This window comes from Budorcas taxicolor, chromosome 3 (assembly GCF_023091745.1).
Source record: "Budorcas taxicolor isolate Tak-1 chromosome 3, Takin1.1, whole genome shotgun sequence".
Classification (NCBI taxonomy): Eukaryota; Metazoa; Chordata; class Mammalia; order Artiodactyla; family Bovidae; genus Budorcas; species Budorcas taxicolor.
The window spans coordinates 103900620-103956002 of NC_068912.1; the positions used below are offsets into that span (position 1 = coordinate 103900620).

Here is a 55383-nt window from a genome sequence, read left to right on the forward strand (position 1 = left end):
TCAGAAGCAGCCATAACCAGCCCCAGGTTTTCTATTAATATTAGGCTATAGCAGCAGGTCTAGGAACGCTAACTCCAGGGAGAGTGACAAGAGGGCTCTTTCCAAAACATCAGCATAAAATAACAGCAGATAGAAGCCTGCTCACCTTCAGCTGCATAAGAAGTATTAGACCATTTTGCTGACTTTGGACTCACCCTCTGACATGGTTCTATGATCGCCTGCACATAGCTTTCTTGGTCACTCACTTCCAGGAGGGTCAGCTCTTACCTGAGCGATTGAAGCTGCTGCTGCTGCTGCTGCTGCTGTCACTTCAGTTGTGGCCGACTCTGTGTGACCCCATAGACGGCAGCCCACCAGGCTCCCCCGTCCCTGGGATTCTCCAGGCAACAACACTGGAGTGGGTTGCCATTTCCTTCTCCAATGCATGAAAGTGAAAAGTGAAAGGGAAGTCGCTCAGTCGTGTCTGACGCTTTGCGACCCCATGGACTGCAGCCTACCAGGCTCCTCTGTCCATGGGATTTTCCAGACAAGAGTACTGGAGTGGGGTGCCATCGACTTCTCCGGTGATTGAAGCTAGCTGCTTCAATCTTCCTCTGATTTACATTAAGAGAGTTCTCAAGACCAGCCTTCATCAGGACTTAAAAAAGGGATGTGTCTCTCCTACTTCTGCCAAGGTAGATGGGAATCCATGTATCTCATTTTCTTTACACAGAATAGTTTCTAATCTAACAAGGTTAGATCCCTACCTCTAATCAATGCATATTCATGATTCTTTCATTCAAACAACTCACCAAAGAGCCATTTCTTCCTTTTCCCACTAGAATTTCAGATGATCCCAACTTACCACTTCCACCAAAATGTCACAAAACTATTCCAGACCTTTCTCCTTCTCTTTCTTCCTCATCCTTTCCCCTTCTTCCTCATCCCTTCCCCAGTGGTCATGGAATCCCCTTTGAGTTGCAGGCACTGAGTCTGCAATCGTGACATTAATGGCTTATGATCCACTTACACTGTTGATCAGACCCTCACGACCTAAAGCCTCAAATCCACCTTCAAGGGGGGATACCCATAACCCTCAGCAATCAGACGAACAGCATGAAGACATTTTTCCAAAGTGCAGAATCATATATATTCTGAGTGACTGAGCTATTGGCATTCAAGTTTTGACCAGTTTCAAGATGCTACTACCAGATAATGGGAAGACTGTATTCAGACATTGCAATTTATGTTACATAAGGAAGACTGTTAGTTGATACAGCAGTCAAGAGTTTCAGGTTACATACGATACATCCAGAAGGCTGAATACATTACTCCTTTCAGGTCATAAGACCTCTGAGAAGCTGCATCCATTTTCAGGCCCCCCACCACTGTTTAGTGTGCTAATGCCAAGAAAGTATGGTCTCTTTCTTTAACTCCTCCCAGAGGAGGGGTGATGGGAAACTGTTAAAAGCCAGATGCTATAGGCATCTCTCTACCACCTCCCACATAAGGCAGTCTCATTAATTCACTCACTTCAAGCTCAAAGCACACCGCCCTCAAGAGGTAAATAAGATAGGCATAGCCCCTATCAGAAGAATGGAAAAATCGTGGTTAGAGTCAACTTGATTGTATAGGGTTATCAGCTGTTGAAGGGGAGAATCAGAATGAGGAGCTGGCTCTGTGCCCCATGCTCCCTCCAGCAGGCCCTGTGGGCAGCTGTGACGAGGTCGGCCCAGCCATCTGGCTGAGGTTCACAGGGCCCACAGCCAGAGCGGGAAATCCTGGAGCAAGGCTATGACCCAGCTGTGCCCCAGCTTTCTCTGCTTCTAGACAGGCCTGGGTTCTGAGCAATATGCCAACGACTACAGATGTCACTGGCAGCTGGAAAACGGGCCCCTCTTGACAACTCTGGAAGCATCCTCTAGCTGCTCTGCTCAGGATGGGGCCCACTATCATCCCTTTAGGTAAAATGGAGAGACTGAGCTTACACTAAACTGTGGGAAGGAGTGGATGCAGCTTCCAGCAGGTCATCACTTGGTTCAGAGGTTTACATAGAAAGCATCCGGCCAATTCCAACGAGAACAGACCGAGAACCATTCTGCTAAACCCACCCTGAGTGGTAAAGATAAGGTACATGTCTTAACCTATACTAAAGGTGAAGGATTATCATTTTTCAACTGTACAGACACATGGCTGGAGTCGCAGCTCAGTGGCATGCACCTTATGTTGACTGTATTTAAACTACGGCTGTGTAGTGCATCTCCATTACACGGTGCCAGTGTTCAGCTGTACAACTGTTACTTAGTGAGATCTGATTTTAGCCACAGTATTTTCAAAGCCAGTTTCTATTTAAATGTGTTGTGAAAGAAAACGGACTAGTTTGACTTGACACACATTTTACATTACAGAAGTTCAGGAATTCATACACCCAAATGGGTGCTGCTGCCTTCAAACTAGTCACCTTGGGAAGATGTGTGTTTAGTCAAGGGAAGCTAGCCTTACTCAGAACATTTCTAGGACCCTCCTTGGAGCTATCCATCTGTAAGCTTCCTTAATGTTGTTGGTCTTGTCCTTTAAGGGTAGATTTCCTTTTTGAGGGATGATTTGTTTAACAGCCAAAGAGCATTAGAAGTCTAAGTGAAATGAGTGATGGAGCTTGGGATGACCTCTGGGGAGGAGTGATGTAAAAAATGAGGTCTGACTATAAGGTGGTGAGGCCTCTTTTCTTGCATGGCTTCAAAGATAATTCCAAACAGGAAGTCTATGTGGTCTTGGCACATGGAACACTGCAGCTCAAGAGTAAGGTCTCCCAAGGAAGTAAGTACGATCAGGGTGACTCTTGAGTGCATATGTTCTAGTTTATTTGGTTAAAAAGGTAGCTGTGTTCATTTCTGTCATACTTCATACAAGCAGAAATGGAAGACTCCATCTCTGTGATTTCTCCCAAGGGAAGGGTCATCACCTACTGCCAGAAGAGTTAAAATGGAAAGCACTTGGTGTCATGTCAACATTATCCACTTCTCTTCACCATCCCCCCATAAGATGTGCAATGAGTTATCCTTGATATCTGAATCTCCCCAGTGTGGAAAAGTGAGTAAGACTAGTAAGACTAGTATAGGTAGTCTTAACCTGGGTAAGACTAGTATGTCAATGGGACTGGAGTGTGTTTCCAATGGCTCTATCTACCCAACAGGCCCACAACACCAACTCGTATGAAAAAATCTCCTATAGCTAAGTACACCAAGTATCAGCAGAGGAAGGGGGGAATGATTATTTTTCACTAGCTCTCTAGGATTAAAAACCCACTGGCTTCTGATGTCAAGTGAACAGGAGTCCACTGAAAAGAAGTCCATGGTGTTCTAGTGCACGCTTAAGGAAGGAAGTGTGTGGCCACTAGCTCATTGAAATGCATTTCCAGCTGAGGCCAAAGGCAGCAAAGGTGCAAGAGGCTGCTGGGGCTGGCGTTAGTTGAAGCAGGGTCTATATACTTGGCAGTTTGTAAAAAGCCCCAGTTACAGAGCAGGATGTCTGCCAATCACTGAAGTCAAAGGACGCTCAATCTCACTTTCTACAAAGTGCTTCATTGAAGATGCTAATGAGGAAGCTCCCTTTGAAACACCATATCCTGAGTGTCAGAGAAATATGGTCAAGATGGTGATTGATGGGGAGCAGAGACTGATTCTTTAACAGCATTGGGACTGCGTATTCTCTGAGCATCTCTCTCACACACACAGGCGTGCACACACACACACACACTCTTAATGAAGAGCACACAACTGCAGTCACATTCCACCTCTTCTGCACGTGCCTCTGTCGGGTGGTTGCTCTTTTGCACAGTGTCTCCAGGAGCAGTTCCAGCTTAACGGGCTCCACTGCTACAAGCCAAAGCACAGCAGAGTCAGAGCCCCGAGGCAGCTGTCACGTCCCAGTGCTCGCAGCAGACGTCGGTCTTGAACCAGTCGGTCGGGATGTCGTTCTCGGTGAGGGTTTTCATACTAGTGTTTCTAAAAACCACAAAGCTAGGCCATTTGCTTAAATCATCATTAGAAAGAATGCCGAGGGCCCAGATGGGATTTCTAGTTTCTGTGCAAATGAAATCACACTAGTCCAGATTTTATTCGCTCAAAACTACTAGGGAAGCAGTAGGATTTGGTTTCAGTGCTGCCAAAAAGCAGGAATTCACTTAAGTTTTAATTCTGAAGCAATCCTGGTGTTAATGTTGTAGCTGGGGTCAGGCAGCATGGGGGCCGGGGCCCCCGCTGTGCTGGCTGAGGAAGCCCGGATCTCTCCCAGTTCAGGCTCACTCTCGCTGGAGGTAGACCCGCTGTTGATGGCATAGACGCTCTCCACAACTCCCTGAGCTGAAGCACAGCCATCTGGCTCTTTCTTCTCCCTGGGGCTAGACAAGCCTGGGAGGACGGCCATCTTCCCGGTCTGCCTGCTGGGCAGCAAGGACATGGTGTAGTCTGCAATGATCCCGCCCACATCTAAGTTGCACGCCTGGTCGAAGGCTAGGAAGCCCACGTTGGCATTTGCCTCACACACCACAAAGGAGCCATCGTCCATGATGAGAAGATCGATGCCACAGAAGTCCATGCCCAGGATGTTGGACACCTGGATAGCCAGCTGCTTGCCTTGTTCTGTCAGTGGGCACATGACGCCCACGCCACCTGTGGGGAAATCACAGTGATGTAACGGTGACACTGTAACCGAGCAGGACCCTACCGGGGGCCTCCCAGAATAGACCCTCATCCAGGTTCTCCGCCTGCCTTTTGTCTGTAGAAAAACTTTAGTCAAAGAATAAATTTAATCAGAGAAGCGAGAACATGCAGAAAGAAAGGAAAACAGTCCAGCAAGACAAAATAATAATACTTTAGCCATTAAACAAAGCAAGGACCTTTAGCTTTCTCTCAAGGACTATAGATAATATTCTGAGCCATGTCCTTTGGGCTGTTTGGCAAATACTGAAACCCTCACCAGGCTGAAGAAGTTAACTGTATGCTGTCCACAGCATGTAGACCCCAGACCAGTAGGAACCAGAAGGTTGATGATGCCGAGTCCCCATTATCTCATCACTGATGAATAAGAAGAATGTCCATGAGCTGATCACGCCCAGCTGCCTGAACACTACGAGACTCCTCACTACCCCTCCAGGGTGGGACACACAGTCCTGTGGGCATTGGCCCACTGTGGCCCATTTTGCCGGGCAAAGCAATAAAGCAATTTCTCTTGGTGCTGTGCTGTGCTGCGCTTAGTTGCTCAGTCGGGTCTGACTCTTTGCAACCCTGTGGACTGTAGCCCACCAGGCTCCTCTGTCCATAGCATGCTCCAGACAAGAATACTGGAGTGGGTTGCCATGCCCTCCTCCAGGGGATCCTCCCAACTTAGGGTTGAACCCAGCTCTGCCACACTGCAGGAGGATTCTTTACCATCTGAGCCACCAGGGAGAATCCAAGAATCCTGGAGTGGGTAGCCTACCCCTTTGCCAGGGGAACTTCCCGACCCAGGAAGCAAACTGGGGTCTCCTGCATTGTAGGTGGATCTTTACCAACTGAGTTACCTGTAGAATTTCTTTCTACTTCTCCCAAAACTCGGTCTCTGAGATTTAATCCAGTCCCAGTGTACAGAGGCCAAATTTTGGCAACAATACCAGACACCAACTGATGAGTCAAATGACCTTTCAAAGGAAGGGGGGTATGCTGGCGAGAGGCAGCGAAATGGGCATTTTTATTACTCACAAAAGGTCTGGAAATCAGGACACTCTTTGAGAAAGTAATATGAAAGCAATACTCTTTTCTAGAGTTTAAAAAAATGTTTATATTCTCTGACCCAGTCATCACACCACAAAGGGAATAACCTTCTATAACAGGGAAAAAAGCTTGATGCACAAATAGGCTGACAGCGGAGTTATTCAAAATACTGGAAAATCAAAATACTGGTATACAGTAGTCATTTGATATTTGTTGATGAGTAAATAAAATATTATCATCTAAGTAGCTCACAACAGAAGAAAGGAGCATAGTTTACAGCCATTACTAAAAATGATGGTGAGTTTGAGATCACATGGGAAAATATTAACACTTAAAAGTTATAAAGGCTGTGCAGCATGACCATGATTATGCAAAAAAAACCCCTAAAACCCACTGTCAGAAACAAGACCACCAAAATGTTAACACTGGTTGTCTCTAGATGGTGGGATTAATGATAAACATCTTTTTTCATTTGACTGTGCCATATTTCCTAACTTTTCTACATTGAGGATGCATTAGAAGAAACTAGAAGAAACAAAATTAACTTATTGTTTTCTGAGAGAGGCTTGTGAGACAAAAATCCCATACCAAGACAGAGCCTACTTACTCACACTTGTTAAAAAGCTAAGACCTCAGATTTAATTGGCTCCCTTTAGTCTTCCTGCCGGAGAAGGCAATGGCACCCCACTCCAGTACTCTTGCCTGGAAAATCCCATGGATGGAGGAGCCTGGTAGGCTGCAGTCCATGGGGTCGCAAAGAGTCGGACACGACTGAAGTAACTTAGCGACTTGACGTTCACTTTTCACTTTCATGCACTGGAGAAGGAAATGGCAACCCACTCCAGTGTTCTTGCCTGGAGAATCCCAGGGACGGGGGAGCCGGGTGGGCTGCCATCTATGGGGTCGCATAGAGTCAGACACGATGAAGTGACTTAGCAGCAGTAGCAGTCTTCCTGCAGAGATAACACTTGGGACCTCCTTCATGGTCCAGTAGGATAAGGATCTGCCTGCCAGTTCAGGGGGCACAGGTTAGATCCCTGGTCCAGGAAGATCTAACATGCCTCAGGGCAACTAAACCCCGTGCCCACAACCACTGAAGCCGGCACTCTAGAGCCCGTACTCTGCAGCGAGAGAAACCACTGCAGCGAGAAGCCTGTGCACTGTGCGGAAGAGGAGCCCCCACTCACCACAACCAGACAAAGCCCATGCAAAGCAACAAAGACCCAGCATAGCCAAAATGAATACATCAAGTGGTTAAAAAAAATGACAAAAACACAACACTTGTATTCTCATAGACTGATGACTTAAACCTTAACTCTGCCTTTCCACCACTTATTACATTGTATGAGGAAAAGGTTTTAGGCAGCTTTAAAACAGTTCATCAAAAAAAAAAAAAAAAAAGCAATATGGATAAACTACAAAGCTGTGTATTTTCCAGTTAAGGAATGAATTTTGTGAAAGACAAACATAATATATAAGGTTTGATACTGTGGCAAGGCATAGGAGTGTCATGAAAATTAAATGAGATAATATCCTAGGTACAGTGTCAACCTCAGCCTAGCATTTGCTTCTGTCACAGCACTTTAGTCACTGTATCTTACAATGATCTGTTCATACGTCTTTTTCTTTACTGGACTATAGACTTCCTGAGGGCAAGGACTCTCATTAATCCTTACACTATCAGCATCTACCCTGGAAGGACTGGACTGGTGTTTCGGCCTCTTCATTAGTCACCAGCCTTGATACACTCATCTGGCGATTTAGGAAATAACAACTGGGTATTTTTTCACATTAACAACAAATTCCACTCATGACAATAGTTGACAATGGCTTTCTGTAATGAACATGAGAGTTGCCATGCCCTTGGGACCATCTCCATTCACCACAACAGAAAACAAGCCTTATCAAAAGGTTAATGGGATGGGGTTATGCATTTGACCTAAACAAACTGCAGCTTTCTAATAACATCAAATATAGAAGAAAAACACAATTAAAGGAAAAAAAAAAAGAAATACAATGTCAATTATCAATGCAGGTAAAAGCATATGCTCTGTCTCCTGCCATTACCTTGGTTTACTTTTCACTTTCTTTCTATTTTTCTGTTTTTGGCCACACCACACTGCTCAAACGAGTTCCCAGACCAGGGATTGAACTCATGCCCTCAGCGGTGAAAGTGCAGAGTCTGAGCCACTGGAACCCAAGGAATAACCCCACTGCCTTCGTTTTAGACTCTCCTTACTTTTGGCCTGAGCTGTTGCCGCAGTTTCCAAACTCAGCTCCCCTGCCTCCCTCCTCTGCTTTCAATCCATCCTCTTTCCAGACGTCAGTTTTTCTCAAACACCAGTCCTCCTGTCACTCCCTTGTTTAGTGGGGACTGCCAGGTCCTAACACCTGTGAGATAGGGTTCACATCGCAGTGTCCTGACATTCCCTGGTTTGACCTCCATCACGGCCCGTATACCCACCTGTCCCCCACCTGGCCTGCTTACTGCTTAGGGAAAGGGCTTGCTTCTAATTCCTCTCTGTGATCCTGGCACCTTGCAGAGGGTCTGACCAGATAGGAGGGATCAAGACACCTGGACTGGGTGCAAACATCCTGAGATGGTGAAGGGCAGGGAAGCCTGGTGCGCTGCAGTCCACGGGGTCACAAACAGGTGGACTGAGCAACTGAACAACAAAGACATCCTGATGAGGAACCCCGGTGGCCTCCCCTGACCAACAGTCCCACCCTGAGCTCCGGGGCCTCACCGAGAGAGCAGTTGCTTTGCATCCGCCCATCTGTGGAGCAGCGAAGCATGGAGCCTATCACCTGGCCGCCGACCACCACCACCCGGATATCTTTTCCATGGGACTCCTTCACGTACTTCTGGAACAGGTAGGGCACATCGTGGCGGATCAGGTGGCAGATGTCTGAGAGGTGGTGTTTATCTCTTGCAAGAAAAACACCTTTTCCTTTAAGAAGAAAGACAAAGAGCAAAAAAAGGAGTTAGACACGCTTCTGAGCACGGTCCTTGCCATCCCACCTCCTGGTCCGGAGTCAACCATTCTTTCCCAACCTGCCTCACTCCGGCCCCTTCAACTTCTCTCAGTTGACTCTTGTGTTTTCTCAAATGGCCATCAAATTTTATTGTCCCTGGGTTTTACTCACCTCCCTCTCTGTTCACGATGCTTTTTTTTTTTCCAAAATGAAATAAAAATGTATTCCAGAAACACACAGAAGAGGCCGAAATAAAATCTTAAGAATCTAGTTAATTCGGTTCCAAAACTGGAGGATGCTGATCTGGCAGAGTCCATGTCTCACTCACTTTTGTTTAAATCCCCCAAACTTACACTATGTCAATCAATGTTTATGGAACATAATTAACTGAACGTACTTTAGAGAAATTCCCAGTTGAGATGGAGAGAGACCACGAAAGATAATGACACAGCCTGATATGGCATTAGGAGAGGTCAGTGCTGAATACTATGGGAGTTCAAGAAGTAGCCACTGCCAGACATTCTGAACTTTCAAACATAAGAAATGTATTATTTGGCTATATCCATTTAATTCTAAAAGGAATGACCCATACTTCTATTGATGTCTGGGGAAAGCATTCCTACTTGATTCCAAATTCTTTATTTTCTGCCTGAATCACTTAGCTTTTGAATTACTTGACATCTGCTTTTCCATTTGCACATTAGCTAACAGATCTGAGCAGGGGGGCCTGAAGGGTTTCCCCTACAAATCTGACATGAACATACTATACCCTGAACCTTGTTAACAAATATGGAACAAAGAGATGGTCTTCCTAAGATTTGTTACTACCTTAAAAACAGTGGGACATTTCTGAAGTCTCAAAAAAAAAAGAGGGATGGGTATCAGTCCCCAGCAGCGAATAAGATCAAAAAGTAACCTCCAAAACATGGTTTGGTCACTGGACAGTTGGCACTAGGAGATCTGGCATCTGGCAGCAGATGGCCGGGATTCAGTGATAGGCACTGGAGGATTTTCAGCAGAAACAAGGGCTAAAAACAGGTTCCTTGGTTCCTGGCTCAGAGGTTCCAATATGGGGCTTAGTCTGCAGTTAATTAAGGAGCTACAGTTTTAAAGTAAGGAGGGAAAAAACTAGGGTGAGGTGAGGGGAAGAGTACTAAGATTATTTAATCATCTACTGTGTGCCAAATACTTCATTTTTTAAAATTATATCTTTTATATTTCATGCTATCTCTGTGAAGGCATTAGGACAAGTATAGCTATTTTTGTTTGACAGAAAAGGAAAATTAGGGCCCACAAGATTAGTAACTTTCTGAAGGGCACGTCTTGCATGAGTCCACTGCCTTCTTGAGATTTATTTCCATATAAATCTCAAGATTTATTTCCATATAAATCTCAGAGCCTATCAACTGCTGCAACTTTGTTCACTCACTATCCACTGCCCCTCGGATGCTGTGTGTTACAACCAATCTGAAAATGAAATTAAGAACACCATGCCACTTACAATAGTATCAAAAGGCATACATTTAGCCAAACAGGTTCAAGACTTATTCACAGAAAACTACAAAACATTTTTGCAGGAAATTAAAGACTGAAATAAGTGGAAAGACATTCCATGTTCAAAAATTGGAAGACAATATTGTTAAGATGGAAATACTCCTCATATTTACCTACAGATTCAATGTAATCCCTACCAAAACTCCAACTTCCTTTTACTGCAGAAATTGATAAGTGAAAGTAAGAAAGTGAAGTCGCTCAGTCGTGTCCGACTCTTTGCGACCCCATGGACATCAGGCTCCTCTGTCCATGGGATTTTCTAGGCAAGAGTACTGGAGTGGGTTGCCATTTCCTTCTCCAGGGAACTTCCCGACCCAGGGATCAAACCCAGGTCTCCCACACTGTAGACAGACGCTTTCCCATCTGAGCCACCAGGGAAGGAGAAATTGATATGCTGATCCTAAAATTTATATGTAAATTTATGGGACGGGTTTGGGTGGACTCCGGGAGTTGGTGATGGAGGCCTGGCGTGCTGCGGTTCATGGGGTCGCAAAGAGTCGGACACGACTGAGCGACTGAACTGAATAGCCAACACAATCTTGAGAAAGGACAAAGTTGGAGGACTTGAACTTCCCAATTTCAAAACTTTCTACTGGCGGCTCAGATGGCAAAAGAATCGGCCTGCAATGCAGGAGATCCAGGTTCGATCCCTGGGTCGGGAAGATTTCCTGGAGAAGGAAATGGCAACCCACTCCAGGATTCTTGCCTGGACAATCTCATGGACAGAGGAGCCTGGTGGGCTACATACCGTCCATGAGGTCACAGAGAGTCAGACACGCTGTGTGACTAATACAAACGCGCACACACAACAGTGTGGCATAAGGACAGACATACAGATCAATGAAACAGGCCTGAGAGCCCAGAATAAACCCTCATACAGATGGTCAATTTTGGATTTTTGCCAAGAGTTCCAAGAGCATTCAGTGGGGAATCAACAGTCTCCTCAACAATAATACTGGGAAAACTGGATATTCACAGGCAAATGAATGAAATTTGACTCCATCACACCATATACAAAAATGAATTCAAAATGGATCAAACACTCCAAATGTAAGGGCTAAAATTGTAATAAAAACAAATTACACATTTAAAAGTTGCTGAGAGTAAATCTTAGAAGTTTTTATAATAAGGAAAAAAATTCTGTACCTCTGACAGATATTAACTTACTGTGATCATTTCACAATATATACAAATATTGAATCACTATGATGTACACCTGAAACTAATATAATGTTACACATCAATTATACTTCAATTTAAAAAATATTTTAAAAATTTAAAAATAAATCTGTAAAACAGACCTATACATTACTAATGCTTGGCAAACATGCATTTTTGTTCTTTTTGGTTTGTGACTTATTTTTATGGTGGCAATATGGTGACCATTTACATCACTTGCCTAGGCCAATTAATATACCTAATATAAAAGTTTTATTTAGTATGTGGTGAAAATAGAACTCTCATACATTGCTGGTAGGGATATAAAATGGCATAACTGTAGCGGAACATCACTGTAGGGAAACATTGGTAGTTTCCCTAATGTTAAACACAGAGCTGCCATATGACCCTGCAATTCCATTCTTAGGTGTATATATATACCCAAGAGAAATGAAAACATGTGTTCACACATATGTGCATAAATATTCACATCAGCATTATTCATAATAGCCACAAAGTAAAACAACCCAAATGCCCATCAATGGATAACAGATAAACAAAATGTGGGATCTCCATATAAAATATTATTGAGTCATAAAAAGGATAAAAAACCAATCCATTCTACAGCATGGATGATCCTTACAAACGTTACACTACAAGAAACCAGACACAGGCCACATATTGTATGGTTCCATTGATATGAAACATCCAAAAGAGGCAAATCCATAGAAACAGAAAGTAGATTAGGTGTTGCCAGGGACCAGGGGAGGGACCACTGGGACTGACCTTTGACAAGTACAGGGTTTCTTCTGGAGGTGATGGAAATATTGTGGAATTAGATAGTGGGGGCTACCCTGGTGGCTCAGACAGCAAAGAATCTGCCTGCAATGCAGGGGACCTGGGTTCGAGCCCTTGGTCAGGAAGATACCCTGGAGAAGGAACTGGCTACCCACTCTACTATTCTTGTCTGGAGAATTCCATGGACAGAGGAGGAGCCTGGCAGTCTACAGTTCATGGGGTTGCAAAGAATTGGGCATGACTGAGTGACTAACATTTATTTACACAATGGTTGTACAGAAGAGTAAAAATACTAAAATCCTCATAACTGTACAACATAAAACGGTACATTTTTTGTTTTATGAATTATCTCTTAATTTTAAAAACATCTATAAGTACTACATCTGCTATTTAGTTTATTTATCATCTGTCTTACCTTTCTACAAGGTGAGCTCCTTGAGGGCAGGAAGTTTTGTTCTGCTCCTTTCTGTATCCCCCTGGCACTTTGTGGGCACTCAATAAGTATCAGTTGAATTTTATTTCATGTATATTTCACGACAATAAAAAAACTAGTTTAGACACTGCATTTTTGCACCGCAGTATATCTGAACAGTATTCAGAGCCCCACCTCACCATCCCAACTCATTTCTCTTACTCCTCAACTCCTTTCCCAGGTTGCTTTGCCCACCCCGGCTTCTGCATGCTGCTTACCCAGTTCAAATTCCACATTCCAACCGAAGTCTCCTTTCCTTCCACTGTAGCCTTCCCTGCCTCAGGGCAGAGCGGGCCCCGCCCTCCGTGAGGCTGAAAGAGGCGCTAGGACCTGCATGCCACAGTGGCCATCACGCTGCAATGCAACGTCTCTACCCTCTACACAGCGAAGACCAAGAGCAGGGTGGGTGTCAGGTTCATGGGAATTGCTCATTCCATGTCCACCCAGGGTACCTCCTGTCACTCCAGATGCCCTGGGCAGTAAAGGATGCCATCTGGGTATTATCAGGAGGTACCCGCTCACATACCACAGGGGAGGGGAACTACTTTTGGCTGCACACATCCTCTTCAACTACTGTGTCCTGAGCACCGTAGGAGGTTCTGGGGACAGAGATGGGCAAGACCAAGTTCCCACCTCTGAGCAGCTGCAGTAGAAAAGGGGAAAAGGCACAGAAATCTATACCTGTCGTAAAGCATAGCACTATGCTAGAGGCAAGGATGAAGCGCTTCAGAAACACAAAGGGAAGAGTGATTAACTCTGGAAGAGAGGGAAAGAGACCAGGGTTGTGGAGGGAGAAGAAATGACGTGAAGCTGGCTTTAACGCACAGGCAGAAGCTCACTAGAGCACAGAGGAAGGCAGCATCCCCAGAAAAGGGAAGAGAACAAAGATTTTTTAAGAGAGCAGGAGATACAGTCTAGGCTAGAATGGCTTATGGAGTGTTTGGGTGGCCAGAGCAGGCTGCCGAGGAATGCGGACTGTTCCTCCAGGGTGAGGCAAAGGAACTGTGTCTGACAGGCAACAAGCACTTGGGAAGGTTTTTCAGCCAAGGGGTGACAAGAAGAGATCTATGTTCCAGAGACACTGCTTCCCGCAAAGACGAGAGGATGCACTGGCAGTGGAGTTCGGGAAACCAGTCAGAACCAAGGCAGGAGTCTACTGCGAGAGTCTAGGGAAGGGCCGGGAAGGTGTGGACAAAGCTAGAACAGTGGGGACAGCGAGAAGGGGACAGAGCTGAGGACTACACCGCAAGCTCCGCCAGGGGGAGCTCCGTCTCTCTGAGCCGCGCTTCTGCAGCGCGGGGCCAGAGTCTCGTCCGCAGAGCTGCCGCCCAATCAGAAGCCGGGCCAGAGGGCACTGACCCCGGTGTCCGCGCGTGCTCTTCACCACCACGGGGTAGCCCAGCGGCTCGGCTTCATCGATCATTTTCGAGAAGTCTTCATGTCCACCTGCCAAGAAAAGCGAAAGTCAGGGAAGGTGAGGCTGATGGTTGGGGGGCTCTGTGGGAATTCTTTAGAGGCCTCGCGTCTCTCTGATTAAGGCAATTTGAACCCATTCCATCCGACAGACTATTTTGTACCTGTCATCCAGAAGGTGCGAGCAGAGAGAGAAGGTAAGCGGCATTATCCGGGGCTTCTACCTGGCAGAGGCTTCACGTGCTCCAGTCCATGTCATCGTCATGACAAGCCCATGGGCAGGGCAGGGATTTTTTTCCCCGTATCATGGCTGGGGTAGGCAGACCTCTAAGAAGGCCCCCGAGATTCCTCCCTGCTGGTGTACATGCCCTGTATAATCCCCCTCCTAAGTGTAGGAGGGGCCAGTGACTATGCTGGGACAGCATTCCTGTGATCAGGCTAATAATCAGTGGACTCGAATTAATTAAAAGGGAGATATTCTTGGTGAGCCCTGTAAAAAAAGGTGAAGCATCAGAGAAACTCTCCCGCTGGCCTTGGGGGAGTGAACTGCCATGCTGGAGGGAAGTCCATGTGACAGGGCCAGGCGGGCAGCCTCTAGGAGCTGAGAATGGCCCTGAGTTAACAGCCAGCAGAAAGCGGGGACCTCAGTCCTGCAGCTACGAGGAACTAAATGCCAACCAGTGAGCCTGAAGACCCCAGACCTCAGATGAGATCCCAGCCCAGCTGCACCTTGATTTCATCCTAGTGAGACCTGAGTGTAGAACCCGGCTATGCCATAGCTAGACTTCAGACCTTCCGAAACTGTGAGTCGGTAAATGGGTGTTGTCCAAGCTGCTGAGTTTTCAGTAGATTGTTGTACAGAGGTAGAAAACCATTATCCAAAGAAACCAAGTCTGGGATTTGTCTCATCCAAGGTTAAGGCATGACTGAATTGGCTCCACTATACTCCTTTAGGCCTTCATTTAAAAACTGTGAATACGTATTAAAATCCTTCTAAATTGTTTTATAAGCTTCTTTGATTTCCTACACCTTTGCATCTTTGTTGTTGTTGTTTAGTCGCTAACTTGCGTCTGACTCTTTTGTGACCCCGTGGACTGTAGCCCACCAGGCTCCTCTGTCCATGGTAGTTCCCAGGCAAGAATACTGCAGTAGGTTGGGATTTCCTTCTCCAGGGGATCTTCCCTACCCAGGGATCACACTCATGTCTTCTGCATTACAGGCAGATTCTTTACCACTGAGCCACCCAGGGAAGCCCCTTTGTATCTTTAGGGGACCATTATTCTTCCTACCACAGGTGTTATAGTTCATCAATTTTTGTGCAAAGCAAAATACTCTGAAATACTAATAAGACCTGTCACAAAAGTGCTAATGATTTTTTAAAACATAAAGCAGCATACAGAGGCAATGCAGATAAACAGGGGCATCATCACAGTGAAAACATTTTATAAGAGAACCCCTAGCTTCCTGATACCCACTGATAAAGGTAACTCCTCCCTAATAATCCTTTTGTCCTTCCCTAGAATACAATGCAAGGAAGGCCCTTAATTTATTTATTTATGGCTGATGGTATGTGGAATCTTAGTTCCCCAACCAGGGACAGGACGTGCACCCCTTGCATTGAAAGTATGTAGTCTTGATCACTGGAGTGCCGGGGAAGTCCCAAGAGGGGTTTTTCTTATCCGAGGCCATCCCTGAACCTGGGCCTCAGACCCCTTTCCCTCTCACCTCCTCAGGATTTTGCAATATTAAGTGTCCTCCCTCTGCTGTATCTTCAACCTCTCAGTTCAAAATGGCAGCAGTATTTTAAACATGCTCAGGCATCTCTGATCTTAAATAAAATCCATTCCTTGACCCTGAATCATCCCTTAGTTACAACCTTGAAGACAGTAGGGAAAACCACTAGACCATTCAGGTAAGACCTAAATCAAATCCCTTACGATTATACAGTGGAAGTGAGAAACAGAGTTAAGGGACTAGATCTGATAGAGTGCCTGATGAACTATGGACGAAGGTTCATGACATTGTACAGGAGACAGGGATCAAGACCATCCCCAAGAAAAAGAAATGCAAAAAAGCAAAATGGATGTCTGAGGAGGCCTTACAAATAGCTGTGAAAAGAAGAGAAGCCAAAAGCAAAGGAGAAAAGGAGAAATGGAATAGCCATCATGGTCAACAAGAGAGTCCAAAATGCAGTACTTGGATGCAATCTCAAAGACAACAATGATATCTGTTCATCTCCAAGGCAAACCATTAAATATCACAGTTATCCAAGTCTATGCCCCAACCAGTAACTCTGAAGAAACTGAAGCTGAACGGTTTTATGAAGACCTACAAGACCTTTTAGAACTAACATCCAAAAAAGAAGTCCTTTTCATTATAGGGGACTGGAATGCAAAAGTAGGAAGTCAAGAAACACCTGGAGTAACAGGCAAATTTGGCCTCAGAATGCAGAATGAAGCAGGGCAAAGACTAATAGAGTTTTGCCAAGAAAATGCACTGGTCATAGCAAACACCCTCTTCCAACAACACAAGAGAAGACTCTACACATGGACATCACCAGATGGTCAACACCAAAATCAGATTGATTATATTCTTTGCAGCCAAAGATGGAGAAGCTCCATACAGTCAACAAAAACAAGACCAGGAGCTGACTGTGGCTTAGATCATGAACTCCTTATTACCAAATTCAGACTTAAATTGAAGAAAGTAGGGAAAACCACTAGACCATTCAGATATGACCTAAATCAAATCCCTTATGATTATACAGTGGAAGTGAGAAACAGATTTAAGGGCCTAGATCTGATAGATAGAGTGCCTGATAAACTATGGAATGAGGTTCGTGACACTGTACAGGAGACAGGGATCAAGACCATCCCCATGGAAAAGAAATTCAAAAAAGCAAAATGGCTGTCTGGGGAGGCCTTACAAATAGCTGTGAAAAGAAGAGAGGTGAAAAGCAAAGGAGAAAAGGAAAGATATGAGCATCTGAATGCAGAGTTCCAGAGAAGAGCAAGAAGAGATAAGAAAGCCTTCTTCAGTGATCAATGCAAAGAAATAGAGAAAAACAATAGAATGGGAAAGACTAGAGATCTCTTCAAGAAAATCAGAGATACTAAGGGAACATTTCATGCAAAGATGGACTCGATAAAGGACAGAAATGGTATGGACCTAACAGAAGCAGAAGATATTAAGAAGAGGTGGCAAGAATACACAGAAGAACTGTACAAAAAAGATCTTCACGACCCAGATAATCATGGTGATGTGGTCACTAATCTAGAGCCAGACATCTTGGAAAGTGAAGTCAAGTGGGCCTTAGAAAGCATCACGACGAACAAAGCTAGTGGAGGTGATGGAATTCCAGTTGAGCTGTTTCAAATCCTGAAAGATGATGCTGTGAAAGTGCTGCACTCAATATGCCAGCAAATTTAGAAAACTCAGCAGTGGCCACAGGACAGGAAAAGGTCAGTTTTCATTCCAATTCCAAAGAAAGGAAATGCAAAAGAATGCTCAAAGTACTGCACAAATGCACTCATCTCACATGCTAGTAAAGTAATGCTCAAAATTCTCCAAGCCAGGCTTCAGCAATACGTGAACTGTGAAGTCCCTGATGTTCAAGCTGGTTTTCGAAAAGGCAGAGGAACCAGAGGTCAAATTGCCAACATCCGCTGGATCATGGAAAAAGCAAGAGAGTTCCAGAACAACATCTATTTCTGCTTTATTGACTATTCCAAAGCCTTTGACTGTGTGGATCACAATAAACTGTGGAAAATTCTGAAAGAGATGGGCATACCAGACCACCTGAACTGCCTCTTGAGAAATCTGTATGCAGGTCAGGAAGCAACAGTTAGAACTGGACATGGAACAACAGACTGGTTCCAAATAGGAAAAGGAGTACATCAAGGCTATACATCATTACCCTGCTTATTTAACTTATATGCAGAATACATAATGAGAAACGCTGGGCTAAATGAAGCACAAGCTGAGTCAAGATTGTGGGAGAAATATCAATAACCTCAGATATGCAGATGATACCACCCTTATGGCAGAAAGTGAAGAAGAACTAAAGAGCCTCTTGATGAAAGTGAAAGAGGAGAGTGAAAATATTGGCTTAAAGCTCAGTATTCAGAAAACTTAAGATCATGCCGTCCGGTCTCATCACTTCATGGCAAATAGATGGGAAAACAGTGAGAGACTTTATTTTTTGGGCTCCAAAATCACTGCAGATGGTGCCTGAAGCCATGAAATTAAAAGACGCTTACTCCTTGGCAGTAAAGTTATGACCAGCCTAGACAACACATTAAAAAGCAGAGACATTACTTTGCCAACAAAGGTCTCTCTAGTCAAGGCTATGTAGCCATGTTTGGATGTGAGAGTTGGACTATAAAGAAAGCTGAGTGCCGAAGAACTGATGCTTTTGAACTGTGGTGTTGGAGAAGACTCTTGAAGAGTCCCTTGGACTGCAAGGAGATCCAACCAATCCATCCTAAAGAAGATCAGTCCTGACTGTTCATTGGAAGGACTGATGTTGAAGCTGAAACTCCAATACTTTGGCCACCTGATGCGAACAGCTGACTCATTTGAAAAGACCCTGATGCTGGGAAAGATTGAAGGCAGGAGGGGAAGGGGACAACAGAGGATGAGATGGTTGGATGGCACCACCGACTCAATGAACGTGAGTCTGAGTAAACTCCAGGAGTTGGTGATGGACAGGGAGGCCTGGCGTGCTGCAGTCCCTGGGGGTGCAAAGAGTCAGACACTATTGAGTTACTGAACTGAACGGAACTGATCCCTGCGATCAAGCTATCAAAGGGCTTCCATTTCCTCACATCCCACTCACTTCCTCATCCCTGACAGGTCGGTTTTTCTTTCCAGTGCTAAAGTGAAGCTGCAGTCATGGAACTCCCTCTGCTACATCCAACACACGTCTCTGTGCTTATGTGTCTGTTTAGAATCTAACACCACTTTCCATTATACCATTCTTCGTGGTATGTTCTTCCCATGGGCTTTTGTCACCTCTCTTCTTTCTCTTCTCACCTTTCCAGTTGCTCTTACTTGGCTTCTTGAGTAAGTTCTTCTTCCTTTTCCTATTCCCTAAAGGATTCTCTCTCAAACTCTCTTTTATTATTTTATTAAGGTAAAATAGACATAACAAAATTTACCATTTAACCATTTCATGCAGCTCAGGCCTCTCTTCATTCTGCATATTCTCCCTGAGTAATCTCCATTCTTGTGATTTCACTGAACATAATGGAAGTTTCCACATCTGCTTCCATAGTCTACACCTCTCTCAGGAGCTCCAGATTCATTTATCTGCTGCCTACTGAATACTTTTACTTGCTTACTACAGACACCTCAAACAGAATGTGTCCTAAACCCAAATAATCTCTCCCAATAATGCCTTGTCCTACCCACTGGTCTGTTTCTCTTCTTCCCTGGAACACTCATTGAGTGTTTGCTTTCTCATCTGGTGGCCCAAACCAGAAACCAGGGTCACTCTTGATTCCTCTCCACCCTCCTAACACCCAAGCAATCATCATGTCCTCATATCTGTCTCCTTCTTAAATCTTGAATCTGTTCACTTCATTCCTACTCTAACCACCTTAGTTTCGATCATCATTGCTCACCTGCACCATTTATAAAGCCTACCACTGTATACAGCCTCCGTAATAGCTCAGTTGGTAAAGAATCCGCCTGCAATGCAGGAGATCTTGGTTCGATTTCTGGGTCAGGAAGATCCCCTGGAGAAGGGAAAGGCTACCCACTCCAGTATTCTGGCCTGGAGAATTCCATGGACTAAATGGGGTCGGAAAGAGTCAGACATGACTGAGCAACTTTCACTTTCACCACTATATATCCTGTCTCTACTTTACCTCTGGTCTAATTCCTTCCTCAAAGTGTAGCCAAAGTGACATTCTGACCTCTCATCAGGCCATTTCCTTGCTTAAAGCCCTCCAATAACTTCCTGTCAGTCTCAGAATTACCCCAACCTCTTTCATATACTGTAGATGGCAACTTCTTATCTTTCTAGCCACATATCTCAACTCTAGTTCCCTGATATTCTACAAATTACTCAAAATAACACCAATCAGTCATGTTCTCTCTTACCTTTAGATCTTTCTATATTCTGCTTTCTTCTTAGACTGCTCCCTTGCCCACCTTGCTTTAGCTTGATAACTTCAGCTTTATCCCTTTTGGGAAGTCTTCAATATCCTAAACTAAATGAGGAGCTCTCCTATGTAAACCCATACCATCTTGCACTAACTCTTACCCTGGCACTTACTGCACTGAAACTGCCTGCTTACTTGCTGTCCTCTGCCCCTGATAAACTGGAAACGCCTTGAGAGCAGGACTCTGCTGCTTACTGCTAGAGCAGAGTGCCTAGAGCGGTGGTTGGCACATAGTGTGTCCCAGCTACATATTTAATAAACAAACTCCAGGGAAAAAGGAGCAAAGACATTTCACACAGAGGGAATGACTATGATACAGACTCAAGGTACTGACTCAACTAAGATGAACAGATGCACCGTGAAAGCCAACAAGAGCTACTAGAGGGCTTCTGGGGAGAGAGAACATAAGAGAGGCAGGCAATTTGGAAAAACAAGTCTCAATTCTATTTTAAGGACACTCACCATAGGAGAAGGTGTCTGGCATGGGGACCCCATGCCCAGCCAGCTCCTGGAATGTCCAGAATTTGTTGATGCAGTTTAGAATGCTCTGTGGGCGGTTGACTAAGCGGCAGCCCAGCTTCTCCAGGTGTCGCAGGACGGTGATGTCACTGTCCGACTGCACGGAGGGCGTGGGCACGCGGACAAGCACCACGTCTGGGAAAGTGGTGAGCGCCTTCTGGTTCAGCTGCAGGCCTGCAATCAAAAGAAGAGGTGAGCTGTGTGCTGGCTGTCGTCTAATCCCACCAGAAGCACTGGTTCCAACAGATTCCTCAAGACTGAAGTTAGCGGAAAGAAGAGCCTTGAAAATGGCACTTGAATATCCTGTTGTAATGAGATGCTACTGTCCATCTTATACTCTAAGCAAATGAACACTGAGGAAATACAAAAGAATGAATGGGGGCAGGGGAGGGGGGCAGTGTACCGAGAATAACCCAAGTCAGAAAAATCCATAGGAGATAATATAGTCCAGTACCTCCTTCCATATAGAACTATTAACAGTATTCCCTAAAACTTCGTGGCTGAGGAGGCTGGAGACAATGACAGGGAATGCAGTATAAGTCGCTTAAGGTATTTTTACTACTCCCATGATTTCATCTTTAAAAGTCATCTGGAATATTATGAATATAATGAATGTAAAAATGTCAATGCTAAGTGAAAAAGAAAGGATACAAAATTATCGATATAAGTTAGAAAAGGTATATCAACATTTTAACAGTGGTAATGGGATTATAGATGATTTCCTGTAATTATCCATATTTTCCAAAATGTCTCCAACTGCGTATTACCTTTATAACAAAAAACTTAAAAAATAATCAATCTACTAAAAGTCAATATTAAGAAAAACTAGAATGCATCACAAAGCAATTGATCTGTATACCCAGAGGACTTAAACCTGCATGACACTGGATGAACTGGGAGTACTAGCTTGTGATGAGGAGTCAGAGGAACAGGAGTGCAGTCTTCAATTTTCTGTAGGGTTCCATGCAGAACAATTACTTGGCTTGTCTTCTGTGACCTCAGGAGACAGAGCTGAGGAGCTGTCCATAAGAGCATTATTTTGTCTGACTGCTCACTGCTGTGTCCTCAGCCCCTAGAACAGTATCTGGTGCGTGCTAGGCACTCCATGTTTGTTTAATTGTATAGAAGCTACATAGAGATAGATCTGGGCTCAATGAAAGGGACACTTTTCCGCTGTCTTAGGATGGAACGGGCTGAGACTCATTAGGTCATTCGAGGATGGCACAGAAGGAATGTCAAGGTTAGATAAGCTCACAGCAACCTGCTTGATCTCTTTCAACCCTGATCGCCTACGGTTTGTATTACTCTTACTAGTTAACTAGGCATCTCCAGTGCACTCCGCATTTGGGGATACAGTGACAGAGACAGGAAGTGGACTGGAGAGGGCAATGAGAAGTGAGTTCAGGGAATTACTTGGTCTGCCTTAGTGAACCCTAAAGGAGTCTCTAACATGCTCCACAGAAAACCTTTTAAACACAGTTTGAGAACCATGTTATAGACTTTAATCTAAAGCACCTTTGATTTCGTTAAGTGATAAAAAGTGCACAACCGTATTAATTTCAAGAAAATAAAAGTTACTAAGGATGTTGCTATTTCTCTATTCGGGGATGAATAATATCAATACAAAAACTCTAAGCAAAACAAAACAACAGCAACCAGACAGAAAAACCCAAACCACAAAACGACTACATGGATCTAACTTGCACAGTTTCCTCCCATTCTAGATGTTTCACCAATTTAAAGCAAAGAGAGTAAGTGCAGTCATTAAGTTCAATTGTTCTTAGCACTTCTGTTGACAGTGTGAACCCAAGGAACTGGAACGTAACTCTCAGGGCTGATGGCTAAAGAGCTTTCAGGTTATCTTCACTTTGCCATCAGAAAACAGGATCATTTATATGTGCTTTTTCCTTTGCCACTAATAGCCCCTGGGGAAAGAAATCTGAAAGGGGAAAAAAGCAAACTCTGAGTAATATCCTCAAAATTGGTAGCAGAAGAAAGAAAAGTATTCAAGTTGGTGAAAAAGGTGAGTAAATACAGAACAGTCAGGGGAAAAGCGACAGCCCAGAACGACATTACATAATGAGGTAATATATGCAAAAATGCTTTAAGAACTACGAAATGCTATGCATACGCAAGGCACTGGCATTTTTACTGCACAGACATTCTACGGAGCAAGGTAGGACGATTTACGCAGATTTGCACCACCTGATGAGAAAAATGGCTTTGCAACAGAAAAGTGACCTATAGAGATGAGAAGCAGCAGAAACGTCTGGCTTTTAAATCTCAACACGAGACCACAGACAAACAGTTAAACTTCTAAATGGGAAGGAAAGAATTCAGTCATTTCTGGAAATACCAACCACATGTGGACAGAGACAGCTCAGCCTCGACAAGCAGATTCACGTACACCTAGAAGTCTTACCAGGACTTCATCTCTCTTCTCCAAAGGTAAATCTTTGGGCCTGGCTCATTCCAACTGAAGCCTTTAATAAACGAAGAATGGAATGGATTAACGTGGAGCTGAAAAGGCTCTTGCAAGCAGTTAGACAGATGTGGTCTCTGACTGCGCTGGCCTCCAGCTCTGTACAGAGAGGAGCATGATGGATTTAGGGAAAACATCAGTACAACCAGTTCTTTCTCTGCCCATTGACCCAGCTCCAGCATCCATGCTATGGGGCAACATCACTTGCCCCCTGATCATTTTCTTTGCTGTCTGTACCTTGGGCTTCCCATGTGGTGCCAGTGGTAAAGAATCTGCCTGTAATGCAGGAGACGTGGGTTTGATCCCTGGGTAGGGAAGATCCCCTGGAGGAGGACATGGCAACTCATTGCAGTATTCTTGCCTGGAGAATCCTATGCACAGAGGAGCCTGGCAGGCTACAGTCCATAGAGTCTCACAGAGTCAGACATGACTGAAGCGACTTCGCACAGCATGTCACGGCACCTTGTCCAAATTAAACATTTCTAGAAGCAGGAGACAAGAGTCTGCAGCTTGTGATAGCATCCGTCAGCAGGAACAGTAGTTCTGCACAGCCATGGCCAAGAACAGCTTGGATTTAAGACTGGTGCTCCGCAAACCTGTCAGTGAATTCTTGAGCCTTTAACCACTTAGTAATCTCTCTCCCTCTTCCCATAAATATCTCCTCTCAGGAAAGGATGGAGCTTAATGTGTCACCTTTCCTGGGATCATTAACATTCCCACTGCAATCTATGGGCCTTAAGCCAAGGGAATGAAAGGCTGATGCAGGAACTCAGAGAGGGCAGGCTTCTGCTTTGCTGGCAAGGGATGGAAGGAAAGCCCTGAACCACAAGGGGCTCGTTCCCTCAATAACAAGGGATTTCATGTGATTTAAGTGCCCTAGTGCTCTTGTGTATCACCTTGACCTGGACATCAGGGTGAAGCGAAAGGAGCTGAGTTGCTTCTGGGATATTTGGGATCTCTCAGGCTCCTAGACTGGGCTTGAGATTTACTGTTTAGCCTTGAACCACTTTTTTTTTTTTCCTTTAATTAAAATGATCACTCTATCCCTGAACAGGTCCACAAGATTGTGAGAATGATCAGATCCCAAACTAGTTAGTACAGTGATGAATAACCAACCTCGCTTAAATCAACTTTTTGAAACCACAATATTTCCTCCATATTACTTCAAAAAGAATAATATACTTTCATGGGTAATTATGTTCTGATTTCCTTTTGATTCTATTATTTATATTTGGAGATATTTTTAATGTATTAAAAACAAGATAGAAAAAATGAGTAACTTTCCCAAAGAATTGAGCCTGTTTTTCTTCCTAACTTATATATTGGATTAAATTAATTCTACAAAACTAGACTTGTGCATTTATATGTACAACAGCAGAGAAATGCACATAATAATACAGAGAAATAGCTTTAGAAATAAGTCATTATTGGAAAGCAGAGCTCTAAAAATTAAAACTCATTTTCAATCATTCATACAAATACAGGGAAGAGTGAAGGATAATAAAAGGTAGACTCATTCAGATCTGAATTTGCCTAACATTTTGTGTTTGAGGGACTTTGCTAAGAACTTTCATATGTATTACTGTATTTAAATTAAAGATGTTTTGTTAAAAAAAAAAAAAACAGAACAGACGTAGTTGCTGAGGAAGAGTGATGGCCTGGGAGTTTGGGGGTAGTAAATGCAAACTACTACATTTAGAATGAATGAACAAGGTCCTACTGTACAGCCCAGGGAACTATATTCAATATCCTCTGGATATTGAGAGTATTCAAAGCCATAATGGAAAAGAATATAAAAATAGAATGTATATATGTGTGTAACTCCGTCACTTGGCTGTACAGCAGTGATTGGCAGAACAATGTAAATCAACTATGCTTTAATTTAAAAAGAATGACATCTTGTATATGAACCCTTGTACTGGACTGACTATCCAAAGTCTTTGCATTTACACAGACCTGATTAAGACGCCCTGTGGGGCACCACCCTTTAGATGTGTGGGCACAGAGCACTCATTCATATACACACGTGTACATCCCTGGCTTCACAACGAAAACGCAAGCTTCAGAACTAGACCGGCAGGGCTTCCCTGGTGGCTCAGTCCTCAAGAATCTGCCTGCTAATGCAGGAGACACGGGTTTGATCCCTGATCTGGGAAGATCCTACGTGCTGTGGACGAACTAAGCCTCTGTGCCACAACTATTGAGTCTGTGCTCTAGAGCCCAGGGGCCCCAACTACTGAAGCCCGTGTGCCCTAGAGTCCATGCTGCGAAACGAGAGACGCAACCACCACAAGACGGCGCAACTGCAACGAACAGTGGCCCCTGCTCGCCCCAGCTAGAGGAAAGCCCATGCAACCACGAGGATCCCGCGCAGACAAAAAATAAATAACTGATTAAAAAAAAACGCTACACTGGCTTCTTGTATGCTAGGAAAAAAACACTTCATTTACGAAGCAAGTGGCAGAAATAAGAAAAAGAGCAGAACACGATAGCGGGAAAGCCAGCAAAGGACCTCACTTAATGCGAGTTTTCAGAACCACTTCACTTGAGTAGGATCATGTTTACTACTAGCCACGGCTGGCAGTAGAGCTGAGAAAGGAAGCAACACTATAAATTAAGTGGATAATAATCCATCAAGTGCTGTGCACTACCATGTCGTGCTAGGAGGAATATGTGTCATCCCAAACATGATCTGGCTCGTCCCAATCACTCTCCACATTTTCTCTGGTCTTTTTCTACCCTACCCCCCAGCATCTCCTCATTCGAAAGTTATTTTTATTCTTACTGTGCCGCTCTTCCCTCCCTTTTAAAGGTCTTTGTTACAATGCTCAAAGAAAATTGCACCTCTACCCCATTAAGACTCACAGTCATTATGAGGCCACCTTCTCTTTCCACCAGATGCTATTTTGAGGTCATTTAATTCAGTTCAACCTTTATGGAACTGTTGGCGATGAGTCAGACACAGGAATACAAAGATGAGCCAGGTGGTCTCTGCCTACCAGGAGTTTATCGTCTCCTTATGGAGAAAGATACTGACATCATTCAGTCACTCAACACACATCTATCATTTCATGCAGTCATTCAGTGAAGATTTATTGAGCACCTACTTTGGGCCAAACCCAGTGTTAGTTTTGGGTTTCCCCAGCAGGACTCCTGGAGACAAGGACTGAAGTACAAGAGGTTTATCATCAGGGAGGTAATTTCAGGAAACACTGGGAGGGGAGTGGAGAAGACAATGCTGCAAATAAAAGGTGTCTTAGGAAGTGAGTGATGACCTTGGCACCCAGAGCTTAATCCTGCTGGGCAACAATAACAAACGGTCTAGTACACACTCCTTGGTTACCACACCCAAGGGGCGAGGGAGCTAGTGATTTATAATTTTATATGTATTCTAAGTCTGGCTGAGAGCGGATCCAGGGGTGTGGTGGTAATTCCCTGGCCCTTCTGGCTTACCATACATGTGTGGACAAAGTGAGCTTCTGTAACCAGAGAAAGCCGTCAGGCAGAGATTCAGGTACTGATGGTTAGATGCAAGACAAGGGGTGGGGCAGGGGTGCCATCAAATGTAAGAGCAAAGCGCCATGGGAGAGCCTCTGACAGTGAAGGAACATGCATCCAGGCACCGTCTTAAGGGCTGGGCACAGGGGCTGAGGTGTGTGAGACAACATCCCTGGGATTTAAGAAGAAAGCAGACAGACAACTGTAATTAATGTCAGTGAGGTTCTACAGAGCACCTGGGTATTAAGAAGAGTTATCAGTCTGGTTTGGGCAGGGGCTGGGGAGATTCTAACACAATATTAGAAGTGCTCTGGCAGGCATATATATCATATATATCAGGGCACAGTGACAGCAAAGGAGGAGGGGACAGCAAAGGAGGAGGGGACGGCTAGGTGATTATTTCTAAGAGAATCAAGGCAAGTTTCAGACAGGAGATGTCAACTCACAGTGCTTCCGGCTCAGAAGAAACATGTATAACTAATAAAAGCTTGAGGTCTACCACTTGTTGCAAAGGCATGACAACTCATACACACAGAGTTCAGGAATATCCCAGGGCTATTTGCAAAGGCCTTTCAAGAAGTTGAGGCCACAAGAGATGAAAGGCAATTCTGGCAAAGTGGATAAAGTCCTGGCCTCCAAGTCAGAGACCTGATTTAATTTGTGCTGTCATCTAACAGCTTGGCAAGACAAACAATGTCCCTGGGTCTCAGTTTCCTCTTCTGTGAAATAGAAGAACTTGAAAGCCTTCCTCTTTCCCTCACCTCACCAACACAATCTTTCCTGCAACCACAAAGACAACTCTCATCAAGCCCTTTCCCCCTTTCACGTCAGTCTCTCAAGACTCCAGTCTCCAAGGCCATGTCCCTGGACTCTGACCCACACCCACCCCAGTTCGGACACTGCCTTTTCTACTCCCACCTCCGTCTTCCCTGTGCTCTAGGGGACTCAGTCGATGGGACTCAATGGGCAGCAAATCCCCTATCCTTGACCTTTTCAGTGAGTGTTCCTTTCCTCTTCTTTTTTTGAGTCTAATTGACCCCTGCCTCTCCCCAGTGGCACTGCCTTCTTACTGCCTCCCAAGCTGTGGCGGTTTTCTCTCTCTCACGCCGGGGGTCACTGGGCCTGGAGGTAGGAGAGACGTGCTCCTTGCTTCTCACTGTGGCTTGACCATCCCCCTTCTCTCCTCCTAAAACATCCAGTCTGACTCTCGTCCAACCACATCACATTTCCCTACTTGTGCAGGCCTTCCAAGGCTCCCAGTCACTCCCCTGTCCTTGAAGCTTTAGCTCCAGACTCACTGACTCTCTTGCACTGTCATAGATACTGGTGACTTCAATATCCCAATGCAGGGGACCTGGGTTTGACACCTGGTCAGGGAACTAGATCCCACATGCAACTAAGAGTTCGCATGCTGCAACTAAAGATCCTGCATGCCGCAGGGAAGATCAAAGATCCCATGTGTTGCAACTAAGACCCAGCACAGCCAAAGAAAGAAGTCAATTAATTAAAATTTTAAAAAAAGAATTCTTCCGATGCCCAGGTCTCTCCATCTTTTGACTTCCTTTCCTCCAAGGATCCTGTCCATCACCCCAGCCCAGCCACCACTCCCAGTTACATTCCAGACTTTATGCAGTGATCATAACTCCCATCTCCGACCACTGCCTCCTATCTTTCCAGCTCACTCTCTCGTACCCCAACTCCAGCCACACTTTGATACCATCTGGAACTGCCATGCATGGATCCCCCATCTTTTTACTGCCCTTCACCCCCTTCATGCCCTCACTTCCTCCCTTACACTATTTAAATTCCATAGTGAAGCACCACACATATACCCTCATGCCCTTGCACCCATTTCTTGCTTGTAACCCTGATCCCACTCCGCCTACTTCATATGTTCTTCTGTGCAATGGAGCATGGCTGGAGAAAAAATACACAAACCTGTTGGCTGGTCTCAAGGCTGTCCTTACTGCTGCCTGGTAAGCATTCTGTTTCCCTGGTCCATTCACTCTCCCTCAACCCCAAGCAACTATTTCACACTTTGTCTTCTTGCCTCAAATCTTTACTTCTTCCTGCCTCCTTCTCATTCTGACTCTTCCTATTTCAATGATTCCGAAGCAATCGGAAGAGAACTTCTCTGTAAGTTTCCACTAACACATCTACCCACCTACCTGTACCTGTGCCAATAGGTTACTTTCTCTGTTATACAGTGGCTGAAGTGTCCTTGTTCCTAGCTTAAGCCAACTTCTTGAAATATGCATTCGATCCCAACCCCTCTCAGGCATTTAAGGCAATGCTCCAGCAATTAACTTCCTTCTCCTAAATCTCCCATTTCCCTCTATCAGATCATTCACACTAACATAAAACATGGTGTTATTTAATAAAAGCCTCTCAAATTCATCTTTGAGCAATATCTTAGCTCAAGCTGCTATTACAAAATACCATAGCCTGGGTGGCTTAAACAAGAGACATTTATCTTGCACAGTTATGGACACTGGAAGTCTGATATTGGGGTCTGATACTGCCTTCTTGCTGTATCCTCACATGGCAAGGAGAAAGAGACAGAGAAAAGGATCAAGTTCTCCCAACTCTTGTTATAAAGGCATTAATCGGATCATGAAGACCCCACCCTCGTGATCTCATCTACATCTCATGACTCAAAGGCTCTACCTCCAGATACATTCACATCAGAGGTTAGGGCTTCAGCGTATGAATTTTGGGAGAACACAATTCAGCCCATACAAGTTATCAATCCATTCTTCACCTTTCCGTTATAATAAAACTCCTAAGACTGTGTGTATATTCACTGTGTTCCATTACTTCATTGAAACTGCTCTTGTCACAGTCACTAATGCTGCTGTTGCTGCTAAGTTGCTTCAGTCGTGTCCAACTCTGTGCCACCCCATAGACGGCAGCCCACCAGGCTCCCCCATCCCTGGGATTCTCCAGGCAAGAACACTGGAGTGGGTTGCCATTTCCTTCTCCAATGCATGAAAGTGAAAAGTGAAAGTGATGTCGCTCAGTCGTATCAGACTCTTAGCAACCCCATGGACTGCAGCCTGTCAGGCTCCTCCGTCCATGGGATTTTCTAGGCAAGAGTACTGGAGTGGGGTGCCATCGCCTTCTCCTCACTAATGCTAAGCCCATAGTTTAAATCCCATGGTCAATTCTCAGTCCTCATCTAACTTGATTTACCAACCACAGCTGAAATAGTCTCACCATGTCTTCTTTCTTTAAATATTCTCTCCACTCAGCTTCCAGCACACCACACTCTCCAGGGTTTACTTCCTTTACTTAAGATTCTTTGCTGGTTCCTCTCCCTCTCCCCGAGTTTCCCCAATGGCTCAGCAGCAAAGAATACACCTGCAATGCAGGAGAAGTGGGATCCCTGAGTATGGAAGATCCCCTGGAGGAGGAAATGGCAGCCCACTCCAGTATTCTTGCCTGGAAAAAACTCCATGGACAGAGGAACCTGGTGGGCTCTAGTCCATGGGGTTGCAAGAGTTGGACACGACTGAGTGACTGAGCATGCATTCTCCCTCTCCCCAACCACTGAATGGTGGAGTGCCCCAGAGCTCAGTCCCTGGATCTCTTTTCTGTCTGTAGTCACTCCTGGGAGATGTGTATGGAGATGCTTCTATTTTTGACATCCTCAGGCCAGGACTTTCCCCTGAGTTGCAACTGATATGATAAACTGCCTACTTACCACTTCCATTTGGATGTTTAATGGGCACCTTAGGCAGTCCTGATCCTCACCACCTACCCAAACCTACTCCCTTCACACCCTTTCCATGTGAGCAAATAGTAAACTGATTCTCACAGCTGTTTAGGACAAACATTGGAACTTTGAAGGCCTCCTTGCTTAGTCTTTCTTACATGTCCAGTGTCTGATCCAGCAGGCAAATCCTGACAATTCTGTCTTCAAAATATATCCAAAATCCAGTCTCTTTTCCCCTCCTCCCCTGAAATCATTCTAGTCCAACAATCAGCATCCTTCATCTCCCACTTGAGCTGCAGCAACACCCTCCTAGGGGATCTCTCTGCCTCTGCCCTTGCTGCCATCAGTCTATTCTCAACACTACAGCCAGTAGGGTCCTGTGCACGTAGGGCAGGTCACATCACCTCTCTGCTCAAAATTCTTCAGTGGATTCCCAGCTCATTCCAGGGTCAGATAGAAAGTGCATCCATGACTCACAAGGCCCTATATTCGGGCTCCCCTCCCACCCTCACCCCTCTGACCTCCTCTCCTAATGCTCATTCTTAACTCATTCTGCTGTGGCCACACTGGTTTCCTTGTTCCCTTTCCCTGAACCACCCTATCCTCGGATATCCCAAACAGCTTGTGTCCTTATCTTCTTCAGTCTTTTACTTGAACTTCATGTTCTAGGTGAAGACCACTCCAGCCACCCTGTCTAAAACTACAATCCCTTCCCTAGCCCCAGAAATGTGCTATTTTTTCTTCCTTCTTCCTTCTTTCCTTTTTCCCTCCCTAGCTCTTTTCACCATATACTAATATATTTTACCTCGTTTGTGTTCTGTCTCCCCAACTAGAATGTAATCTCCTCGAGAGGCAGGGATTTCTGTCTGTTTTGTTCTGATGCCTAGATCAATACCCTACACATAGTAAGCAGTCAACAGATATTTATCGAGCAAATGAATGAACAAAATCATAATACTGAGGGAGACTGTGTCTGGTCTTCCTCTCCATTGTGTCTCCAGCACCAAGCACAGCACCTGGCCTGGCACAGAGTGGGCACCCAATTGATACTTGTGGAATGAAGTGAAGGAATGAATAGGATTGTTGTGAAGATTAACCGACACATAAATGATATTAAACTATTAGGAGGAGAAGGGGGCGACAGATGATGAGATGGTTGGATAGCATTACTGACTCAGTGAACATGAGTTTGAGCAAACTTTGGGAGATAGTGAAAGATGGGGAAGCCTGGAGCACTGCAATTTATGGGGTAGCGAACAGCTGGATACAACTTAGCAACTAAACAGCAACAGCAACAACAATACCAGAGTCATAGGAATAAGGAACCATTATTCCTGTTTATTCTTCAATGCATAGTAACTTAACTGTATCCTTTCCTCACAATGAAATCTTACTTTTTAATAGTGAAGGATCAAGTAGAATTAGATTGAGAATTTTGGATCCTGTTGTAGTTTTGTAACAAAACAATATAAAATTCAAATAAGGTGAAGTCTCTCTGGGAAATAGGTACTGTGGCCCACCTGTCTACTGGAGAAGTTGGTTTGTGCAGGGATAAGCCTAGCAGTAATGTACCTGGATGTCAGTGGACTCTACTAAGAAGAGGAATGACAAGGGGGATGGATGGATGCAGATGACCTGATCTCTCTGATGATGGCTGTATCCCTTCTACCAGGCAAGCTTAACCAATGTGGTGGAGGGCATGGTAGTAACAACAAGTGATTCAGAAACCTATAAAGTAGGGCTCTGAGATCCACTAAGGACCCCCATCTATTAGTTCTAGAATGTTTTCCAATAGAGTTCATGAGCTGTCCCTAAAAATAGCTGTTAAAAACATCAACATAAACCACACTTCAACCCATCCTCAGTCTTGGAGGTCAGCCCACAGTAATAAATGTGGACCCACAGGGTAAAGCATATCTATTCAGCACTCAGGTCAGTCTGGAAACATTATATGGTCGGTGCTTCCACCCACTCCCTCATCTTTCCACTAGTGCTGGATGCTGGTTTATTCGGATTACAGGGTGTCAGGCACAGGCCTTTAGCATGGACTAAGGCTAAAGATCAACCTTCATACACAAAGTTGAGCCTGGTACCCCTTCTTGCTAGTGTCTTCTTGCACAGTAATGGGAATCCATCCTTTCTCTACAAGGCCCCTGTCCTCTTTTGCAAGGCTGAGACAAGACCATTTCCTCATTCAAATTTAATTAAGATTTCTCCCCACCCAAACATCTTAAATCTTACACACCTGATTCCTACAAAGAACCAAGTGAGAGTCTCCCAAAACAACTTAATGTAAAGAACCTGACCTAGAAACTGCCATACAGCCACCAAGGTTTTAACTCTGAAAGTAAGGGAAGAATGCTGAATCATCCTGCTCCTAGGAGCCAAACTGTAACACATCCTCATTTCCAGGTCAGACTCATCTCTTCTGTCTTGGTATCTGTTCCTGAGTTTGGGGCTTTACTTGTTTCCTGAGACAGTTAATTGTAAAGACCGGTGGGTGGTCAAAACACTTGATTTGCACCAGTGACTCTGCCCTCAGATAAATAAACATCCTCATCACAAAAACAGTTATGCATCCAGTCATGAAATCCCAGACACAGCAGCTAATTACAGCACAAGTCTCACATAGCTGCATTAGCCTCTCACATAGCTGCATTAGCCTTTAAAGGTACTTCATTCAGTCACCCAACAAATGTCAACTGAAGGTCTACTATGTACCTGTTCTGGAGCATACATTTGAGCAATATCCAGTCATTTAGGGGGTGAGAGAAGACGAACTTTGTAAATAGGTAAATTACAATAAAATACAATGAATGCTATCTTATTTGGCAGCAGATGGAAGAGAAAGATGCTTGGGGGCCAGTTAAGGGGTCAAGACAGACTTTAGAGAAAAGATGCATATAAAGGGTGAATACGAGTTCCCCATGGGGCAGGGAGCTGGACCAGATGAGCATCTCAGGCAGAAGCAATTTCAGTGCAAGGGGCAAGGTGAAGTCAGTGCAGGCTGATGCATGGGATGGAGTGGAAGCAAGGAAACAGAAAGTGCTGAGCCCAGAATTACTCAGTGTTGGTCCCTAACTGCCAGCCAGCACCATATGCCCAGACACCCTGACTGGGCACATAATTATCCGATTAATATGTAAAAAGAAACTTGGCCTATGGCATATGATAAATAATCCATGTGTTTTGTTTTGAATATTCCTATGTACATTTTGGTGCCATATTCACCACCACTATGTCCTCACGATTGAGAATAACAAAAATGTGTTGAACGAATGAAGAACTTGTGGTTTCTAAGAAGGACATGGCGATGCACAGATTCTCATAATGCTACATCCAGCAGGAAGGTGCACAGAAAGTGTTTTCTACAGGATTGCTTCAGTCACCTGAAGGTCATTCACTCCTCCCAGTAGTCTCCCCATCCGAATCTATGCTCAGTAGAGCAGACCACTGGGTTAAGAAGAATAACCATAAAAACTCGCATTTGCAGCATTTCTTCAGTTTACTTGTATTATTCTGTTTAAAATAACTGCAGTGTTTAAATCCAAAACTTTGATCCTCTTGTCTAATTATACTTTATATATAACCTGAAATTCTTATCTCTGGATTTGGGTTCCCACTAGCCTCCATGGAGGGAAGATGGGCAATGAACTTAAGGAACTGGCGGAGTCACTGCCCGTTCTTGTCTCAAAATGACCCCTTCATCTACTCCCACATGAATCTAAAGAAAGAATGGAAAGGAGCAAAGATATGAAGCCTGAGTAAAGGCGACACTTTAACTGCCTGAACTGTCACATGACTCTGCAACGTCACTGTCTAGCCTCAATGTAACGTAATTCTGTTCAATTTCATATCTACTGAGAAAGGTATTGGGCTGGCCAAAAGTTCATTTGAGTTCTTCTATAACATCTTACAGAAAACCCCAAACTTTTTGGCAATACTATAGGTTGCAGATGTCCAAGGATACACTTATTCCATTATCACTGGCTGAGAATTAGAGCAGGTTGTTAACCATCCGTCACTCCATCTCTTTGATCATTAGGTTTTCATTTATAAAATGAAGGGGTCAGAATGGATGGTCCCAAACTCCTTCCCAGCTCCCACAATAATTTTCAAATAGGAAAGGACATCAATACCACTGTAACTCTTTCTGGATTTCAAAGCCAGTAAATTCTAGAGTTTATTTCAGAGGAATACTTTGGCTTAACAAATTACCAACAGTTTTCTATAACTGACTCTAGAAGAAACTGGGAAATAGACTACATATCTTAATTCATTTAAATACATTTATTGAGTGCCTAGTACGTGAGAGGCACTATTTAGACACTGTTACAGCACTGAGCAAAGCAAAGGAGCCCAGTCTTCTCATGGAACTCACTTATTGTGCTTTAATTAATCCCCCCATGCACCACACACCGAATAAGTCTTTTGACTGCTTTGGACAGCACAAACAGTGACCTAGTAGGTTTGTTTTACGTGTTGTGACTTGTGTGGGGCAATCACTGAATTAGCAAAAAGTTAAAACTGCTTCAAAAAGTAACTGTGTTCATTTTCTTGATCGACTAGGCAAATAACTATGTAGATCTTCTTGTAGTTTAGAAAGAAGTAGTAACTACTAGCTTCTGAATAGATTGAGATACATTCACACAGGAATCCCAGCAAAATGTTAAGACACTAAACAAAAGAGTAGAAATGTTTCCTGCAGCATTAGAATTTAATTTTCTATTTTCCTATGACTGTTTAAAATGGGCTTTTAGATACAAAACAGAGAGCATTCCCCTACTCTTTCATGGAATGCATGATGGGTCTATAAGAAGGAAAATGACGTAGAATGATGTGCCTGTATCTCAAAAAAGGCATCTTTACAGGCTGGGGGAAAAAAAATTTAAAAGAGCAAACTCTTGGGGGTGGAAAGATGTATATACTAGACCTAGATCAGTAAAATATGACAGATCATTCCACTTAAGCACAGTACTGGCAGATGATTTTACAGCTGGAGGAACCCTAACCCTTAGCTTTATAAATGAGAAAGCTGAGATTCAAAGACATAAAGAGACCTGGCTAATGCAAAGCCAAGATACTTGTTAGCAGCAAAACTGTAATAACCCAATCCTGCTGATTCCTTATCTAGGAATCCAGTTCAGCATTAACTAACTGTGAGAATTTTTAGCAAATCAAGACTAGAGAGAGGGAGCCCTTTATGGTTGACAGCCACTCTTTTAGACTAAATGTATATGACACCCACTGTTTGGAGTATATTTCTCCAACAGACTATTCAGTCTGATACTACTTATGAAGGTTTTTTTATTAATTTAAGGATGAAACATCTAGAACAGATATGGTCCACTTAGAAATAGGTCATATTCAAAATCTCATATGTATGTAGCCTGTTTAGAAGTTGGGTCCCCTTTCCCCTGCCAAAGAAAAGTAACAAATTATGAGTTTATTTAACAGGCATGGTTGAAACAGTATAAATGGTATTCCAAGAAGCACTCTCAGTGGGCCCAAAGCTCCTTGAGTCCTGGACCCCTCTGGTTACCTCCATACTGGAGGCTGCAGAGACTCAAACACTGCAAGCCAGGGGAAGGTTCTTAAACCAGGATTCTTAAGCCAGAAACTGTTTATATTAGGATAATTAAGAATATCTAAAACCACACAACCTTTTGAGGTCATGGTCATAGCTGATAACCATGTCTTACCGCCCCTCTCCCATTCCCCACTCCCCAAATCTCTGGAACACAGCAGCGGAGAAATCGATGCAGCCAGAATGGTCTCTACCTGAAATCTTGACTTTTCTGGAATCAGAATTTAATACTTTCAGAGAGGTAGATCAGTTTAAAGAAAACCCATCAAAGGTCTCCTCTCCTACTTTATATTAAAGAGGTGATTCTAATCTTTCTCAGATTTCTCCCCATCTGCAGGTTTCTAGCTTGGGAATAACAGTCTATGCAGTGCACTGCTGATGCTTGGACACTCTTGGAAAACTTTTAAAAACATTCATCTTAATGGAAATTTTGTAAATTTAGCGTTGGATCTTATAAATCTAAACTGGCAGGGTACTGAAGCAAGCAGAATTTGCTAATTTGGGGTTAGCTTCACTTTCCTCGGACCTCCAGGCGACTTCAGGTGAATTCAAGTTCCTTCCAGACTAAGTCTCCTAAGTGAATTAAACCCCGTTCTCAAATCTTGCCCTCAGGGCAGATGCTGGTGGTCAAAAAAAGCTCCCAAGGTTAGGGAATTTCTCTAACCCGAAGAGGTCTCTCGGGGGAGAGCGGCAGGTTTGGGTGACCCAAAGGAGACTTGGCCGGGGGAGGCCCGATGAGCGGGCCCACCCGCTGGTTCTCGGGGACCCCGGAGCGCCACCCCACCCTCCCGGGCCCACCTAGCTCACCGAGGTTGCCGCCGACGATGGTGACGGCGATCTGGTCCATGAGCACCGCCCGGAAGCGCACGTCCTGCTCGGAGCAGCGCTGCCGGAGGGCGCGCAGGATCTGCACCTGCGGGTAGTCCTCGCGGATGCGCCGGTCCGTCAGGAACCAGAGCTGGGAGCACATGGCGGCCAGGGCGGCGGCGCCCGGAGGGGCGCGGGCCCCCTCGGCGCCCCGGGCCGCTCGCTCGGGCTGGCGGGCGGGCGGCCGGCGTCCTGGCGAGCGCGCGCCGCGGCTCCGCTCCCGCCGGTGCGCCAGGCGCCTCTGCAGCCCTGACCCAGCGAATCTGCCCGGCCACTCAGCGCCGCCGCCGGCCCCGGCCAGCCAATCAGCGCGCGGCGGCGGGCGCGGGCCGGCCACGGGGCCAGCTGCAGAGGCGGCCGCGGCGGGCGGCGCCCGGCAGGGGCGGCGGGGCCGGGGCCTGCGGCGGCCGGGGGAGGGGACCCGAGCGGGGCTGGTGGCCGGGGGGAGCCCCGAGCGAGGCAGGCCGCGGCGAGACTGACCGAGGGCATCCCTGCCCCGCACTGGACCCCGGTGGGCGTGGCGCTGCCGGCCTGGGTGGGGCGACCCGAGCGGGAGGGGTCGGAGCTGCCATCCAGGGAAGCGGAGAGGGTGTCCCGGCTGACGGACTAATGGTCCGCAGCGGGCAGCGGCATGTTTCCCAAAGGCAGTCCCTAACACCTAGGGGCTGGGTGCATCTGCGGCCCCTACAGAACCCGGGCAGGGCCCCGAGGACTTCCTAAGGGAGACTCCAGGGCCTGGCGAAGGTCATCCAGCTAGGCCCCGGGTTTAGACCTTGGCCTTGGACTCCTCTGCCCAAATCGTGGCCTTGAGCTGGGGAGCGGAGAGAGAAGTCGGGAGTTGGGTTGTTTGGGTTTAGGGTCCAGATAGTTTGAAGGTGCATTTCTGAGGGTCTCCGGTTTTCCCTCGGACACCCGCTCCCAGGTTGCAGCAGTTCTGGGTCTGTAGAATCTCAATGTGAAGAAAATAGATATGAGTCGTTTTAGTCAGAAGGATGACTAGCTGGTCTTCCCCCATCCCTCTAGACCATACAACTGAGTCATCACTAAACACTGTCCTTGGCCCTAGCCAATTGCAAATTCTGCCAGCAAACAACAGTGTTTGTAGCCAGACTTTCCTTTCTAAATCCCTGCAGGACTGTAAGTTAGCCATCTGTGGAGATTGCATTTGTTCTTCCCTCTCATTAAAATATTTGTCCTTTTTTTTTTTTTTTTTGGCTTAGGGAAGTGAAGTGAAGTGAAGTGAAGTTGCTCAGTTGTGTCCGACTCTTTGCAACCCCGTGGACTGTAGCCCACCAGGCTCCTCTGTCCATGGGATTCTCCAGGCAAGAATATTGCAGTGGGTTGCCATTTCCTTCTCCAGGGGATCTTCCCAACCCAGGGATCGAACCCAGGTCTCCCGCATTGCAGGCAGACACTTTAACCTCTGAGCCACGGCAAGAGGAATTTCAAAGCAGACCAAGCAATAACAATTTAGAAATGGGGTAAGATATCTCAGGTACTGTATAGGCTTCACTATATATATATATATATTGCAGGTATGTGCATTTATTTACCCACTTGATGTGCCTTGTGCCGTTGGAAAAGTTCTAAGTAGAATTTCAGAAATTAATTCTTCTTCAAGCAGTGTTAAGTAAATCCTTTTGTATTGCAAAATACTCCCCACCATGAATGTATTTTCTTAAAGTAGCAGAAATCTAGTGCCCCATGACTTAGTAACTTTCAGAACTATCTTCCATCCACAGATCGACTTGGGCACTAGAGACTCTATCTTCTACCTTGACCATTTGCTTAATGTCCCATGTTATATATTTTGTAGACCCAGGAAGCAACAGTTAGAACTGGACATGGAACAACAGACTGGTTCCAAATAGGAAAAGGAGTACATCAAGGCTGTATATTGTAACCCTGCTTATTTAACTTATATGCAGAGTACATCATGAGAAATGCTGGGCTGGATGAAGCACAAGCTGGAATTAAGATTGCCGGGAGAAATATCAATAACCTCAGATATGCAGATGACACCACCCTTATGGCAGAAAGTAAAGAGGAACTAAAGAGCCTCTTGATGAAAGCGAAAGAGGAGAGTGAAAAGGTTGGCTTAAAGCTCAACATTCAGAAAACAAAGATCATGGCATCCGGTCCCATCACTTCATGGGAAATAGATGGGGAAATAGTGGCAACAGTGTCAGACTTTATTTTTTTGGGCTCCAAAATCACTGCAGATGGTGATTGCAGCCATGAAATTAAAAGACGCTTCCTCCTTGGAAGGAAAGTTATGACCAACCTAGATAGCATATTGAAAAGCAGAGACATTACTTTGCCAACAAAGTTCTGTCTAGTCAAGGCTATGGTTTTTCCTGTGGTCATGTATGGTTGTGAGAGTTGGACTGTGAAGAAAGCTGAGCGCCGAAGAATTGATGCTTTTGAACTGTGGTGTTGGCAAAGACTCTTGAGAGTCCCTTGGACTGCAAGGAGATCCAACCAGTCCATTCTAAAGGAGATCAGTCCTGGGTGTTCATTGGAAGGACTGATGCTAAAGCTGAAACTCCAATACTTTGGCCACCTCATGCTAAGAATTGACTCAACGGAGAAGACTCTGATGCTGGGAGAGATTGAGGGCAGGAGAAGAAGTGGACGGCAGAGGATGAGATGGCTGGATGGCATCACCAACTCGATGGACATGAGTTTGAGTTAACTCCGGGAGTTGGTGATGGACAGGGAGGCCTGGTGTGCTGCAGTTCATGGGGTCACAAAGAGTCGGACATGACCGAACAGCTGAACTGAACTGAATGCTTTCTACTTGGCTTCTGCAGTGTCATACATAGGATGGGTATAAGATGATCAGAACCATAGTTGTCTGGAACAATAATGTGTGTATGAGTCAGTAAATTTAGGAATTGCTTACAATCCATTTTCATAGTCATCTTCATAAGTCAAGAAGTTTTAATTCATATGCAAATGGCTACTAAGGTCTCCAATTTTCTCCAAAACCCAGGTTTGAGGAGAACAGGATCTGGGGAATCCAGATGTTGTCGTCACTTCTTCTCTGTCTTTGCTCACCCTCCCTAGAAGGTTGCTACCTCTACTGTGATCTCTTTTATAGGATGGATGATAAGCGAGGCCCTTGATAGTGGCATATCCAGTTAGGAGATCGCTAAGCTTATGTTCCCAGGTGGTGCAGTGGCTAAAAAAAAAATCCTTCTGCCAATGTAGGAGATGCAAGAGATGCAAGTTCAATCCCTGAGTTGGGAAGATCCCCTGGAATAGGAAATGCCAACCCACTCCAGTATTCTTGCCTAGAAATTTCCATGGACAGAGTGCACTGGTGGTCTATAGTCCATGGGGCCGCAAAGAGTCTGACATGACTGAGCAACTGAGCACACAGACAATATTTCTTCATAAGAAAAGAAAGAAAGAGAGTGAAGTCGCTCAGTCATGTCTGACTCTTTGCAACCCCATGGACTGTAGCCTACCAGGATTCTCTGTCCATGGGATTTTCCAGGCAAGGGTACTGGACTGGGTTGCCATTTCCTTCTCCAGGGGATCTATCGAACCCGGGTCTCCCAACATTGCAGGCAGAGGCTTTACCCTCTGAACCACCAGGGAAGCCCTGGTGGGGATTATTTATTTCTCTTTATCGTCTATTTCTTCATAGATGACTCCCGAATTCAGTTTTAACCCTGACATCTCCTGAGCTTCAACAATAAAAAACATGCTGTCCTGCCATCACCTCAGTGTCCCTAGCGCTAAACTCATTCTTTCCCCCTTCGTTCCTGATTCAGCTGTCTTAAACAATAAGGAAAATGTATTATCTCATGTAACAAAAGATCTAGAGGTAGGTAGCTCAAATATTTGTTCATTTAACAGCTCAGTGACCTTCTTAGGTACTCAAATTCTTTCCATCTTTCCACTCTGACTACCTAAGGCCAGTGCCCCTCATAGTTACAAAGCGGCTGCCATAATTCCAGCCGGCACATGCGTGCACATAATGTCCAATGGAAGTAGAGAAACGGTTTCTTCCCATGCATCTCTTAGTTAGCAGGGAAAACCTGTCTCAGAAGACGGTAAGCAGACTTCTCACACTCTCCCCCGTCTGAACCAGTCACCAGCAGGGAGTAAGAAGCCATCGTGAGTTACTTAATCGTGATCTCCCTCTGTGGCTGAGAATTGAAATCCCACCATCCTCAACAAGCACATTTTGAGTTAGGTGAATCCCCGGGCAAAAATTGCGGTTCTCTTAGAGGAGGGAAAATAGATGTTGGGAGGACAAACAATGGTGTTTGATACAGATGGGTAATAAGGAAAATGTATCAGGAAAAGCCAGGTCAGGCTGTGGTAACAAGTGATTCCAAAGTGGCTTACAACAATGAAGTTTTATTTCTTGAAACACCGAACATGCCCATAACAGATCAGTTTGGCATATTTGAGGTTGTCTTCATGCCAGGACTCAGACTGATAGAGTCAGCTTTTCAAAAAAAAAAATCATATTTATTTATTCAGTGTTTTTGGCTCTGCTGGACCTTCATTGCTCTGCGGTCTTTTCTCTAGTTGCTGAGAGTGAGGGCTACTCTCTAGTTGTGGTGCGTGGACTTATTGCGGTGGCGGCACTTGTCGCAGGGCACAGGCTTGAGAGCACATGGGCTTCAGGAGTTGCAGCACATGAGCTCGGTTGTTGCGGTTCCCAGGCTCAACAGCTGTACCACACGGTCTTAGTTGCTCCACCGCATGTGGGATCTTCCCGGATCAGGGATCAAACCCATGTCTTCTGCCTTGGCAGGCAGATTCTTTCCTACTCAGCCACCAGGGAAGCCCTAGAGTAAGCTTTATCTGGAACAATGTTGGTCTCATGAAAAGGGGGAAATGATGATAGTGAATCCCGTGCTGATTCTTGATACTTCTGCCCGGCACTTTTACATGTTAGAGCTCACGTTTTGTTGGTCAGAGCAAGTTCACCTGGTCAAATCTGACATCAGTAGGGACCAAGTCTAAGGTTAGGGAAGTATGATCCTTTCCTGGAAAGAGCAGCAAATATTTGTAAAAAAAGAAACCCCAAACTGTGACCAACAATGTGGACTGCCACACTCAAGGATGAGAAACAGCCAAATCCTACTCTGCTGGTCATCTCTTCTCTCTTTAGAGTTCCCAAGGGAACTATACAGAAGAAAGAAATTGGAATAGGAACCAAAGGATCGTTTTATTCATAGCTGAGCTAGCACCCAATAACCTCCAGAGAAGAACTCTGCCAAAGACTGAATCACATGGCTTAGGTTTAAGGCTGAAGTGAAGCTTCATAATTCCCTGCTCCACCTCCACCCTCTAGATTTGGGGACTGTCATGTGTAAGCATGCCTGCAGAAAGAGAGGAGAAGATGATCACGTATGCTAGCAGACCGGCTTTACTCATCCAGGTGTGCATCAAATAGAAAGGGGACTGGTCCTACTTGGAGCAAGAGCAGCCCTCCTGACCATGTGACCCCTCAAAACAAAGTGACCCCAACCACTGGTGAAATGTGGACTCATTAGTGGCCTGGGCTCTGACCAATCAGGTTAATAACTTCTTCCTTTTGAAGGTAGCTAGTCATAGGGTAGCGGAGAAGGCAATGGCACCCCACTCCAGTACTCTTGCCTAGAAAATCCCATGAATGGAGGAGCCTGGAAGGCTGCAGTCCATGGAGTTGCTGAGGGTGGGACACAACTGAGCGACTTCACTTTCACTTTTCACTTTTATGCGTTGGAGAAGGAAATGGCAACCCACTCCAGTGTTCTTGCCTGGAGAATCCCAGGGACGGGGGAGCCTGGTGGGCTGCCGTCTATGGGGTCGCACAGAGTCGGACACGACTAAATCGGCTTAGCAGCAGCAGCAGCAGCAGTCACAGGGTAGGGTAGAGGAAAAGGGAACTCCTTCTTGTTCTCACATTCTCACTTTTGTTTTCTCTTAACCATTAGGAAGAGGGGTAAACAAATGAATATTTGTTGTCTATTTGCCTCCTCATCTAGACTGTAAGCCTCTCAGGAACAATGGTCAATGCATTGAGCATCATGTTTCCACATGTGGTAGGTACTCAAGTTTATGCTGATGAAGTTACAACTGTCATGTAAGAGACATCGCTGCGATTTCAGTTGACAAAATTGTGGTCAGTTACAGATGTACTAGGTTTTTGTGACCTGGGATTCTGGAGCCCTGTTTCTTGTCTTACTTCGAACCTTTACTATATACTGGCACAAAAGGATACTGAAATGTGGGTCTCCACAGTGGAAAGAAAGTGAAAGTCTTCATAAATTTTACATGTGACCCCAAACAGATTGATATGCCAAGTTAGAAGATTTAATTGACCTCACTAAATTAGAGAAATGATCATCAATAGCAGGTTAAAAAGATAAATGGAAAGCAGGACATTGAAAGGGCAAAAGAAGCATCTCACACTCAGGTTCAAGAGAGAAAAAACCGGCCACAAAAAAAAATGTGTCCAAGAAGACCTGCTAGACGTGGCAGACCAGTAACAGAACGAGTATAAAATTGGCAGTAGCTTCCCTGGTGGCTCAGACGGTAAAGAATCTGCCTGCAATGTGGGACCTGGCTTGATCCCTGGGTTGGGAAGGTCCCCTGGAGAAGGGAATGGCTACCCACTCCAGTATTCTTACCTGGAGAATTCCATGGGTAGAGGTGCCTGGCAGGCTACAGCCTATGGGGTTGCAAAGAGTCGGACACAACTAAGTGACTAAGACTTTCTTTCTTTCATGTTAACAGAAGTCGATGAAACCAAATTCATCTTCTTATCCCTGGGACCTAGCATGGTGCCTGACATACAGTGGACATTTGTAAGTAGTTACTGGGAAAAAATGTATGGCTTTGGTCAGATTGTTCATGATATTCCATTCCTCTGCAAAGCCTTTGCATGACTAATGCCTCTCTACTCTTCAAGACCCAGCTCAGATGCAACTCTTTCATGTGATCGTTCCTAAAATTCACCCTACGCTCACCTAGAAGAAAAGTGCTCCAGTTCCAAATCCTCATAAGCGATTAATAACTGCTAGCTTACGTTAATTAGTGTTAATATGTATTTAATTATAATTATAAAATATGATTAATTTTATTCTAGTCATGGGCTCTCAGTAATTATTGGGTGAATGGTAACTCTCAGATTATGACAATCCAATATACATAATTTCAAAATTATTGAATTGATAACTAAAGGAAAGTGTCTCAAATTCTAGAATTGTTCACCACTGGCACTGACTCTCACTTTTCTTGGTCTAGTAATCCAGATGTCAGCTTTTCCCACATCCTCTATTCAAGCTCCCACCCACTTATTCCTTCTCCCACCAGCGTCTTAGGGAATAAGGCAGAATTTACTGAAGGGGACACATGATGTACACCATGTAAACTGTAGCAATTCACTTGAAAATTGCCTACAACATACCTCTTTTTCCCAGAGTACTCTCTGCTTCTGCCGCTAGGGATCTTTTTCCACCCTGCTCCCCAACCTCCCAGAGCCCTAGGCAGATTCCTCAACCTTTTATTATTGGGAGGAATGCATTTTATCCCAGTTTCTACTTCCAGACTTGTGCTCCTGACAAGTTACTTGTTTATAGGCCTTTCAATTAGCAGACCCATCTTCTTCAAGAAATAGAGGGGGGTTACAAATAAATTTTCCCCATTGCAAATATGGTTAATACAAAATGACTAAGTGGGGTTAGTCAATGAGGTCTTCATTAGAAGCTTATTGGAATCAACTTTTTTTTTTTCTTTTTAATCAGCTTTTGAAGATGAGAATAGATACAGCTTTGCAGGGCAGAGTGCAAGGAAAACATCCAGGTGGTTGCTAGCAGCTGTCATGCTGTGGATGAACTGGGTTCTCAGAAGCTGGGAGAAGTTTTTCGTTTTCAAGAGACTTTCCCTATCTCTCTTGTGACAAGGCTGCATATTTGCTTATCTTGTTCTTGGCCAGCCCTAGTCTCACTCAGCTATAATCATTAAAGATAGATGTTTGTTGTCTCAGCCTTTTCTAGCTCCTTCATTTCTGACAAGTCAAGAATTATGTTAGAAGCCTCAGCACTCTCTTTGCTTCCCTCTCTTGTTAGGATACAGGCTGTACTGCTGTAACAAAGACCCCAAAGACAGTGACTCTACAAGGAATTTATTTCTCCCTCACTTAATAGTCCAGTAAGGTGATGTCCAGGATGAAGAAGTAGCTCTTCTCTCCTTGTTCTACCTGGGACCCAGGTTGCTTTCATCATGGTGCGCTCCCTGCTCCAGGGGTGGTCAATGTTGGCATGTTTGAGGCTGGCTTTATTAACTGCACCTGTATTTCAGACCTCTGGAAGGTGAGGGTAAAGAAAAAGTGGAGACAAGTAGTTTCCTTTTAATGTTGTAAATGAACAATATACTCCTAACTTCTATTTACATCCCAAGGACTTGGTCACATGGTGACATCCAGTGCAAGGGAGGCTGGAATATATCCCTTAATTGGACAGATATGTGCTCATCTAAAACTCAGTGGAGGAGGGAAAAGTGCAAAAGTGAAAGTGTTAGTTCCTTGTTCGTGTTTGACTCTTTGCGACCCCATGGACCGTGTAGCCCGTCAGGCTCCTCTGTCAGTGGAATTCTCCAGGCAAGAATACTGGAGTGGGTAGCCATTCCTTTCTCCAGGGTGTTGAAACTGGGTCTCCTGCATTGCAGGCAGATTCTTAACCATTTGAACCACCAGGGAAGGCTTGGGTGTCTATTACTAAAAGGAAAAGAACTGGAGGTGGGGATTATGGTCAGTTTCCAACATACCTCCCTATCCCTGCATGAGATAAACTTCTTAGCATGGCATAAGTGACCCATTGGACCTTTGGCTTTCCTGTAATAATATCAAATTACTTGAACTGCCCTGAATATGGTTTTGTGTGTCTAACCTACATGGCTTTTCATGGTGAATCTTGCTCATCTTTCTTTGCCTGCTACAACCAGCTCAAGCAGCATCTTTTCGAGGAAGTCCTCCTAAACCTTACTTCGTTTGGCGTAAGTGAACCTCCTTTGTGTTCTCATAACAAGCTGGGCATTCTTCTCCTCTCCTGTCCAATTCCCCCACTATCTACCCAAGTTTGAAATCACCTCTTTATGATTCTGTTTCCATCTAGATTGTAAGCAACTTGAGAGCAAATATGCTATGTCTCAGTCTCATTTATATCCTTAGCACCTAATTGAGCTAAATTCCTTTTACCCACCAGGTAAAATAAATTGCACGTTCACTGATCCTTGCATGTCCACTGAGTTGTAGCTTTCATCCATAATGGCCAAGCTGTGTAAGTGGGCATTTTTTTCCATTTGAATGGAAGCACTAGCCTGAAACCCCTGCTGGTCTAAGATACCGGTCCTCCTATATTTTGGGAATTCCTGCCTTTGGAGGCCTGAAGACCTGTTTTGTTATTCCTTAGGGACTGACTGCTAACACAGAACCAGGGCCATGACAGCCACAGCTAGGTTAGTTTCTCCCAGTTCTACTCCTAGAGTGGGCTCTGGATATTTGCCCCTTATCACTGGTTCATCCTGCTAAGACTTTATGATGCCTGACCTATGAATAAATTTGTCCATGTTAGGATTAATAAGTGTCATTGATACCTTCTGTTTGAAGCTAACTGGTCCAAGATGGGAATAGAGTCTCAGCTTTGTGACATATCACTGAAAGAAAATGCAATCTGTACAGACTTTATTTAGTTGAAGATATTTATTTGTATATCTTTAAATATATGTGTCTTTAAAATATGAATATCTGAGTATGGAAAATCAATATATTGAGAGGGATACTCATTTGGTAAATGTTCTTTATGTTCCAAAAGGCTTGACCAGAAAGATCTTAGGATTTAATCTTTTTTTTTTTTTTTGGTGTAATTTTGTTATTGTTCAGTGAGGCAGCTTATGAGCTTTCCTGGAAAATGTTCTATGTGCACTTGAAAATAATGTGTATTCTGTTGCTTTTGGATGGAAATTTCTGAAGATATTTAATAAGTCTGTCAGTTCTAATGTGTCATTTAAGTTCAATGTTTCCTTATTGATTTTTCTGTCCCTTGATCTAAGTGGGTGTTAAAAGTCCCCTGTCAATTTTTCTTTATGTTTGTTAATATTTGCTATGTATCTGGGTGTTCCGATGTTGAGTGAATGTGTGTTTACAGTTGTTATATCTTCTTGTTGGGTTGATTGCTTTACCATTACGTAATGTCCCTCTTTGTCTCTTGTTCTAGTCTTTGTTTTAAAGTCTGTTTTATCTGATATCAGGATTGGTCCCCAGATTTCTTTTTGTTTCCATTTTCATGGAATATATTTTCCATCCTCTCAGTTTTCAGTCTTTGTGTGTTTTTAGATCTGAAGTGAGTCTCTTGTAGGCAGCATATACGTGGGTCTTGTTTTTATCCATTCAGTCACTCTGTGTCTTTTGATTGGAGCATTTAGTCCATTTAAATATAATTATTGATGGACTCCTTATTGCCAAATTCAGACTTAAATTGAAGAAAGTAGGGAAAACCACTAGACCATTCAGGTATGACCTAAATCAAATCCCTTATGACTATACAGTGGAAGTGAGAAATAGATTTAAGAGACTAGATCTGATGGACAGAGTGCCTGATGAACTATGGATGGAGGAGTTTCATGACATTGTACAGGAGATAGGAATCAAGACAGTCCCCATGGAAAAGAAATGCAAATAAGCAAAATGGCTGTCTCAGGAGGCCTTACAAATGGCTGTGAAAAGAAGAGAAGAGAAAAGCAAAGGAGAAAAGGAAAGATATAAGCATCTGAATGCAGAGTTCCAAAGAATCTCAAGGAGAGATAAGAAAGCCTTCCTCAGCGATCAATGCAAAGAAATAGAGGAAGACAATAGAAAGACTAGAGATCTCTTCAAGGAAATTAGAGATACCAAGGGAACATTTCAAGCAAAGATGGCCTCAATAAAGGACAGGAATGGTATGGACCTAACAGAAGCAGAAGATATTAAGAAGAGGTGGCAAGAATACACAGAAGAACTATACAAAAAAGATCTTCCTGACCCAGATAACCACGATGGTCTGATCACTCACCTAGAGCCAGACATCCTGGAATGCAAAGTCAAGTGGGCCTTAGGAAGCATCACTATGAACAAAGCTAGTGGAGGTGATGGAATTCCAGTGGAGCTATTTCAAATCCTGAAAGATGATGCTGTGAAAGTGCTACACTCAATATGCCAGCAAATTTGGGAAACTCACCAGTGGTCACAGGACTGGAAAATGTCAGTTTTCCTTCCAATCCCAAAGAAAGGCAGTGCCAAAGAATGCTCAAACTACTGCACAATTGCACTCATCTCACACTGCAGTAAAGTAATGCTCAAAATTCTCCAAGCCAGGCTTCAACAATATGTGAACCGTGAACTTCCAGATGTTCAATCTGGTTTTCGAAAAGGCAGAGGAACCAGAGATCAAATTGCCAACATATGTTGGATCATCGAAAAAGCAAGAGAGTTCCAGAAAAACATCTATTTCTGTTTTATTGATTATGCCAAAGCCTTTGACTGTGTGGATCACAGTGAACTGTGGAAAATTCTGAGAGAGATGGGAATATCAGACCACCTGACCTGCCTCTTGAGAGATCTGTATGCAGGCCAGGAAGCGACAGTTAGAACTGGACATGGAACAACAGACTGGTTCCAAATAGGAAAAGGAGTACGTCAAGGCTGTATATTGTCACCCTGCTTATTTAACTTTTATGCAGAGTACATCATGAGAAATGCTGGGCTGGATGAAGCACAAGCTGGAATCAAGATTGCCAGGAGAAATATCATTTACCTCAGATATGCAGATGACACCACCCTTATGGCAGAAAGTGAAGAGGAACTAAAGAGCCTCTTGATGAAAGTGAAAGAGGTGAGTGAAAAAGTTGGCTTAATGCTCAGCATTCAGAAAACTAAGATCATGGCATCTGGCCTCATCACTTCATGGCAAATAGATGGGGAAACAGTGAGAGAGATTTTTTGGGAGGGCTCCAAAATCACTGCAGATGGTGATTCCAGCCATGAAATTAAAAGACGTTTACCCCTTGGAAGGAAAGTTATGACCAACCTAGACAGCATATTAAAAAGCAGAGACATTACTTTGTCAACAAAGGCTATGGTCAAGGCTATGGTTTTTCCAGTGGTCGTGTATGGATGTGCAAGTTGGACTATAAAGAAAGCTGAGCACGGAAGAACTGATGCTTTTGAACTGTGGTGATGGAGAAGACTCTTGAGAGTCCCTTGGACTGCAAGGAGATCCAACCAGTCCATCCTAAAGGAGATCAGTCCTGGGTGTTCATTGGAAGGACTGATGCTGAAGCTGAAACTCTAATACTTTGGCTACTTGATGTGAAGAACTGACTCATTTGAAAAGACCCTGATGCTGGGAAAGACTGAGGGCAGGAGGGGAAGGGGACGACAGAGGATGAGATGGCTGAATGGCATCACTGACTCAATGGACATGGGTTTGGGTGGACTCCGGGAGTTGGTGATGGACAGGGAGGCCTGGCGTGCTGTGGTTCATGGGGTTGAAGAGTCGGAGATGACTGAGCGACTGAACTGATTGATGGTGTACCTACTGTCATTTTGTTAACTGTTTTCTGTTTTTCTAGTTCTTTTTTGTTCCTATGTTCTTGTTTTACACTCTTCCCATTTAATATGATGACTATGATCTTCAGTGCTATGTTTGGATTTCTTTCTCCTTTTTTATGTGTATCCATCATAGATTTTTGATTTGTGGTTACCATGCTTCCCAGGTGGTACTAGTGGTAAAGAACCTGCCTGCCAGTATAGAAGATGTAAGAGACACAGGTTCGATTTCTGGGTTGTGGAGATCCCTCTGGAAGAGGGCATGGTAATCCCCTCCAGTATTCTTGCCTGGAGAATCCCATGGAGGTGCCTGGTGGGCTACAGTCTATAGGGTCACCCGGTCAGACCCAACTGAAGCAACTTAGCATGCACACATGCATGTGGTATATAACAACCTATATATATGTGATTGTTTTATGTTGATAATCTCTTAAATTCGAATGTATTCTAACAGCCCTGCATTTTTACCCCTGGCCCCACATTTAATATTTTTATTTCATATTTTACATCTTTTGATTATATACTCCTGAACTACTTATTGTGGTTATACATGATTTTACTACTTTTGTCTTAATCTTCTGACTAGCTCTATAATTGGTTAATCTACTGCCTTTACTGTATATTTGTCTTTATCAATGAGATTTTTTCCTTTTGTAATTTTCACATTTCTAGTTTTAGTTTTCTCATTTGCACTTAGAGAAGTCCCTTTAACATTTCTTGTAAAACCAGTTTAGTGATGTGGAACTCTTATAACTTTTCCTTGTCTGTAAAACTCTTTATCTCACTTTCAAATCTGAGTGATAGCCTTGCTAGGTAGAGTATTTCTGGTTGTATGTTTTCCCTTTCATCACTTTGAATATAATATGCCGCTCCCAAGTTACCTACAAAGTTTCTGCTGAAAAGCATCGGGTAGTCTTATGGGAATTCCTTTATATGTAGCTAGTTGCTTTTCCCTTGCTGCTTTTTAACATTCTCTCTTTATCTTTATTTTTGCCATGTTAATTACATGATGTTTTGGTGTGGATCTCTGGATTCTTCTTACTTAGGACTCCCTTTGATTCTGGACCTGAATATCTGCTTCCTTTCTCAGGTTGGAAGTTCTCAGCTATTATCTTTTCAAATAATTTCTGTGTCCCTTTCTCTCTCTCTTCTCCTTCTGGGACCCCTATAATGTGAATGTTAGTATGTATACTTGATGTTTTCTCAGAAGTTTCTTAAACCGTTCTTTTAAAAATTCTGTTTGTTTGTTTTTTCTGTTCAGCTTGGGTGATTTCCATTACTCTGTCTTCTTTTCACTCTTGATCCAGTCCACTGTATTATCTAATCTACTGTTGTTTCCTCCTGGTGTATTTTTTATTTGAGTTATGTATTCTTTGTGTCTGTTTGGTTCTTCTTTGTATTTTATTAACTCTTTGTTAACCTTTCCACTGTGTTCATCCATTCTTCTCCCAAATTCATTAAGCATCTTTATGATCATCACCTTGAACTTTTTATTGGGTGGATTGCTTGTCTCCACTTCATTTAGTTCTTCTGGGATTTTATCTTATTCCTTCACTTGGAAGATAGTCTTTGTCGCCTCATTTTGCCTAACTCTCTGTTTTTATGTCTATGTATTAGGTAGGTTGGGTTTCTTTTCCAGTCTTGAAGTGACCTTTTGTAGGAGACATCCTTTGCCGCACTGCCCTCTGGTCACCATGCTCTAGGGGAGCCCTCTCTGTGGGCTGTGTTAAAGGGTCAACTGTGTGTGTGTGTATGTACTTAGTCACTCAGTTGTGTCCAGCTTTCTGCAGCTCCATAGACTGTAGCCCCCCAGGCTCCTCTGTCCATGGAATTTTCCAGGCATGAATACTGGAGTGGGTTGCCATTTCCTTCTCCAGAGTATCTTCCTGACCCGGGAATTGAACCTGCGTGTCTTTGCATCTCCTGCATTATCTGGTGGATTACCATCAGTGCCACCTGAGAAGCTTTAAAAGGGTGGGCATATTGGTAAGTGCCATATTGGGCATATTGGTCCTGCTTCATGCAGAGGCTGCCAGCCCCCTGGTAGGCAGGGCTGCATCCTGGGGCGTCTGCTTGTGTAGCCCAAAGGGCCCCAGGACTGACGCCAACTGGCTGGTAGGCAAGTGCTAATAGGCGAGAGAGAGGACTCCAAAATTGTGCTTGCCAGCACCAGTATCTTAATGGTAGGATGAGCTCCCCAAAATGGCTACCACCAACATTTCTGTCCTAGGGAAAGTCACAGTTGCTTCCTGCTTCTCCTGGAGGCTCTCCAAGATCAGCCATTTGGTCTGACCCAGGCTTCTTTCAAATTGGCGCCTCTATACTAAATCTCAGAGCATCAGATTTTGTGGGAGCCCTTTAAGAGTGGAACCTGTATTTCCCACAACCCTCTGACTCTCTCATATTCAAGTCTCCTTTAAAGCCAGACGTTCTAGGGGCTCATCACCCCAGTGCAGGACCCCAGATCTGGAGAACCTGGTGTGGGGCTTGCTTCCCTTGTTCCTTGGGAAGAATCTCTGCAATTGTGATTATCCTCCCATTTGTGGCTCACCTCTCTGAGTCTTGACTCCACTGTACCTCCATCCCTCCTGCTTGTCTCATTGTGGTTCCTTCTTTATAGCTTTAGCTGTGGAAAATCTTTTCTGCTTGTCTTCAGCTCATTCTCATCAGTAGTTGTTCTGTGGGTTGTTGCAATTTTGGTGTGCCCAGGGGAGGAGATGAGCTCAGGGTCTTCCTACTCTGCCATCCTGGCCACACCCTCTCTAGTGTTCTGGATGAGGTGAAGCTGTATTGGCAATTTGTAATGCATTGAAGGTTCCCAGGTTCAAAGGGTCTCTTGAATTAGAGGTAGTTGCATAGCTCAAGTTGCAGAACTCAAGGCTCAGAGCCCTTCCAAGTCTCCCTGCCTGTATTAGTTAGAAGTCATTCATTTAGAACGTCAGAAATCCAGTTTAAACTAGTGTAAGTGAAAAGGAAATATACTGGCTTTCAGTCCTTGGAAGTGTAGGAGTAGACTTCAGTCACAGCTAGATCTAGGGGTTGAAATATATTTTCCCAATTGGTCTTTCTCACCTCTCAACCCCTCTCCCTTCCAGTCTCTCTCTCTCTCTCTCTCTCGCTGTCATTCTCTCTCTAACTGTTACACTCATTCTTCTTACTGTGTGTTGATCCCACTCTCATCCACAGGATACACCTTCTTCCACGTGGCAAGGAAGTTAGATCTCCTCACAGTCTCAGTGTGCTTTTTCTGGAAGACCAGATGCCCTTTTTTTCTGCCTCTAAATGAAAAGACTTCCCCAAAGAAATTTGATCAACTTACCCCTTATTCTGGCCCAGGCTCTGTGGTGCCTTGTTTGGCTTGGCGCCATGACTGTGAAGTCAGATGGTATAATTAGGAGCTTCACCAGACTCACAGTTTGTGTAGGTTTGGGCAAACAATATAAGGCATACTCACCACATTCTTGTGTGTAATGCCTGAGAGTTCCCAGTAAATATCTTAAGTGTTCCCACCACCAAACAACCCAGGCTTCACGTCATACTATTGCTGTTTCTACCCTTACCGTTCCACACTGACCACCGCTTACTTTCTGTGTGGATCTCTGCTCCAGCGGTTGCCTTAACACCAATACCACTTAGCTGGACCACTGAGCATTGGCACCCTGCCGCTCAGGCCGATGCTGATGCTGCATGGGGACTAAAATCTAGTGTGAAATGCAGTTCACTAAGCTCAAATTATATACCTTCCCACATGTGTGTTCCAGGAGAATGAGGCACTTTTTCTGCTTGTGCAAGGGCACCAATCTGTGCTCCCAAGAGCTGTAACTCCTCCCAGATGTTTTTTTTCTAATTCAGATGAAGGTTCACTAAGGGCTTGCAGTAGCTCAGCTCTTGCCTTTTTCTTTGAAAAGGAGACGAACAGCTCCCTCTCCTCTGTTTGCCAATGTATCAGAGATGCCAACCACAAGCACAATGTTGGGAGAACAGCAAGGACCACAGGCTCCCCACCCCACCGGCTCACTGTAAAATCCTCATGTGCCCTCCCAATATACCAGGGCAAAAAATAGTGAAAAATTGTCACAAATGTGACAGTGTTATCAAAAGCATATAGAAATTAGCTATGTATATTGTAAGGCTTGTTGGGTTCTCTGTTTTATGTCACTGGCAAATTTTTCATCAAGATAGAAAATGAAAACTAAGAAAATCTATGCGAATCATCTCAGAGACTAACCATTAGCACGCCCAGGCAACCCATGTTCACACTTGATCACACACTTGGATGGTAATAGCTCTCAAAGGCAGGTCTTTCAGTTCTACCTGCAGCCTAAATGTACCCCTCACCCTCCTCCCCAGAACTTATGCAAGATACCAGTGGGCAATAGCTGGTCTAGATAAGTTTAGGTAATCAATGTTATATTGGTTCTAGAACTACCGTGCTGACCAGCCCTCCAGCCCTGGTGCTGCTTGCGGCTGGGCGCACCGCACTTTTCCCTTTGTGATGATTGCTCTCCTAGGAATCTGGAGTCCTGCCTGCAATTGGTTTCTCTCAGCTTCTCCTCCTGCCTGTTCTCCTCAGACATACCTACATGTGAATTGTGGATCTGGTTTAAGTTCTTTCCCTGGAAGTCTTCTCCGCTCGCACAACAGAGAGTACAGTAGCAAACTGGAAGAGGCGTCATCTCACTCCCCTCTAGCCACATCCAAATCACAGTTCCGTCCCAGTGGGCACTCCCTTCAGTAGCAATAGACAAGAGTGGCGGCTGCTGCCACGTGCTGTGCCCTCTGGACTGATGACTCAGTGAGATCAAAGGTGGTCAAACACACGTGCACATTTCTCCACCCGTGTCTCTCACATTGCTGCCCTATGACCCTGTTTTTCTGCAGAAGAACGTGAAGCTTACGAAGTAAGGGTGGTTCCTAATCCACCACCCAGAGACATTTTTTTTGTTCTCCTTCTGTGTCACCATCAGTAAAACTAGATGGGGGTTCTAGCCAAAGAGAGAACAAGGGTAAGAGGGGGTGTAGAAGAGATGTATGCTGAGGAGTTGCTGACTATAGCTGAGAAGATTAGAAGGACCTAATGTAGAGATGGCTACCCACTCCAGTATTCTTGCCTGTAGAATTCCATGGACAGAGGAGCCTGGGGGCTACAGTCCATGGGGTTGCAAAGAATCAGACACGGCTGATTCTACACACAATGTAGAGACAGGAAGAACTGTGAAGTATATGGCCCTAACCACTGGAACTTAGTTCTTACTGCTGGGATGAAAGGAAATAAAAGATAATTTCAGGAATGGAAATGAAACAACTGTGCATAATTGACTTTCAAACTGATCTGCCGGCTGAGAGTCAGTCTTGTACCTACTGAGCTAAATTCTTGGTAAAAAGCAAAAGTTAGGTCACTCATTTCTTGGAAAAATTAATAGTGTCTCTTCTTGCCTGGAAAGCTGACAACGTATTATCAGTGTTTGGTATTTATCTTGTCATGTCTTGCTGAAGCCTTCAGATTTTTTTTTTTAAATCCTGAAGCCAGGTACAGGTTCCTAGGAATGGTTTTTATTTGACAGCATCAAATAAGTTGGTCATCTTCAGTGGAAGTGAACGTACACAGCAGATATCAGCTGGAGTGTGGAGGAGACAGCATAGGAAGTGGGGAAAAACACTGAGCTAGGAGACCTGGTTCATGTGCTGTCTCACACTGCCAACTAGCCAGCAATGTCACGTTAGGAAGGTCACTTAAACCTCACTAGCCTTTAGTGTAAATGAAGGATTTAAAATTATACAACCTGTTATTTAAATTAAATAACTTCTTTTTTAAAGAGAGAATACTGTTATTGGAATTATGTTGAATCATTA

General features: G+C 44.4%; 1 protein-coding gene across 1 annotated transcript; it reads right to left on the bottom strand.

Annotated features, from left to right (window-relative positions):
* Positions 1–1146: 1146 nt before the first annotated feature.
* On the bottom strand, positions 1147–37038 carry RIMKLA (ribosomal modification protein rimK like family member A). Its single transcript, XM_052637044.1, has 5 exons — positions 36876–37038; positions 20730–20960; positions 14047–14133; positions 8477–8680; positions 1147–4649 (listed from the first exon to the last, which is right to left on the bottom strand). Exons 1-5 carry the CDS (start codon positions 37036–37038, stop codon positions 4159–4161), a joined length of 1176 nt encoding a protein of 391 aa, XP_052493004.1. The 3' UTR covers positions 1147–4158.
* Positions 37039–55383: the final 18345 nt, after the last annotated feature.

Coding starts and splice junctions, on each gene's coding strand:
- RIMKLA (XM_052637044.1), bottom strand. CDS start 37,038: ATGTGCTCCCAGCTCTGGTTCCTGACGGACCGGCGCATCCGCGAGGAC. Junction 20,961..36,875: donor CATCGTCGGCGGCAACCTCG/GTGAGCTAGGTG, acceptor TTTTGATTGCAG/GCCTGCAGCTGAACCAGAAG. Junction 4,650..8,476: donor GCAAAGCAACTGCTCTCTCG/GTGAGGCCCCGG, acceptor ATTTCCCCACAG/GTGGCGTGGGCGTCATGTGC.